This window comes from Hyperoodon ampullatus (assembly GCF_949752795.1).
Source record: "Hyperoodon ampullatus genome assembly, chromosome: 3".
NCBI lineage: Eukaryota > Metazoa > Chordata > Mammalia > Artiodactyla > Ziphiidae > Hyperoodon > Hyperoodon ampullatus.
Genome location: NC_136916.1, coordinates 42615510 through 42675429, shown reverse-complemented (window position 1 = coordinate 42675429; position 59920 = coordinate 42615510). Strand labels below are relative to the sequence as shown.

Genomic DNA, 59920 nt, shown 5'->3' with positions numbered 1-59920 from the left:
ATCTGAACTGGGCAAGTCTGACCCCAAAGTGCACACCTGTAACTCCCATTCATTACAGCCTCATAGACTGAGAGAATTCTTCAAAGAAAATAATCACTTTACCTCCTTGACCATGAAAAGGTGTGAGACAGCAAATACAGAAATTAGATACAGGCCTTCTATGCTTCTTCTTGGACCTCATCATCAGTCTAAGTGACAAAGAGTTAGGGCAGAGCTCAGCAGGGTGGAAGAAAGAGTAGGTTTTCTTGTTTTTCCAGGACAAGCCTTTACAATGTAACTTTATTTTTAGTGTTCCCTGTTTTGAATCCCAGCATAGCTTACAAAAAATTTAATTCCAAAGTTAATATAAAAAATTCAAGGTAAAACACTTAACCCATTTGGGGTTAAGTATATCTGTATTCTTGCTCCCATTTATTCTAACAAATGTTAACTGTTTAGCTGAATGTGTGTGTGTGTGTGTGTGTGTGTGTGTGTGTGTATTTTCGTTTTAATAAGGAGGTCTTGTTTCTCCCCTGGCTACTTTTGGTTGTCTACTTCTTATCTTCCTCATAATAAGGGCACTCTATGGTCCTTTCTAGCAAATGTACTTTTCTAATATGAGAACATGGTGCCAATCATTTATTTTAAAGAGACAATGTGTCTTAAAATTATCTAGATTAAATCAGTCTTTACTTTCATTTTAAAAGAAAAGTTTATTATTCCTAATGTTCTGTACATTTTCACTTGGAAATTTCATTCCAGACACAAATGAATACATTACATCTTTGAAAGCAGAAAGATCTTGATTAATTAAAACAGTATACCTTTACCTTAGCATTAGGTCAGGCTGGCAAATTCCAAAAGGTTAAACACTGCACCTATCTGTGCCAACTGGAATCCTTATTAATTATCATGGTAAAAGTATTTCACGTTTCATACATTTTGCTTTTTTACACATTTATTTCCCACATAATGTTCAATTTCACATTTAAAAGGCAAATTAATCTTTAATTCCCTAATGAATATAATCAATGTCTACCTGTGAAAAGTTTCAAAATGAAAACTGAAACTATGTGGATTTATCAATAACTGCTTAGCCAGATAAATGTTGCCAATATAAGTTTAAACAGCTTACAAAGTATTATTTCCTTTGTTCCCTTCAAAACAATACAGATACACATAAGGTCACACATTACAGGCATCTGAACTGGTAAGATATTACACATTGGTGGCATGCAAGTATTTTACATTTTTAAATGCAATGAAAAATGCTGCTTATTTGTTTTCTTTAAATAGATGAAACAGAATTAAGATAAAGTTTTAATTAAAATATAAATATTATTCCATGAATATAGTGGGGTTTTTTAAAACCAAAGTGGCAGAGATGAGAATTTTAGTTCAGAATAATTTCTTTCTTAACTAAAGATTGTCACTGGCAAAATTTGGTACTAAAATAAAATTTCCTTAAAAAGTACATTTTCTATCCATCTCATTTCACCATATGGCCAATTCTTATCTATCCACAGTTAGATTATCCACGGGAAAGTTTTAATCCTGGACCAGCTTCTCCCAATCACACAGTGTACTTCTGATTCTGATTGGCTTCTCTCTGTTATCCAGTCAATATGTGCTCAGTCAGACACACACACACACACACACACTCTCTCACTCTCTCTCTCTCCCTAAATAAAAACCTATGAAAAACATGCCATGTTTACTGTGCTCAGTTTCTTTGCATTTCCTCCTCTTTCTCCACCATGAGAAATAAAATATGAGGAGAAAATATCATACATTTTAAAATGTCAAAAAGGCTGCTCCTCCAGAACTATTCTGAAAACAGTAAAAGCCGCTGCAGAGGAACAAATAACTCTGTGGAATGTTCAGGCCTCTTCCTCTGAACAAAGCCTATGGAGGAGAGATGGAGCCACAAGGGAGGCATTGCACACCCGCACCCACGTTCAGAGGCAATGGAAACATTTAGAATCACAGGACTGTAACATTTAGGAGCTGGAAGGGACCTTAGAGAGCATCTAACTCACTTCATTTTACAAATGAAATGAAGACAAGATAGATGGAAAGACCTGCCCAAAGTCACACATAACTGACGTACAAATCAGTACTATTTTCCAAAAATATCACTTGGTGGAAAATTGAGCATAATTCTTGAGGGGTTGGATGATAATTCGATTCAAGCAACATTTATTAAGCACCTATTATACACAAGGCACCTTACTAGATGTTACTGAAGATGCAAAGATTGATGAGACAGTCCCTGCTTCCCAGTGCTTATAAAAGTTCCTTGAGGCTGTTTCAATATCTTTCTTAGCAGAAAATAATACTGATCAGGACTAAGGTTGCTGGTGATAACAAAGCAGCTGATGCCCAGGAGAGCTGATCTCACAAGTAACACTTTCTCCCCTTCACCATCAGGGCTTGAGCCTGTTACACAGCTGTTGGGGCCCTAAGGACAGTCTTCTTTCCTAGGCCTCCAATCACACCTCAGATCTTAGCCAACCCCACCCTCTGAGTAGTGACAAAGCTGACAGGAGGGCAGCAGTGCACCAGACCCTCCTCTCAACTCCTAATCACTGTTTGCTTTCCCCTTAGTGTCTCTGCAAGGATCCTGATCACGTCCCAGGGTACTGTCAAAGTGGCCCAGGAAAATGCCCACCCACATACTTCACTGGTATATCTAACACCCACTGTGCCCATCAACCACTTCTCCCACCTCTATGTGGAAAGTAAAATAATTCCAGTCTCCTACATCATACCCATGTTTTAATTCCTCATATTCAAAAAGATGTGAGAGATGTAATTGTTGGTTAGCATAAAATGGATTCAAGAGGCAGTGGAAAACATTAGTGAATAGATAATAAAAATGATCTCCCACTTTTGTATAGCCCTTTCCAGTATAGTGTTTTCATCCCATTATCTGATTATATTCTCACCACAAGTCTGTGAGGTAGTTAGTGAAGTTTATTCCCATTATAGTATAGCTGAAGAACCTAAGGCTTGAGAGACCAAGTGGCTTGCCCCAAAGTCTCCCAGCTAAGAAAGTATGGAGCCAAGTGTCCAAGTTTCTTGACTCCAAATCCAGTGCTCTTTCCCCTATATAGTCTATAATTGTCAGGCAATTGAATGAATTGCCCATGATCATATACCTGCTAAGTGTTGGTGATGGGATTAAGAGTCAGCCTCCAAACCTGTTAGTATGGTGCCCTTCCACCATACCAACTAGCAGAGCCAATGTGCTCAGAATGACTACCATGGAAGATGTCAGAGAAAAGTCTAGTCTCCTTCACCCTCTCCCAAGTCAATGATGCATCACAAAACAGGGATAACCTCTGGTACGTGTACAACCTTCCTAGAATAGTACCCAGAGGCAGGTTATAAATTCAAACCTTGCAACTCCTCCATCCATCTAATGAATGTTTAATTATAGCTGTTAGGGGAAGATGGGAAAGAGGTAAGCTGAGCAGAGCTTACTCCTACCCTTAAGCAAATCAAAACCTTTAATTTCCATCTTCCTTCCCCACAGCACTTAGCCCCTCCACTCTACTAAACTCCTGAACCACAAAACAAAATTCAATCTGACCTAGAGTTGGGAGCAAGAAAATGAATACATCCTTAAGTTTCTGGGTACTTTTCTCTCTCCAGCTTGTTACCAAGGGGCCTGATCATGCGATTTTCATCCAGAGGGCTCCCCTGATGCTCCCAAGCATTCTCACACTTTTCCTTTGCATGTGTCTCAATCCTTGAGCATTGAGGATGGCATGGTGAGTGGTGGGGATATTTTAAATGAGGAGCAAACTGCTACTGGAAGGCAGAGCTAAATTATTTCTTCTTAGTTCTCTATTCATTAAAATGAAAATAGCTCTCATTGCTTCATTAGTGGAACAGAGGAAGGAAGCTTCAGAATCATGACTTAAAACCCGACTCCAGAAACAGTTCCACCGAGTACAGGTAACATAGCACAGAACAAAGTATTCACAGCTTACTGCCCCCTGCCCATTTTTGCTTATGCAATCAATACTTGAGCTAAAGATGGTATCCACTTTTCAATAAGGCACTCTACCCCAAAACCCAGAAACACTGATCAAATTATATGAATCCAGAGTTCTTTCACTTCCTGTCTCCTTCACAGTGCCTAGAAGAGGGCTAAGTACATCATGCCCACAAAAAATGAAAATATCCCCAAACTCTTTTGTAAATTTTAAAGGGCTATCTTACATTTAAAACATGTTGATGCTTAAACTGGTTTCAAGTTTGACTGTCGGAAATATTCTCATGGTAGTTATTCAGAACACACTGGTTTCCCTAATGCTGGTGACCTGCCAGGGGCCACATTTCTGTCTGGAAGAGAAGCAGTTGTTCTTTTGGTTTGATGTGCCAGGCTTCCCTTAGGGAAATTGTTTTACGGAGTATAGGCATTGGGATGTTTTCTCAGTTTTTAAATGGAGATGGGCTTTTACTGTAAGATGAACTGCGTGCTCTAAGATGGGTGAGTTGCACGAGCCCCTCCAGGTTAGTGATTCTCTACCTAACCTAGGCCCGCAGCAACTCTAAGAAGGAAAGGGGAGAGGGACTGGGAGACAGCATCTCCCTTCAATCAGGAGTCCAGCTTTGGCCAAACACCTCCTTACAGTATTTGGCGATCTTTATGTACAAAATATTTATATACAATAAATCCTACAAAGATGGAAGGGGCTTAATCATGTGGATGAAGATGAAAGTGCTTTCACCCATACACTTTAGGCATATGGAGAGATTTGGGGCTGGAACAATGAAATGATTTCCAGGCTTCTGATATTCATTCCCTAAGCGTTATCTTCCATACATGCTGTGAAATTTGGTGGTTGGTGACATAAGCCACAAACTCTAGGGAGTGATTTCACATTTCACCTAGGCCTGAAGCAACTCTGAAAAGGACAAGGGAAATGGGTCTGGGAAGAAAGTATCTCCCTTCAATCAGTGGTCCAGATGCAGTCAAATACCCAGTTAGATATTTGGATATTTGAAAACATGCACACATGCACACACACACGCACACACGCGTGCGCGCGTATTTACATTACGCCCTACCAAGACGAAAGGAAGGGATTTAATCATGCTGATGAGGATAAAAGTTTCCTTTATACACTTCTGGCAGATGGGGAGATGTAGTGCTGCACTAATTATATGATCTCTCTAGACCTCCAAAATGTATCTCCTAAAAGTCATCTTCCACATATGCTGTGATGGGTGTTGGTGATAGGAGCCTGCGAGTCCAGGTGAGTGATTTTACACTTAGGGTGGGCCTGCACAGTCTAAAAGGGGAAAGAAGGTGGTCTGGGGAGAGATGATCTCCTTTCAATCAACTGTCCAGATGTTGCCAAATATCTCGATATAATATTTGGCAAAATGCATACATATAAAAATATTTTATATACATTATGCTCCACCATGATGGATGGTAAGGGATTAATCATGCTCAGGATCACGAAAGAGCTTCTACTTACACACACTTGGCAGACAGGGAAATGAAGTCCTAGGCTAATTAAATGATTTATAGGCTCCCCGAAATGTAAGTTTATCTTCTAATAGTTATATGAATACTCATAGAAATGTCACCTTTCGAGCTACTACAAAAACACAGGTAATGATAAGATAAACTGATTAATAATAAATATTTGACTTAACAGACTCTATATACATGTGACCCAACTATTTTATAAGCTAAAAACAGTGCTAAATTTTGACAATATCCCATTATCTTGCTTTAATACCATCGACAACTGCAGCACAGTCTCTATCAAGTCCTGATTTTTTTTCTTGCTTTCTGACAGGGTTTGCCAAGAATTGCTTTAGCCCCCGGTCCACAGCACCTTGGGGCTGCAGGGAACACTCCGTAGGATCCAAGATTTCTTAGGGGTGAAGGCAAGAAAGAGAGTAAATGAGAAAAGAAAGGAAAAAGTCTTACTTAGAGGGGCATGTCAGCAACTCTGCACTTAAACATATTTGCAACAAATCTAAAGCGATAGGAGAAAGACAACTAAGAGATGTGTCTTCCCTGGCAACATGGTAACCAAAACAAGTATACAAAAAGAAGAAGAAGAGGGAGAGGGAGGGGGAGAGAGAAAGGGAGAGGGAGAGGAGGGAGAGGAAGAAGGAGAAGAACTGTATACATTTTACCCAGTGGTGTGCTGCTGAATGTTTATTAACCAGCAAACTGGGGGTAGGGGAGATGGGGTGAAAGCCCTGATTTGTAATATTTGCTAATTTCCATGGTATAAATACTCCCACCATGGCCAATTTCAAACTACCAACAAGAAGTACTGAACTTCTGAGTTGGGAAGAACTACTGAGTTGGGCAGAGATGTATAAGAGAACACCATGATATAGTATTTCTGCCATACAGACACAATAAGTGCAAACAATCTCAAGAGTATGAAAAATAGTAAAGTGTATTTTTGAGTATTACTTTTGTTTTTTAATATAATTTATTTAATTGTAAGTGCATGTCATTTACTTTTTAATAATGGTTGTGTTTAACAACCAGTTTACAAAATTCCTGATAATAATGAGTAAGCCTGTGAGTTGACTCTAACATACCACACCTAAATGAGTAACAGGGAAAGGAAAAATCAGACTGAAAACTGTCCAGTAGCAGTTGCTACATAGATAGATAGATAGATAGGGAGATGCAGTAGAAAGCTAATTAAAGGATTTTTAGGGTTTCCAAAATTCAACATGCTCTGCTCATTATTCCCTCAAAAAGTATAAAATATTCTTATGTCTCAAAGGATTTTATTTTGTTTTCTTCTATTTTCTTTTCCAAAGGATTTTACAGATAGAGATGTGGGCACTTATAATACAGGTAAATGTTCAATTTTATAAGGGCTTTCCATCCTAAACAGTTTCCATGTGCTTTATAAACTAACTAGAATAATATATGAATTGTTTTTTCATTTATTTATTTTACTGCTATCAAGCAACTCAGGAACAGTCAATTACTTAGTAAATTCTGGATTGGGCCCACCTTCTGCCTGAGTCAGCAACTTCTTTAGATCCAGTTGTCACCAGGACAAAGGACATCACCTTTACAAGGCTCAGAATTATAAGGAAAAGAAGAAAAAAAGAGAATGAGTTGGAAGGAAAGGAGGTGGGGAAGGGAGGCAGAGGTGTCTAAGGCAGTGTCAGAGGGTCACCAAGTCCAGCCTCAAGCACTGACAGTTGTGAGCTGGTGTCAAAGGCTGCAGTCACATGTTTCCTTAGCTTAATATCGCACTGGTGCACTGCTAGATGAAAAGATTCATGCATCTACCATGCAGTCGTCTCAATTGTACTTTCACAGGCTTTGTCCTTGGGATGACAAACATCTGGATAAACAATAATTCACATTTTTTCCTGATGTTTGAAAATGTCTGGATGGATCATGCCATGTGGACAAAATCTGTATAATTAACTTGAATGTTCACATTTCATCCTGTGATCTTGTGGCCCTAAAGACAAAGCAATAAATGCTTCTAAAATTTGCCAAAATAATGCAATCATGTGTAACAGACAACCTTAAGGTGCGTTATTATTGTTTTATTTAGGAATGTACTATTTTAAAAGCTTCCCTCTTGCTAAAATTTAAAAATTTGCCATTGTGGCTGGAAAACTTTAAAACATCTTTGTAGAAAGATATCCATAGAGTGATGTTAAAGATCGAATTTATGTGGAATAATCAGTAAAAGTAGGTATGCTAATTCATTTTGCTACTTGTGAGTCTGGTTTGAAGCTATTTTTGTGGGTGAAAGAATATTTCATACCTATTTGCTAAAGCTATGATTATGTATCAAAATGCTGTCTTCTTTTTATGAAGATGACACCACTGATCTTCAACCAGTAGGGCATGTGCATTTAGTGATTTTTCTGGAACTAAGGGAGAATTTGTGTTAAGTTGGTCACATTTTTTCACCCAGTGAAAGATTGGCAATACTAACTTTGTATGTGGTCAGCAGAACGCTTCTGATGTATTTAGCCTAACTCAAAGCTATGCATGTAAACAGAGATAGGCCTCTATCTTAATCACAGTTACAAACACATTTATATACCAAGTTCCTTTCAATGGTTAAAAAAAAAAAAGTTCATGTAAGAAAGCAAGACCGCCCAATATGAAAGTCACTAAACCATTTTCAATTGTTGTCACCCACTAAGATCTGCATAAGTCCATTGGTGCAAGTTGCCAGAGGTGCCCATGAGCAAATAAAACAATCGTATATGTTTAAAAATCCAAGACAAATACGTAGTGCTAAAAAAGAATAACAATTAAATTATTAGTTGTGTGGTTAACGGAAATGAACAACCTTTGATAAAATGGTCCCAAAGGAGAAGGAGAAGAGCTTTTGTTTTGAAATTGCCACCATGGTGAAATTGCCACTTCCTCTTCTTCTGGAAGTTTATCTTCGGTCTCCTTCAACTCGCTTTTTACGAACTAGGTGAGAAAGAAAGGTTTAAAAAGACAAAATGAAGGAATATTTCTTAAACTTCAGACAAACAACAATAATCACACAGAATAGCAATCTCACACACTTGAGAATACAGTTATCAAAAATTTCAATATTTAGGGCTTCCCTGGTGGTGCAGTGGTTGAGAGTCCGCCTGCCGATGCAGGGAACGCGAGTTCGTGCCCCAGTCCGGGAAGATCCCACATGCCGCGGAGCGGCTGGGCCCGTGAGCCATGGCCGCTGGACCTGAGCGTCCGGAGCCTGTGCTCCGCAACGGGAGAGGCCACAACAGTGAGAGGCCCGCGTACCGCAAAAAAAAAAAAAAAAAAATTTTCAATATTTAATTACCCGTGGCAATAAATGGAAATGATAGATTAGTCCAGTGTCTTTTGTAATTTACATTCAAATAAAGCTAAGTCTGATAGTTGGGAACTTGAATGTTAGAGCTCTACCATTTCTATGGAGTAGAAGGTCCAGAACAAACCCACGAAACACTGAACTTCTAAATATTTTCACGTTTACTTATCCACAACACATCTTCTCAGCTTCTGTGTAACTCAGTCACGAACTGGCTATAACTAACTCCCCAGGATGACACATTCACAATTCTGATTTTGGATTGAAAACCAAGAGGAGCTGCAAACAGAAATTTAATGTTTCTAAATCTGTTTTAAATGGAAACTTCGAAGCATCAACCTCCAAGGAAGGTATGATTCAGATGGCTAGCAAACTCAAGAGATTAAGCTTCCTTTAATCTGGTACTTAGTATCAAAGAAGCTGCCCTGACTGCCTTCCCAGTTTCTGCAACCCTCTTCTTCCCCCTCTCACCTCCCCACCTGCAGGCTCCTCTGGTGGATAGGAAGAGGGCTGCTCCAATCTTCCTGGACTTGGAAAAAAAAAAAAAAGGTGCCCTGGCTGTGGCCCTGCCTCAACTTCCCACTTTAAATAGCCCAGACTGCTCCTGCTCGGCTACAGAAAATTCAACAAAAGCTGCTGCCCACAGCTGCCGCTCCTGGTCTCAGGACTGCCTCTCCATTTACTTCAGACCTCTTGTTTTGCCTTTTTTCTTTGCTCTCTGTGCTGTTCAGATGAGGACCCATGTGTTTTCCCAGGAATCTTCCAACTGCTGCTCTAATCATTCCCCAAAGCCCTGTTTGCTGGGCTGCCCCCTGAGCCTCACCCTTTGCACCTTGGAGGCAGGCATTGCCATATGCCTGGCCAGCCTCTGGGTGCCATTCACTGAAACTTTGCTGGGCCTCAGGGTCTTGGGCAGCAAACTGGACACTAACATGTACCTGCCCCCTTCCGGTTCTAACCCTTAACTTCCATCTTGTCCACCATCTGAACCCTCTCCATGGCCAGCACTATATTTGGTGGGTCACCTTGTCCGGTTTCCCCGTCCAAGGTCTGGCATTCTGTCCCTGAACCTCAGACTGGAGACTGAGCTCTGTTATTGGCAGACTGCTTGCCAAGTGGACTATCTGCACCTGGATGGTCTTGCTCCACACTGCTTCAGGTGGCTGGGATGTCCCCAGACCAAGCCTTCCCAATCAGTCCCATCCTTTTTTTGCTGTGGTTGATCAGGACATGCCCCACCTCATTCTAAGAGAAGTCCTCAGCAAAGAGTGGGTAGCAGGAAAGATTAAAGAGAGGCTAACTGAAAAAGCTACTTCTGAGCTTAACCTTTAAAAAACATAGCTCTGTTAGGTCATTTCACATGTAAATCACCAATAACCATACTTAAACCCAAGTACAAAAGCACAGTCAGGAGTCAAACATAAGTGAATTGGGAATTTCCATGTCACTGTGTCCATCTTGTGGTGTAGATAACAACAGAGGGTGATTACATGTAAGAAGTAAGTAAAGGAGAAGTAAATGCACAAAGGAAATCAAGCAAAAATCAAAGCCTGTCTGGAAAAAAATGAACAAACAGTTCCTCTTGAAAGCATGCTACAATAAACCTTAAACACTGTGAAGATGATGAGGATTCCTATGACCACGTAATAATGTGCTTCTGATGAAGGGCTGACACCAAAGGCCAGTGGAAAGGTATCTGTGAGATGTTATATCTGAAGTGGAGAAATGAATGGTCATCCTGCTCTTCTAATTGCTAACAGCACATATTATGGCTGCATTACCCAGGTCATTATTCTTTGTGATGGCAGCTGCCACTCTTGTTCGTGGTCCTTGCTTGGTAAACTGATATCCAAACTTGAGGATCCTTGAATTCTCCTCGAGCATCTGGGCAATTTCCATCTCTACGGCTGTTCCCAACTGCTGTCTCTGATTGCAGGTGTGGACACATACAGAGAATGGCCAAGAAGGAAGAGGAAACAGTTACTCAAATGGGAAAGATGCATGGCTATTTGTTGAACAAAAAGGCAAAAGTCTCAAATTGAAAGGGACAAAATCACTTGAGGTATTTTCTCTCATACAGTTATTTGAGACCTGTTCCTTGTGGAGAAGCAAAATCCAACAGACAGCTGAATCTGCTGGCATGTTAAACTGAAAAGACTAAGCAAATTATTTATGAAGGAAAAGACAATTCCAGATGTAAAATTAAAGCAAAACAAACACTTGGTGTTTCCAATTACCCCAGTATCTGCTGTTTAAACAAGAGGTGTTTTTTTAAATAGTTACACTGTCTTATAGCAATAATCCAATTATGGAATTTTCTATTCTGGGGTCCATATCCAAAAATAACTGAAGATGGGCCATTCTCTCCCAACAGTCTCACTAAGAGATCCTCAAGAGGCTCTATTAAAGTGGTTTGAACTATAGCTAGTTGAATTATCAAACACTGAAGGGGTTACTGGATTACAGGAAAATCCCCTAAGTTTTCTGAGTTGGTGGAAAGAGGTTTTTTGTCTGTTTGCTTTTTAAGTTGAGACATAGAATAATAATTTTAAAAGTAGAGTTAAAAAACAGGGCATGTACATTTAGGAATTTACAGTTAAATTTAAGGAACATAGTATATTTTTTCATACTATATAAATTAATATTTTTAGAAAGTACAAAGAAAAGACAAACAAAAAAGGTGTGTAAAATATAAAAGCTCCCTTTCCCCAGTGTTCCCATTCCCCATACAGAAAGCCAGTTTGGCATGTAGTCTTTGAAACATTTTCTGTGCATTCATATGTCTACGTAATCACATGTACATTTAGGCTTTTTTCACATAAATGGGTCACACTAGCATATTGTTCTGAAACATGTTTTTATTCTTCATTTAACATTAAGAACATCTTTTCATGTAGGTAAGTATGTTTCCCTCATCCTTGTAAACAATTGCGCAGCACTGTATTGTAGTAAGTGATCATAATTTATTTAGCTTTGCTCTACTGACTGCTACATTCCTTTCCATTCCTATTCCAAACTATACTATGGTGAACTTCCCTTGCACACAGAGTATGTCCTGAGGCATTTCTGCCAGTGTGCCTGTAGGGCAAATTATAGCTGGGCCCAAGAGTAAACATGTTTCAAATTTTGATAAATTACTGACTTACCATCAAAGGTTGTGACAATTTTTACTCCTGCCGATAGTGTTGGAGAGCTAGTGTTCCCTACTTTAGCCAACATGGGATATTATGAATCTTTTTCACCTTTTTCAATCTAAGGGGTAAAAATTTATTTCACTTGTATTTATTTAATTGCTTCAATTTGCATTTCTCAAATTATGACTAAGAACAATTAATTTTCTTATGCATTTTTATTTCTTTGTTTGGAAACTACCAACCTCTCTCATTTGTATATTTTTCTACCAGCTTGTGGTTCCTGTTTTTAAAATTTATATATTAGGAAATTAGCCCTTTGTCAAACATGCTAAAAAAAACTTTGCTCAGTTTGTCTTTTGACTTTCTGATTAAGACCTTTTTTCATTTTCATATAGTCAAATTTATTAGTCTCTTAGATTTTATGTCATGTTGAGGAAGCCTCTCTACTTCTCATTTCTTCCATTTGTTTTATGATTTCATATATTTTAATATTTAAATCTTCATTTTACCTGGAATGAATTTTAGTAGAAGAATTAAGATAGAGCCCCAATGTAATTTTGTTCCAAAATGCTAGTGAGTCACAACATTGTAAATCAACTATTCTCCAATAGAAATTTTTAAAAAAATGCTAGTGAATAGACCCACCATCTTTTACTTCATTCTTTCCCCGCTGAGTTGAAATACTACCTTGCTGCAAAATTCTCAGGTGTACTTGGGTGTGTTTCTGGACCCTGTAGCTTTGCCAATTCTATGTCTGTGCCTGAATCATGCAATTTTGATTAAATATATTAAATATATATATATACACACACCTTTTAAATACATTAAATATATTAAAATATGTAACATATTAAAAGATATATTTAAATATATATATATCTCTTAAATTTGGAAAATTTAAGTATTGGGCAGATGAAGAAGAAAAGTTAATGGAGGAATTTTTGTGTTCTAGGCAAGTTCTAAGGCTTAACTCTGTTCCTCTTCTTTCTTTTCATCCAGCAACCTGTCAAAGGAGTCTCTCCCCAAGAAATGAACAAAATGTGATATTTCCAGTCAGAAAATAACAATTCTGGGTATCCACAGTATAGAGATTACTGTTCTCAGCAGTGTAGGGCCATGGGAGCGAGAGGCAGCAAAAAGGTAAGAGATACTGACCTCAAAGTTTCATGAGCAACTTTAGTTCATGACACACTTTCAAACAACGGGGCTGTATTAGAGATTGAGACTTGAGTTAAGGTCGGGGCTGCCATAGTTATGGCTTATGCCCCTGGGGTGGGCCAAAGGTGCTATCCAAGGGCAGAAGGAGCTCAAGATGGATGTAGCTGACTGAGGGGGATGACATAACACCCCTCTATTTCCCCTCACAAACCTTAGGCATTTGGAGTCTTAGATTTGGGTAATATACAGCTTGAGCATGCTGTGGTGATAAAAGGATATAAGAGCCGAAGAAAATTATATTGGGAGGAGGGCATATAAAAGAAGGGGAGAAAGTAATATAGCATAGAGCATCTTTCTTAGCCTGAGTCTTTTTTTTTTTAATTTGAGATCTTTTGTGTTGTATAAACCCAGGGCAACAAATGGGCACCAAAATTTCTTATAATTTGGATGTTTCTCTTTTTTATTTTAAATCACTAAATACAAAGAAAAAGAAACAAAAGTTAAGCACACAGTCCTTCAGATCACCTTTTCTGTGACCTTTTTTCTCTACTCAAATTTATTTAGCAGTTACCCATCTGTTTCATTAATATGCATCACTGATTGTTCTTCTCACAGGGGCACCTGATTAAATCATCACTTGTTTACCTGGAGCTTAGTCATGGCAGCTCACGCCAGCGCTGGATTCTCAGCAGGCCTTCATTTTGGTGCAGCTGCCTGCTGCAATGATGCTAAATTGGTCTCAGCTGCTGGCCCTTCCTGAGGAACCTGTCTTAGAGATTATTTTATTTCAGACCCTTCACTGTACAGATGAGGAAACTGAGGTCTACTTCTAACAGTCTATGAGTCAATGAAGAAAATTTGGATGGAAGAGAAGTTTTGAGTCTGAATTTCCTTCATTGGAATAAAGCAAGTAATTTTTCCAGTTGCTTTAGAACTTAACACTCTTTCTTATCATAAGTAAAGAGAAGCCATTTCAGAGGCGTACTGCGAGATGAAAGTTGAAAAATTACACAAATCCACCCCTAGATGACTGAGGACAGGAGATGAGGTTTGATGCTTCAGAGGGATTTAAGAGAGCAGACTTTATATTTCAGGGTCTTCTTCACATGCATTCTAAAAAGCTATTCTAAATTTTCAGGATTTCAGCTCATTTAATAGGTATAAGGTTGCTAGATTTAGTAAATAAAAAAACAGGACACACAATTAAATTTGAATTTCAATAAATAACAAATAATGTCTTAGTAAAAGTATGTCCCAAATGTTTCATGGGACATACTTGTACTAAAAATAATTCACTGTTTATCTGAAATTCAAATTTAACTGTATTTTATCTGGCAACCCTAACTAGGTAGTATCTTACAAGGAACTGGTAACAAAGTACCTGGAACATTATTTCAGATATGGGGTTTCACAATGGCCTGAACCAACACAGAAAGTTAAACATACTTTGGAATGAGGTATCCAAATCTGTCTTAGCACTCTTGGAAATATTTATGAAGAGTCCTCATAACTTCCTCCTGATACTAGCCTATTTGATATATATCCCTGAGCTATCACTTCTTTTCACTCACTTAATATTTCCTTCTAGCTTGTTTTCCTACTCTCCCACTCCCTAATTTACTAGCAGCTGGACACATTAGGATACACAGCAGCAAGCTTCCTAAGTGCGTACAGCCATGTGTGCACATTCCCAGGGATTCACTCCACACCTCTGCAAGGGAAAGCTGTTCTGATAATGCATCCCTTCTAGGGAGGGTGAGAGTGAGGGAGTACCTGTCTCCTGGTGGGGTTCCCCTGCTCCCCTGGCAACAAGGCTCAGGAGGAGTCTAGGGACAGAGGACCTGCACTGAAACAGCCCACTTGTTCTGGTTAGCAAAAAAAAAAAAAAAAAAAAAAGGAGAGCAGAGGGCTTCCCTGGTGACGCAGTGGTTGAGAGTCCGCCTGCCGATGCAGGGGACATGGGTTCGTGCCCCGGTCCGGGAAGATCCCGCATGCCGCGGAGCGGCTGGGCCCGTGAGCCATGGCCGCTGAGCCTGCATGTTCGGAGCCTGTGCTCCGCAACGGGAGAGGCCACAACAGTGAGAGGCCCGCATACCGCAAAAAAAAAAAAAAAGGAGAGTAGAACTATTCACGGGATCTGCTGGGGGTCGCCAGGCTTAGGCAATAGTCTTGGGTGGGACCCTGGGGCTTCATCACATCTTGGAGGGTCTAGACCAGGGATTTTCCTAGACATGCAGGGGTCACTTCCCCTACTGCCCGTCCCGTCACCCCACAGGGGAATGCTCACAGCACAAGTCTCTTTGCTTTCTCCTCTTTCTGGTCCATTCCAAGGCCCTTTATTCCAACTACACAGTGTCTAGACCTCGCAGATTCACTGAATCCCACCGCAGACATGTCCCTGTAGCCAAAGGGGAAGGGCACAGCATCATGCTGAGAACTGAGAGTTGCTATCTGAGAGCAGGAACCAGCTGAAACCAGCAGAGCGACTACAGCAACACTGTAGGCTGATGCTGGGAAAAAGAGGTCTTCAGGGTACAGGAGGGGGTGGCTCCAGGGAAAAGTGGCTTGCTTTGGCTGTTGGTGGGACCTGGAGCAATGCTGCAGCAGAGCTGAGATTGTGATCACACTGTGGGTATGGCCTACTACTCTAAGCCAGGCCATCTACTGGAACCCCGAGTCCTTGAAACAAGGCTCTGTGTCTAGCACCAGACAGCAGGAGCCCAGGACTGCTCTTTTGGCTCTGGCAGCCTCCAGCCAAGGACAAGGAGTCTGTTTCTGGGTGTGGCCATTCTGCTTTTCTCATAGTCCCAGTGAGAGGCAACAGCAAGGCTGGGGCAGGACTGCGCTGAAGTTCCTGCTAAGAGGCAAGGATGATGAAGGCTGAACAAAGCAGCTGTCAACACCTCTGCCCCCATCTCCTCTTTTTCCTCCTCTGGTGCCTGACTAGCGCAGGGCTGGGGAGAGCTTTCTGTCTCAGGTTTCCCCACTGTGCACCGTTTAATTATTAATATGCTCTCCCACACACCCTCCACACTCCGGAAGCTGTCATAATTTACCAGAAAGCCAGAACATCAAGTTAAATCACAGAACTTTGTCTTTTAACTCCCTCCATTGTGGTATTCCTACCTTTCACATGTACCCTGTGCATTAACTCACCTGGTTGTCGATCTTGATCTCTGTCAAGGTGTCATTTTCTTTGAGTGCCTCTACAAGGGCCAGGATCCCAGTACCAGTGATAAAATTGGATTCTATGTTCAGACTTTTCAAGGTCTTGTTTACTTTTAGCATATCTGCAAAAGCCTTATTATGTGAAAAAGAAAATAACCATTAGGGTTTCTGGAGATTTATTTACTAAGCTTCCCACCCCCACATTAAATACATATTTTTTACAGTACTTAAAGAAAACCTTAGTTAAATCATACTTTCACCTCCAAGTAACAAAGATAATAATTTAAAAATGCAATAAAGATAGTTCAGTTCAGCCGTCCAGACTTATGAATTTCACATACATGCAAAACTAAAAAAAAAAAAAAAAGGATACTGACATAGAATTAACAACTTTGTTTTTGTTTTTTCGGTACGCGGGCCTCTCACTGTTGTGGCCTCTCCCGTTGCGGAGCACAGGCTCCGGACGCGCAGGCTCAGCGGCCATGGCTCACGGGCCCAGCTGCTCCGCGGCACGTGGGATCTTCCTGGACCGGGGCACGAACCTGTGTCCCCTGCATCGGCAGGCAGACTCTCAACCACTGCACCACCAGGGAAGCCCAACAACTTTGTTTTATTGAGTAAGGACATTAAAAAAAAAAAAACTCACTACCATCTGTTATCAATGTCAATTTTTTTTTTGAGAAAACGCATTTTAACATTAGGAAAAGTGTAGAAAGGACATAATCTCAGAATTATTTCATTTTTTCCCTTTTACTATGAATGGATAAAAATTTTTTATCATTGACTAGCATTTGGGCACTACTTCAGGTCATCACAAATCAGGATTTTTCAAAGATAACTTTTGGAACCGCTGAAGACTCCTCCCAGTTCAAGACAGAAGACTGCACACATGAACCTGTCTGCTCCCTTTATTCCCAAAGTTTCCCACTGTCATGAAGAAAAGATATAATTTTTAAGTGGCTGGAACTCTCACAGTGCAAGAAAACAAAAAAAAGAGGGCCATTATCTTGAAGAATTGCTAAAATACAGAAAACAGAACGATTGGTGGAGAAATTAGCATAAAATTGCCTGAGATGCCAGAGGTAAAAGCTGATTAGGGTGTCTCATTAAAGAGCTGCCTTAGCGGGCTTCCCTGGTGGCGCAGTGGTTGAGAGTCCGCCTGCCGATGCAGGGGACACGGGTTCGTGCCCCGGTCCGGGAAGATCCCACATGCTGCGGAGCGGCTGGGCCCGTGAGCCATGGCCGCTGAGCCTGCATGTTTGGAGCCTGTGCTCCGCAACGGGAGAGGCCACAACAGTGAGAGGCCCGCATACCGCAAAAAAAAAGGGGCTGCCTTAGGAACAGGTGGGTCAGCTAGAGCAGGTGGTGAGCACACCATCCCTCCCTGCGGCTTCCCTGAAAAAAGAGCAACTGCCTGCACAACCATCAGTGAGAAATCTCCCAGGAAGAGGCTCTAGTGAGGGTGCTAGGTCCCAAGAGAGAAGCAGTGCAGAAACTGAGGCACCACCAGATACTGTGTCAGAGAAGGGAGAGGAGAGGCGGCCATTGCCCAGGAAGGAAATATACTGAAATGTATCCCTTGCAGAGTGAAGCCCTACAACCTGGAGCACTTGCAGAGGACTCCCTGGTTGCCTGCCAGCTTCTCATGCACACACTGCAGAGAAGGCCACCAATCAATTTACCTGCCTGCTTACAAAAGCACTCACTCATTCATCCATTCATTCAACCAAAAAAGACTATTTATCAGGCTTCTACTGTGTGCTAGCAGTAGAGAAAACAAAAATCCCTGTTCTAGGGAGCTTATATTTGAGTAGGAGGGGCAGAGTCAATAATTAATAAATAAAATATATGGCCTGTCAGTTGGTAACAAATGGAGAAACATAAAAGGGCTTCCCTTATAAGGGAGAGATCTGTTGGTGAACCAGATCGACATAACGGGAGAGGAAATAGTCCCAGTTTACACAAATCAGTTTTGTTCTCTATCTGGAAATATGACCAGGCAACCAATGATTACTAGACATATTAGGAAAACCAACACCATGAAAGAGAAAAGCCAAGTTGACCAAACAGGAGAACATGCCATACAGGGAACAGAGGTTATTCAGAAAACATAAATATGTAAAACTTCTAATTGTTATAGTCTCTCTCCACCCTGCCCTACTTCAAAAAAAAAAAAAAAGAAGAAAAAGGAGAAAGAAAAAACATTGTAGCCATAAAATAAATAAATACTGGCTATTACATATATTTTAAAAAAGAGGACAACAAACAAGAAAAAGTTTTGAAAATCTGTACTACACTGAAATTTTAAAAAGCAATGGGCATTTAGAATTATAAAATGATCATGGCTGAAGAGCAAGTTGGTGATCTAGAATACGGAACTGAGGATGTTTTAAAAAATGTAGAGTAGGGCTTCCCTGGTGGCGCAGTGGTTGAGAGTCCGCCTGCCGATGCAGGGGACACGGGTTCATGCCCCGGTCTGGGAAGATCCCACATGCCGCGGAGCGGCTGGGCCCGTGAGCCATGGCCGTTGAGCCTGCGCGTCCGGAGCCTGTGCTCCGCAACGGGAGAGGCCACAACAGTGAGAGGCCCATGTAACGCAAAAAAAAAAAAAAAAAAAAAAAAAAAAAAATGTAGAGTAAAAGACAAAGAGAAAATACAAGAGAAATATTAGGAGGTACGGAGGGAAAGATCCAGAAGCTCAACATTCATCTTACTGGAGTTTCAGAAGGACCAAAAAAAAGACAACAGAAAGGAAGAAACTATAAAATAATAGGGAAAGATTTCCCAGAGTTGAAGAAAGCTTCAAGTTTTTATCTGAAAGAAACTGCTGGATGCTCAGCAGACTAAATAAAAGACTATGCGAGCACATACAGGTGAAATTTCAGAACTCCAGGAGAAAAGAGAGAGTCCTAAAAGTTTTTAGCAAGAAAAATTTACTCACAAAGGAACAAGAATCAGACTGCCATTAGTCACCAGATTTTAAGGCCCATGAGAACAGAGATTTATATATTTATACAGCCAGATAATTGAAAATGCTGGTGATGTTTTAATGTTTTTGGAGTCAATCTATATACATAACAGAATATAATGACATAAAATGTATAAAGCTCAAATGTGTGAAATAATAGAATAACTACAATTCAGAGGTAGAAAAGGAAGGAGGAATAGAAAGTAGAGTGAGTACAGAACTGTCCTCATCTTTTCTAATGGAGAATCAAAAATTGTCTAAGATAATTAATCAAAAATATAAGTGCATGTATATTAGTGCTTTTCTACCCTGGTTGCATATTAGAATGACCTGGAAGCTTTAAAAAATATAGCAGTACTTGGGCCGCATCCCAGATGAATTAAATCAGAATCTCAGGCTGTGGCCTGGACAGTTGCTTTTTTAATTTGTTTTGTTTTTTGTTATTGAAGTGTAGTTGATTGATTTACAACTGCATTTTTGAAAAGCTCTCCAGGTGACTAATGTTCAGCAAGGATTGAAAACCACTTTAATTAAAGTCATACAGACAATGAGAAGAATGAAAAACAAACTGCTAATAGTGATTGCTCTGGGGAGCAGAACAAGGAACTTCTGAACTATTTTAACTGCTTTTATGGCAGAGAAGACAAGAAGAAGGAAGAGGAGAAGGAATCCAACTTGGGACAAGAACAGGGTTTCCAACCTCGGGTCTATTGACATGAAGCTGGATAATTCTTTGTTGTGGGAGGTTGTCTGGTGTATTGTAGGAGGTTTAGCAGTCTCTGCGACCCACGAAATGCCAACAGTACCCCTCCCAGTCATGACAACCCAAAATATCTCCAGCCACTGCCAAATGTTCCTGGAGGGCACAATCACCCTGAGTTGACAATCACTGGACTAGAAGAATAATCCTGTGTATTAGTCAAGCAGTTGCTTGAACTACCAGGAAGCTCAAGGATTTGGACTGATGCTATTGTACACCATGTAAATTAAAGTGCATTTATTCAGTGCTAGGTCTTTAGTTAGAATTAAGTGTATGCATTTTAATCAGAGCCCCAGAAGGGAATGCATCAAGCCTTCCCTTATGGACGCTCCAAGCTTTGGGATTTACTTCTATTACTAGAATAACAAAATGTCAGAGCAATTAGGCCTTTGTAAAAAAGTTGCAGGACCTCCTGGCAAGTAGCCACGATCCTGACAATTTCTTTTAAACTTGAGAAAACACTTTTCACATACTGAACAAAACAGGGAAGAGAGATCCAGCCAAACATAACCCTGGGCTGTAGGCCCAGGTTCACCACAGTTCAGCAAATATTTGAGCATCTATTACATGTGCTGGGGATAATAACATTAGTAAAACGAAGACTAGATTTCTTGAAGGTTACATAAATAATTAGAGTAGAAATACATTTTTAAAGAGAAGGTTTTGCTTTCAGTACTTTATAGAATTGCCCGGAAAAGCAGTTTCCTGCACTGTCCAAACCTGTACTATTCCAGCGGTAGCCACAGGACACAGGTGGCTATGAAGCCCTGAAAAAGCACCTGTTCTGAATCAAGATGTGCTGTAAATGTAAAACATGCATTGGATTTCAAAGATGTAGTATGGAAAAAATACTGTAAAAGACCTCATTACATCTTCACATTACATTTTGAAATGATGATATTTTGGATATGGTGGTTTAAATAAAATACATTATTAAGTTTAATTTCACCATTTTTCTTAATGTGGTTACTGGAAAATTTAGTTATACATATGGCTTACATTTGTGGTTCTCATTTTATTCCTATTGGAGAGTGCTGTCCGAAACTTCTGATTTTTATGTGGCATACCTGTTAATAATACGTAATAGCATTCTTTTACATATTTGGGCCTTTTCTCTACATTGGCATTCATTACTGTGGCAAGTTTCATTAATACTCCCTGCTATAGGTGTGCTATATGGACGTGCTTGGAGCATGGCAAACTGAATTTGATTACAGGTCACTTAAGTTTGCTTCCTGGCTTGGCCACATGCTGGGTAATCTTAGTTAAATTACTCAAACTCTGAGCCTCAGTTGACACATTTGTAAAATGGGGATAATGTCATCTCACATACACATAGCTGGCCTATATTCACAATAATCCCACAAGTACTTTGTTGAATCTGTTTCTGAACCTTACATAGAAAAGTCTCTTGAAGCTCTTGCTTTAATGCTGATTCATAATTCTCAACAGCAAGTTGTTTAGCCATAATAACAGTCTGAATATCTCTGTTGCCTGTGGGGTAATCAACCAAATTACAACCTATAGAAAAGTTCTTTCCTGACTATCGCATAGCTGAAAGGGGAACCACCTGGGGTCAGCCAGGTGAGGGCTGGACCATGTGAAGCCATCCAGGCATAAGGCTGAAAGAGGCTTTTTTTTTCACACCCTCAAGGGTAACAGTTTTTCCTTGAAGTTGTATGGTTTGCTTGTCACATGGCATACATTCAATACATAGTTGTTGGATTAAAAACAGTTACAAAGAGATTATTATATTTGAAATTTATTTAGTCCATTTAGCAAGTTATCTATTTGACTTAGAGTAGACGTTAGACTGCTTACTAGTAGTGCTGACAATGAACCATACACTATTTGCATCCCTGCCATTTTACTGTAAATAATATATTAAACAGAAATGACAAATCATTTCTTTATTTATCCCTTTAGTTACTTACTTACAAAATGTATTGTGAATATTTTTGCTTTATTGAAAACAAACCTACTAAAGGGCAGAGATTATACACAAAATCATACACAGATAAGAACCCTTAAATTGCTAACTTCACCTTACCAATAATCTAGTTCTGCTCTTTTTCTATTTTAATGATAGGTTTCAAATTCAAAACTGCTTTCAACCTACAAATTTAGATATGTAAGAATTGCTGGTGAAAACATCAGTTCTGTAGCTTAGCCCCTCTTTTACATGAGTGCTTAATTCAAATTTGCTGTCGTCATCATGGAAATATTGTCTAATGCTGAGAGGTTGGAGGGCATGTTCATTCATTCATTTAACAAGTATTTTACAAATATCTACTCTGTGCCAACACTGTGATGGGTAGTCATTACTTTCATGTTGTCCGTTTTTAATGCTATTTTTTTTTAACTTATTTTTGGCTGCGTTGGGTCTTCATTGCTGCACACGGGCTTTTCTCTAGTTGCGGCAAGCGGGGGCTACTCTTTGTTGCGGTGCGCGGGCTTCTCATTGCAGTGGCTTCTCTTGCTGCAAAGCATGGGCTCTAGGCGTGCAGGCTTCAGTAGATGTGGCACGTGGGCTCAGTAGTTGCGGCTCGCGGGCTCTAGAGCACAGGCTCAGTAGTTGTGGCACACAGGGTTAGTTGCTCCGCAGCATGTGGGATCTTCCCGGACCAGGGATCGAACCTGTGTCCCCTGCGTTGGCAGGCGGATTCTTAACCACTGCGCCACCAGGAAAGTCCCTAATGCTCTTTTAGATCTTCCAAAAGACATGTTACTTTAAATCACATCATCAAGTCAAGAAAACTTTCATTTTTCTAGCTTAATTCAAGTGCTGAGAATAAGATGCTGTAGAACCACTGATGTAGCCTGATGCTCAGGCTTCTGACAACCGCCATAGTTTAGCAAACGTACGACAGTGAGGCACAGTATGTAAATATAGCATAGCTTGGTGGTTAGGCATCCTGGTTGTAGAACAAGAAAGACCTGGTGGTGAATCCTGGCTCTGCCACTTGCTGGTTGTGTTACTTTGGAAAAGTTACTTAACCTTTCTGAGCCTCAAATTGCTCATTTGTTAGAGTGGGAACTAATAATAGTACATACCTCACTGTATCATAGTGAGGATTAGGTGAGATGATGTGAGTAAAGCACAGAGATCAGCACTGGCATTTACTAATTGTTCAAGAAATGTGAGCTATTAATAGGAGGGTTAACGCTGATAATGGCAATGGCAGTAGTATTTACTTGGGTCCAGGGGCTTCCTTATTTACCTGAATTATCTAAAGTGCATAGAAGGAATAGGGCTTTTGGTTGTTTATTTTTTTCATATTCTGGTTAACAGTATCAAACAAAAAATGTTTCAAGATTTGGTTGTTTAAAATATTTTTGAGACACATTAATCCATTTCAAAGATTAAAATGAAATATATGTTATCATTTTTTATATGGGCCGAGTTCCTGCAGGCTTTGGCGGCGGGGGGGGGGTTGTCTCATAATATCCATTTACTGGGACAGAATGTTACTGTAGATACAAACGTTTCAGAAAATTTGTACTAAGCACAGAACAAAAATCTAAATATTTATTTAGCTAAATAACAAAAAGTGTAGTGCTAACAAAATTCTAGTGAATTCAAAGTGCCTGACAGTTGGGTTCTTGTTTTACTGTCTCATTATAACTAATTTTGTTTATTAACTATACAGAAGATAAGTTTACCTGATCTGAACATTGTTAATTGATAAAACAAATTAAAAATAGCTTCTAATGAATTAAATATTTTCATGTTATATTTCTAAGAATTTTACTCACAATCGCCACAGGGTCATTGCTGCGGGTTGCGGCCAGGCTGAACTTTTTCACGTGAGTATTGGTCTCCAGAGCCTTTGCAAATTCCTTCAGGGTTGGAATTGGAATGTTCTAAGATGAGGAAGACACAGATCCTTGATGAATCATTCTGCAGCACCTTCACCCCAAGCTAAGGACCAACAGCTTTTAAATACCTTGTATGTTTAGATGTTATCCTCTCTAAAAGACTTTCATCACCCATTCTCTAGCAACCAACCTATCCTAAGCCAAATAGCACCACTTAGTGTCCAATAAGGGAATCTAACACAATGTGACATCTGGCATCACTTCTGTTTGCCCTACTGTCCAAATTATGCATACAGCACACTTTCCTCTTTCCTTTTTTCATTGTCTATATTTTAGCCAGACTGACCTGCTTGCCATTCTTTTACTATCCCATGGTCTTTCTTTCGTCCATACCTTTAGATATGCTTTTCCTTTTGCCTAGAAATTCCTTTATCCTTTGCTCTAATTCCTACTCAGCCTTCAAGACCCAGCAGAAATATCACCTCCTTGGTTTATTGGCTCTCCTAGGCAGGATCAAAATTTTCCTTACCCACAGTTCCACATTTGGGGGCTGACCACATCATGTAATTATTCGCTTAGGGTTTTTCTCGTAATTTAAGTTCTTCAGAATGAATACCACGTGACTCTTAACTTCCTCTTCCATAGCACTTAGCCTAGTACTGGGCACTGGGGAGGCAGACAATACGGGGCACAGCTAGAGGCTAATGTGAGTTTACAGAGCACTACAGGCCAGCTCTGTGACTGTGGGCAACTGAACGTCTTTAAGTCCCACTAAGGATTCAATGAGATAATGAATTTCAAGTATTTAGCAAAGGATATGGCACATAGCGAGTACTTAATAAAAATCAGTTAATATTATTAAATGCTAGAAACTGGCCCAAAAAGAATGAACAAAAAAGATGTCAGGCAGTTCTCTCTCTCTCTCTCTCTCTCTCTCTCTCTCTCTCTCTCTCTCTCACACACACACACACACACACACACACACACACATATCTTACCCTCCCTTTGAGAGTGACATGACTTATGGTCAAAGAAGAAGTGACAATGTGTGACTTCAAAGAATATGTCATAAAAGGCACTGTGGCTTCCAGCTTAGTCTCTCTTTTTTTCTCTTGGATCACTTGCTCTGGGGGAAGCCAGCTGTCATGATGTGAGGACACTCAGGCAGCCCTACTGAGAGATCCACGTTCTGAGAAACTGACGCCTCCTGCCAACAGACACGTGACTGCGCCATCTTGGAAATGGATTTCTGTGCCCACGTCAAGCCTTCACACAAGTGCAGCTCTGGCTGACAGCTTTACTATAGCCTCATTTGAGACCCTGAGCCACAACCATCCAGCCCAGTCACTCCCAGATTCCTGACACTCAGAAATTATGTGAAATAATAACTGTTTGTTGTTTTGGAGTAATTTGTTACTCAGCAATAGATAACTAATACACTGTGTATAACACAAGTACTGTGATTCTTTTCAAAGAATTCTAGGAATCACTCTTTTTTTAAAACCCATTTCTTTCAAATAGGATATTGTGCCTCAAAATCCAGTAAGTACAAAGGATTTTAAACAGGTGTAAAACAGGCAATCAGTCATCTCCAGTAAGTTTTCTGACCTCAACGGACAACAATCATAATGAAATACCTTAATGTTGTTGAGGTTGACCTCTTTCAGGCTGGGGTCATTGGCTTTCATCTGCTGCAGACTTACTTCCACATTTGTGGGATTGGGTGGTTCCTCAAATACTGGCTTGACCTTTTCACCTTTGACCACATCTAAGACACAAGTTTTAATTTTAAAAATAAAATGTAAGGGCTCGCCCATAAAAATCAGAGACGACGTCCCCCAAAATGACCTTCCTTTCATATGCTCTGATTCCAATAATACTCCGATATCAATGACAGTAAGCTTACTCTCAACTAAGCAAGCCCAGGAATGGTATGATTCTGAGTTACAGCCTCAAAGGTGGGTGTTTTTCACCTGCAATGAGAAGTCTCAGTGGCTGATGCTCCATGGGGCCAAAAGTGCAGGAGGCCCTACAGCAAACTCCAACACCCAAAAGAATATCCATGGGTAGTTACTGCTGCTCCATATGGACCTCTTTCAGACTATAATAACCAAACCAAAGAATCTAAGATGCAAAAAAATGAGTCTCTTTATTTCCCAAACCTTAATCCTCCCCTGGCCCACCCTCCTCTGAGTTCCATTTTGGAGCTTTAATTTTGAGGATGGTATGGGAAGAGAAATGAATAGAAAAGAAGAATGGAAGAATTCTCAAAAGCAGTTAACAGAAGATGTTTGCAATATATGTAACATACAAAGAGGTCATATCCCAAGATACACAGAGCTCCTACAAGTCAATAAGACAACCCAATTGAAAATGAACAACTAATGATCGGAGGAATCTGTATCAGTCAACCAAAAATGATAATAACTAATTAAACTCTGAAATTTAAAAATGAGATACCATTTGATTAGCCAAAAAATGTAAAAAGAGAATATTCAGAGTTGGCAACAATGTGGAGGAAAAAGCATCCTCATACATTGTTGGTGGGAATGTAAACTGGTACAAATTTTCTGGAAGAGTAATTTGGCATTATCTTTTTTTTAAAATTTATTTTATTTATTTTTATTTTTGGCTGCGTTGGGTCTTCGTTGCGGTGCACGGGCTTCTCACTGCAGTGGATTCTCTTATTGAGAAGCACTGCGTGCGGGCTTCAGTAGTTGTGGTGCACGGGCTTAGTTGCTCCGCAGCATGTGGGATCTGCCGGGCCAGGGCTCAAACCCGTGTCCCTGCATTGGCAGGCAGATTCTTAACCACTGCGCCACCAGGGAAGCCCGGCATTATCTATTAAAATATAAAATGTGGATACTTTATGACCCAGCAATTCTATATCTAAAAGTCTAATCTACAGAAAAAGTAGCATGAATATATATATTTATGGATGTTCACTGACACGTTACTTGTGACAGCAAAACATGATAAACAAAATGTCCATCAGGGGCTTCCCTGGTGGCGCAGTGGTTGAGAATCTGCCTGCCAATGCAGGGGACACGGGTTCCAGCCCTGGTCTGGGAAGATCCCACGTGCCGCGGAGGAACTAGGCCCGTGAGCCACAACTACTGAGCCTGCGCGTCTGGAGCCTGTGCTCCGCAACAAAAGAGGCCGCAATAGTGAGAGGCCCGCACACCGCGATGAAGAGTGGCCCCCGCTTGCAGCAACTGGAGAAAGTCCTCGCACAGAAACGAAGACCCAACACAGCCAAAAATACATAAAAAAATAAAATAAAATAAAAATTTTAAAAATGTCAATCAATGCCAAACTGTTAAACAAGTTATAGCATAATCACATAATACGATGTTATCTATTCATTAGAAGAATGAGGCAAACCTACAGGTACTGATAAGAGAAGAGAATCACAACTTGAAAAAAATGTTAATGAAAAATGAAATACTTAGGTATAAATCTAACTATATATATATATACATATATATATATGTATATGTGTGTATATATATATATATATATAATCTGCATGAAGAAAACTACAAACCTGTACTGAAAGAAATCAAAGAAGAACTAAATGGAGAGATATTCCATGGATAGATTCAATATTGTCAAGATGTCAGTTCTTCCCAAATTGACCTATAGATTCAACGCAATCCCAATCAAAATCCCAGAAAGTTATTTTGTAGATATCAAAAAACTGATTCTAAAGTTTATATAGAGAGGCAAAAATACTCAGAATAGCCAACACAATACTGAAAGAGAAGAACAAAATTAGAGAACTGACACTATCCAACTTCAAGACTTAAAGCTATAGAAAGCAAGACAGTGTGGTATTGGTGAAAATATACAAATAGATCAATGGAACAGAATAGAGAATCCATAAATAGACCCACATAAATATAGTCAACTGATCTTTGACAAATGAGCAAAGGTAATACAGTGGAGAAAAAAATAGTCTTTCAACAAATGGTGCTGGAACAACTGGACATCCACATGGAAAAAAAAAAAGTGAATCTAGGCACAGACCCTACACCCTTCACAAAAATTAACTCAAAATGGATCACAGACCTAAATATAAAATGCAAAACTATGAGACAGATAGATAACATAGGATAAAATCTAGATGACCTTGGGTTTGGAGATGAATTTTTAGACACAGCCCCAAAGGCATAATCCATGAAAGGAAGAATTGATAACCTGGATTTCATTAAAATAAAAAATTTCCACCCTGCGAAAAATACTCTCAAGAGAATGAGGAGATGAACCACAGACTGGGAGAAAACGTTTGCAAAAGACATACCTGACAGACTCACAGATGTAGCGAACAGACTAGTGGTTACCAGTAGGGAGAGGGAAGAGGGGAGGGGCAATATAGGGGTAGAGGGAATAAAAGGGTTATTATGGGATTATTTGAAATCGTGTGTATGAAACTTTTGAAATTTGTAAAGCACTATAGAATTTTTTAAAATCTTTCATTCATTACAAAAATTCAGAAAAAAAGACACATCTGATAAAGGACTTATCCAATATATACAAAGAACTCTTGAAACTCAACAATAAAACAACCTGATTTTTAAAATGGGCCAAAGAACTTAACAGATATCTCACCAAAAAGGATATACAAATGACAAATATGCATATGAAAAGATGTTCCACATCATATTTGTCAGGGAAATGCAAATTAAAATAATGAGATACCACTACACATCTATTAGAATGCCCAAAGTCTGGAACACTGGCAAAACCAAATGCTAGTGAGGATGTGGAGCAACAGGAACTCTCATTCTTTGCTAGTGGGAATCCAAAATGGTACAGCCATTTCGGAAGACAGTTTTGTGGTTTCTTACAAAACCAAACATCTTGCCGTAAGATCCAGCAATCAGGCTCCTTGATATTTACCCAAAGGAGCTGAAAATTTATGTCTAAAACCTGAACACAGATATTTATAGCAGCTTTATTCATAACTTCCAAAATTTGGAAGCAACCAAGATGTCCTTCAGGGGGTGAACTGATAAATAAACTGTGGTATATCCAGATAACAGAATACTATTCAGCATTAAAAAGAAATGATCTATTTCTACCATATGACTCAGCAATTCCACTACTCGGTATATGTCTGAAAAAAACAAAAACACTAACTTGAAAAGATATATGCACCCCAATGTTCATAGCAGCATTATTTACAATTGCCAAGATATGGAAGCAACCTAAGTGTGCATCAACAGATGAATGGATAATATATATGGAATACTACTCAGTCATAATAAAGAATGAAATTTTACCATTTACAACAACATGGATGAACTTGGAGGGTATTATGTTAAGTGAAATAAGTCAGATAGAGAAAGACAAATCCTGTACGATGTCACTTATATGTGGAATCTAAAAAATAAAACAAATTAGTGAGTATAACAAAAAGGACAGACTCACAGATACATAGAACAAACTAGTGGTTACCAGTGGGGAGAGGGAAGGGGGGAGGGGCAAGACAGGGTAGGGGATTAAGAGGTACAAATAAATAAACCACAGGGATATATTATGCAACACAGAGAATATAGCCAATATTTTATAATAACTATAAATGGAGTATAACCTTTAAAAATTGTGAATCACTATGTTGTATACCTGTAACATGTAATATTGTACATCAATTATATCTCAATAAAAAAAATAAATGATCTATGAAGCCATGAAAAGACATACAGCAACCTTAAATGCATATTATTAAGTAAAAGAAGCCAGTCTGAATAGGCTACATACTGTATGATTCCAACTATATGACATTCTGGAAAAGGCAAAACGATGGAGACAGTTAAAAGATCAGGGGTTGCCAGAGGTTAGCGGGGAAGGAGAAGTAAATAGGCAGAGCACAGAGGAATTTTAGGGCAGTGAAACTACTCTGCCTGATACTGTAATGGTGGAAACATGTCATTGTACATTTGTCCAAACCCAGAGAATGTACAACTCCAAGAGTGAGCCCTAATGTAAACTATGGACTCAGTGATAACGATGTGTCAATGTAAGTTCATCACTGTAAAAACCGTACCACTCTGTGCAGCATGTTGATAATGGGGGAGGCTGTGCATGTGGAGGGTCGGGGGTATATGGGAAATCTCTGTGCCTTTCTCTCAATTTTGCCATGAACACAAAACTGCTCTAAAAAAATTAAGTCTTTTAAAAAGTTAATGATATGTGTGTGTATGTGTATGTATAAAAGCCCAGAAGGTTATGCACCAGACTTTTAATAACAAACATGTTGTCAGAATGTTACCCTTTGATACTGAAATTAAAAGGATGAACACGTTTCATCTGTATGCATAAGAAAACAGAGGGTAAATAAAAGGAATATTGCTCATTGTCTGGGTAAATTACCCTGTATAAACAGCAACTGATAAATATACTGCTGAGACTAGAAAGCATTGCCCAAATCACCATCAAAGAGAACAAAATATAATTAATCTAAGAAAAGCTGTGATCTTCTGTGAGTTTTCATAGTACCTGGATCACACTGTACTGAAATTACCTCATTACTGATCCATCCCTCCCACGGATAGATAAGTTCCTTTGGGCAGGGACCATCTTTTTTACCTTTGTACCTAAGCCTAGAACATTCCTGAAACAGCAGGTATTTAGTAAATGACTGACAAATGAGTCAGAGAGTCTAATGAACTGTACATTTCTCCAGAAAATGGTGACATAGAAGATAGCGGTCTGGTACATTCTGTGCCAGCAAGTCCATGCCAGTGTGTCTTTCATGCTCTCCGGGGGAAGCGGGTATTCAAATTCTAATGACAAACATCCGTTACTGAGACAAAAAGGCACTCGAATAGAGTAGGAAACTTATCTGATACTCTAGTTAAGAACATAAAACTCTGCATTCTGTGCTGACTAAGCAAACTTTTTTATCAGTAATTTTCTCTTTTGACTGAACAGACCTATCAAGACAGTGTGTTCTGGGCAAAACACTGATTGGTACTAGTTACGCTGCCAGACAGAGCTCCCAGTATTGGCTAGTCTATCCTGGTTTGACTGCTCAGAGCCTAGTGATCCTCGGTGAACTGGCAAAAACCACCTTCAAAGCCTAAAAGAATTCTGGACTCCCCAGGGGGCCCAGTCAACAGGCCTCTTTCCTACCAGCAACACCCGGAGGCTCCCAAGTCTCATAAAACCACAGATTTCACGTCAGCTTACTTCTCACATGCCCTTTGCCGCCTTTCGTGCTGGCCGTTTCTTCATCAAACTTGGGATTGTTGAGCAAATTGTGTACTCCAAGAACAGCTGAAAGCAAAGATAATCAGTGAATAAACCTTAAGTTTGAGAAAGTGTGTTAAGACATCCACATTGTTAATTTGCCCCTCGAAGAACAATTCTTCATAACATAAAGATAAGTCTCTTGACCCTCCTGCCTTGCAAAGTGCATGACACATGCATAGTATGAAATAAGCTTATTTAAAAAAAAAAAAAAAGAAACCCTCCTCCCAAGACCACTGGCAATCTTCACATGTCTTTCTACATCTATATGTGTAGAATCATGTAGGATCTGAGGGACAATGGTCTCGTCATAGCTCCACACTGAAAATCTGCATAGATGTCCTAGTTAAGTAGATTCATCCCTTATGTTTCCTCATCTGTAAAATGTGAACGTAAGACTGAGTCTAAGGATAGTTTAAGATCTAACATAATACATACTATGGCATGTAGTTTTTCCAGAGACAAAGAGCAGAAAGATCATGGGCCTTTTCCAATGTAAGCCTCCCCATCTCTCCCATCTCTCAGTACCAAAAAAAAGTGGTTCTTTTCCCATCTAGAACATCCCAGGGTGGGAAATAAGAGATGTCAACAAGAAAAAGTCAGATAAGCAGGCTGAGATTTTTGAGTCTCTTGTACTACATGGAACTTACACCAGGGGACAGTACAGTATGCAGGGGACAGCACTGGGGTGACAACACTGAGCACGCTCTAAATGCAACTGCCCAGCTTTCCCTTGGCTAAGGAAATTCCAGGTGAGAAATTACAGGTGGCCGCCTGGGGAAGGATCCCAGAATAGTCGGCCAACAGGTGGCAGAGGCGCACCTGAGCTCCTCACGCGCTGTAATCTATACCTTAGAAGGAGGAGGGCAGCCTGTACAGCTGAGAAAGGGCAAATGCTCAAAACCAGAACCAGTGAGTCTAGGGGTTGAGAGTGGCAGTCAGGAGCAGTCAGCCAGAGCTTAAATCCAAGCGCTGTCATGTACTATCTGTATGACTTGAGAAGTTGTTAAATGCCTCTGAGCCTCAGTTTCCCCATCTGTAAAATAGGGATAATAATTACACTTTACCTATTACAAAGGTTAAATGACTTCCTATGTGTTAGATGCAGGTGCCTCAACTCCTGCAGTGACTTCTGAGAGGGTTTCAAATATGTGAGCTTAATATTGACCACTGATATCATCACAGAAGGAATGAAAATGTAGCTGAGATGGCTGGCATGCTATTAGAATAAGGCATAGCTGGTTCTCCTGGGAGGAAGGAGATTATTATTACTTACGTATTCCAATGGAATAACAATGTGAGAATTCTTGCCAAAGCTGTGGACTGTTTCTCAAAGCACCTCTATCCTGGGAGGACCTAATGACCCTAATAATCCAAATTTCCATCCAATGAGTACACAAATAGGCTGGTACATGCATGGAATCTTTTTCGAAGGAAATGTAAGAAATGGGAGGGGACTTAGGAACGAGGGTGAGACTTTTCATTACATATTCTTTTGTACTATTTGGGGTTTTTTTTCTATCTGTACGTATAACCAATTCACATAATTATTATAATTACTGTATTGTTGCTATTGTTAAGAAAACTAAAAAAAATCAGCAGATTGGGCTGAATATGGATTTACTTTACTGGGGAAATGTAACAGTAAATTGGTCCTGCTCCATGGTTAGGCTAACAGAATCAAAACTGAACAGTGACTGTGGGGAAGAACAAGAAATTTTGTGATGGAAACGGAAATTCTGTGATGATAAAATGCCAAATGTGGGTCTTCCCTGGTGGCGCAGTGGTTGAGAGTCCGCCTGCCGACGCAGGGGACACGGGTTCGTGCCCCGGTCCGGGAAGATCCCACATGCCACAGAGCGGCTGGGCCCATGAGCCATGGTCGCTGAGCCTGCACGTCCAGAGACTGTGCTCCGCAACGGGAGAGGCCACAGCAGTGAGAAGCCCCGCGTACCGTGAAAAAAAAAAAAAAAAAAGCCAAATGTGAAGCTCTTTAGAAAGCAGAAGCGCTATAATTTTATTAAGTTCTGAATACTCCTTCATATTTATTCTCTTTGATTTCTCACAGTAACTCTTGGATTTTGTAGGACAAGTACTATTGGGAGTACTTTATAGCTGAAATATGATTTTACATTTTACAACTGAGATACAGCAAAATGTTTGCTCAGAGAGGATTAAGTCACCTGCATCCAGCCTTATAGCTGCCTAATGGCTGAAGTCAACCTGGTATCACAGTAACAATCAATAGTTACACAGGAGCTCAAAGGCTGCTGCGAGGGGGGTCAGTGCCTGTCTGGAGGTCACAGAGCCAGACAGGAAAGTTTCCCAGAGCTGAGGACTAACCTGCAAGATCGTAGAGTTCAGTGTCGGAGGCGCTGGCCAAAGCTTCTTCCAGTTCTGGGTCAAGGGTCACTTTTTCTTCTTTATGAGTTTCTATGGGCTTTTCTTTGGGGATAAAGACTCTCCCTTTAAATCAGAAGAAAAACAAAAACCATTGTGTGCTGCTGCCTTGTTGTAGGGTAAGTGAACTAACCAGAGAATGTGCAGCTCTGGCCATTAAGAGCTGAAGCATTAGACCATTGCACATCTAACTGGGATTCCTTAATTTCTGGGATGATGCCAATATCAATAATCCACTATTAGAGAAAGGAAGGTCAGAGGAGGAATCCTGCATTCGGCAACACAGAGATCTGAGGCGGCAGAGAGGGAAACAGGGGCTTCTACCTCCCTATCATGGGCAGCACTGTCCTTAGACCTGGGCAAGAGGGGCCCTGCCATGAGCCCTCTGCTCTAGAGGGGCCCAACTCTGGTCTCTTCTGGATGCACACCCGTCCTCACTGCCTGCATCCCACTGAGGGAGGAGTCATGGGGACAAAGGGACATTCCCATCCAGAATACAGGCCACCTGCTAGACTATACCCCAGGCACCCGGGGCCCTGCAATTCCCTGCCAAAGAGCCCTGAACCTGCTTCCAGGGCCTGCATGAGTCCCTTCCCCATGTCCATCCTCCTGAAGGCAGGTCACACTGCTGGGGTGTGTACCCACGGGCCAACAGGATGCTGTCTGTGAGTGAGTATGGATGAAGCTTGGATATGTAGGCTGGTGTGTCAGCCATGGTGCTTGAGGCCTTGGCAGTGCAGAATGGACCCATATCCCTATGTGGAACTCTTGGAAGTCCAAGAATATTGGCCTAGGTAGGAGGACAGCACATATTTTAACAGTTTGTTAGCTTTCAAATATTTATAAAAATGGCACATGGACTTCTATTTGTATTCTTGCCTTGGATCCTGCATATGGGGGGCAGATGCGTCCAAACAGCCCCAGGGGCTCCTGAGACAAACTGGTGATCCCCCTCCTAGAGTTTTCCTCCTACCAACTGAGATTGTAGGCAACCAGCATGCTATATCTAGGGTACCTGACTAGTGTAGTGACCTGGAAACACAGTCACCTTTCTAGAGCACATCAAAGTCAGCCTGACTTAAAAGGAAAAATCAGGGTTGTCATATTTAGAGATGTAGAGTTCTGAGCAACAACACACCATGCTACCCAAATATGCATTCTCTGCCACCACCTCCCACTTCATCCTGTCAGTCTGATTCCATTTATTTTGCCCCCTACTCACTTCTGAATATGCTGAAATCTATAGCACCACCACAGCTGCCCCCCACCCCGCCCCGCCCAAACCTCTGGACTGATGATCACAGTTCTGGGAGGATGGCACATGACCTTCTAACTTCCAGCCAGGCCAACAGAGCCACATCCCATGTGTGCAGTGGCTCCTCAAGGTAAACCCAGGCCACTACAGAGCCACCATAGGATACCCCAGCCCTACTCACACTCTTCTCTAATTCCTCCCAGCTTTGACTCTTGGTTTCCCTCTTTGTTGGAGCTGCTCTTACCTCTTGGCATGATCTTTGAAATTGGCCTCTTCCATTTTGATCACTGGAGGTCCCTAAAGACTCACCCTTCTATTGCTTTTCCTCTTTGTCACCTTAGAACAGACAGCTGGCTCCAGCTTCAGACAATCAGAACCCAAGCTCTTGCCAGGTCTCCTGGGCTAGCCTGGCCATCCCCACTCTCATGGGAAAGGAAAGGGTCATAACCCAAGTCAAATACTCCCTCATGAACACTCTCCAGGAGACTCCCCTGGTTACAGGGCTACATACTTCCTGCTGGTTTACCAGATCTTCAAATGGTTGGATACATAAACAGGGGCCACGCAGAACTGGGCACCCCAAAAAGGCACCACTGCTGTGGTCAGTCTGGGGTATCCTGACCACAGGGTCTCTATCACTGACCATCATATAAGCTGCCACATTTCCCAGAAAGAAGGGAAATAGACTGGGAAACAAAACAGGAAAATAGCTAGAGAATAGAAAAGGAAAAAAAATCAAATCAATCAATCAGTCAATAACATCTCAGACACTGAGGCTCCTCCCAGACTTTTGCGTAGTGTCTGCAGCCCGAAGCATTTTCTTTCTGGTGCCAAGATCTTGGATCCAGAGTCAAAACAGGGTTTCTGAGTGCCTAACTCCTGGTACCATTTAGGATTACTCTGAACACTAGGTGCGCAGGTGGCCCAGCTACCAGTATTCAGGATAAATGCTACTGCATATGCATTCTTGGGGTCCAACAGAACAAGAAGCTCTAAATGAATAATGTAGCCTAGCAACCTGAAGGCCCAGGGCACCTGGCATTCAGAACTGAGGCTGGGCAGTCCCTCTCCCGAAGCCCTCACCACAGCCCCTGCATCACCGCTGTTCTTCCAGGGGCCCTGCACACGCCTCGCTCTGATCTGCTCTTTCCGGAAAACACGCTCTCTGCTCATTGAGCTCAATCATGTTGCTTCTCAGCCTTCTCCTAAGCTCCCTGGTGCAGCTGTACACCCCTTCTGTACTCCCGTTTATTACTCTGACTGCTCCTGTACTCCTAACCCCCAAGAACCATCTGTAGATTAACCCGGATCAGGAGGTAATTTACCATAGCTGTTCCTCAGACCGCTGCTCTGAGAACAGAAGACAGCAGCTTCCCTCTTATTCTTCTTTCACTACCCTAACACTGGATGTTAACTGGGATTTTACTGAAGGTTTGACATTATAATTAATTTTTTCCTTCACAATTAAATTAGTCTAACAATAACCGTGCTGCCATAGAAACAGCTCCGTACTTCTACAGCAATCCTCGGTTATTTGCCCAGTTTGTCAGTGCCCAACTTTACCTTCTTAATAAAATGACATTATGAGTGGTGCACAAGCCATTGGATGTGCATGATTCAGAGCAGCTGGGAGGCTGCATAGAGAAGGCAGCAGCCAGGCAGCCGGTGCTTCTGCTCCCCATGGCCACGGCACAGAAGCTCAGAGATGGCATTTATTCCAATCCACGTTTATCTAGTGCCTCCCCTGTGTCAGTTTCTGTGCCATGATGCAAGAGAGACACAGCCCCACTGTTAATCTCAATCTCCTATGGAAAACACACAAATCCTAAAGTGAGTAAACAAAAGGATGAACACTGTCACAGTGCTAAGAAAGCAATAAATGGGGTTTGTTTTAGACAGAGAGGTCAGGGAAAGCTGGAGGCGCTGACATTTAAGCCGGAGCTTTTAGGAGGTGAAAAACAGGGATGCGGGTCAGAGGGAAGAAGACCCTGAGATGGGAGAAGAACTTGACAAGTTTGGGGAACGAAGTGAGGACAGTGGGGCCCAGGCTTAGTGAGGGTAGGGGAGATGCAGTCAGAGAGGTGGGCAAGGTGAGCTCTGCCAGGACTGTGAGGACCACGGCAATGATTTGGGACTTTAAGCAGGGAACTGACATGATCTGATTTGTGTTTTAAAAAGACCGTAGTTACTATGAAGTTATCAGTGATTCCAGTCGTATCTTTGGGCCCAAGTCACTGCTTATAGCTGAGGAACCTGGACACGTGATTGGTGTCCACTTTTCCTTCAAAGAGGAGCTCAGGGTCAGGAGCTAGGGAGGAGGATTTTCCTTGTCTTAGTTCAGAGCTCACCCCCTGGGTGGAGACACATCCCCTTACTCCTCAGGCCTTTCCAGATCTATCAGAGTGTTTCTTGCTGGACCACATGCTCCTTGAGGGTAGGGCAGGGTCTCATTCCCTGTGGTCCGAGCACATGGCACAGGGCTCTGCACCCAGGAGGTGGTTGGTACATGCTGGATGAACAGATGATTGACCGCACTGGTCTCTAATGGTAGCAACTGGAATAGAGGCAGCGCCTCGACCTGCAGTAGACTCCTGAAGCTAGGAAAGCCCCAGGCTAAGAGGGACGCGCCAATGCCATGAGACCCTCTTTTAAGCCTGACGCTACTTTACACTTCCAAAACTGATTCTTGGGGCTTAAGATTTTTTTTACAAAACTAATGTGAGTACCATTACACTCTAAGTATTCAGTTAATTAGCCTACATATTCCTTTTTTCTTTCCCCCTTACTCAAGCAGATTATTTTTATAAATTATGGTTACCTGCATGTATTTCAGAAGCAAGATTCATACCTTTCTAATGACAATTTTCTTTCTTTTGAACTGGTAGCTTTTTTGTTGTTGTTGTTATTCAGATCTTTAATTTCTCTGCACAACAGTCTGTGTTTTTTTTTAATTTTATTGAAGTATAGTTGATTTATGATATTATATTAGTTTCAGGTATACAACATAGTGATTCAATATTTTTATAGATTAATTTCATTTAAAGTTATTAAAAAGAATGTTTATATTTCCCTGTGCTGTACAGTAGATCTTGTTGCTTACTTATTTTATACATAGTAGTTTGTGTTTCTTAATCCCATACCTCTGTCTCACCCTTCCTCTCTTCCCTCTCCCCTCTGGTAACCACTAGTTTGTTCTCTATACCTGCAGCCTTCATATTCTGCCATGGTTCTTTTTTTTTTTTTTTAATTAATAAACTTTATTTTTTGGAGCAGCTTTAGGTTAGCAGAGGAAAGTACAGAGAGTTCCTGTGTCCCCCCCACCCTTCCCTATACTCACAGCCTCCTCTCTATTGACAGCCCGCAGCACAGTGTACATTTGTTACAACTGATGAACCCACACTGACATCATTATCACCCCAAATCTACAGTTTACATTAGGGCTCACTCTTGGTGGTGTACAGTCTGTGGGTCTGGACAAGTGTACACAGACATGTATCCACCAGCCACGCTTCTTTTTAATACTGAATCCAGTTCGTTGTCTTATTTCCCCCTTTCAGGCCAGTTCTGTTACTTGACCTTCCATGACAAAACCTTAGGAGTACCTACATTCCCAGATGCTGCCTGTGGTCTTACCTTTCTTTTCTCCAGTGAACGGCACAAAGTCTTCCCTGTCTTTCTGTTCTAAAGCCTCCTTCTCCAGGTACATGAGGAGGTGCTCGCGGTCAAATGGGCCGGTGGCTGCTTTCTGTGTCTGGTCTTTCTGTCGAAATCCAGCTGGCAGCAGTGCGCTCTGACAAGACAGAGGTGTGAGCAGGAAGCAGGGTGTGTGCCTGACTGATACCTGTTACCCCCCCTACCTCTGCTGTGTATGGAGAGATGTGGGTGTGAGCTGAGGGCTAGGGCTCTGGCATATCTTTGAGGCCCCACCTGCTCTAACATTCTGTGCTGAGACTGGGGCTCCTGGTGAGCTCAGGCAGAACACACATGGCTGGAGCAGCCTGTCTCCTGCAGCGGCCTTCTAGAACGTGGTAGCAAAGGCCAGCCTCCCTTCACGACCTTTTTCTTCGTAGATCCCTCTTAGGTTTGGCCAGGTCTGCACCCAAAGTGCTCCCAGGCAGGTGTGTGGATGAGCCAATGCGACCACACTCTGTTATTTCTAACCTCTCCTGGGAAACATCCAAGCTGGTAAGTGAGTATTATGGTAGATGTTGATACCTGCTTGATTAAATATAGAGGTATCTTTCTTAAGTTTAAAAAATTTAAAAAAGGATACTAGTATTTTTTTAAAGTAAAAACAATATCCAAATTATCTGGCATAATGGAATATCATATAAATATTTTAGTGACATTTTTATTTATAGTAAAATCACTATTTTAGATGCCTCCTATTCTACATTTGAGATAATATTAGCAGGGCTGAGGAAAGTGCTTGCTAAACAATCACTATAACAAGCTAATTACCTTTTCAAGAGCTCATAAAAATATGAGAAGCTCCATTTAAATTTACTTGATATTATGGTTACATTTATTTATTTTATTTTATTTTATTATTATTTTTTAATACTGAAAAAAAAATTGGTTTTGGCCATACCATGTGGTATGTGGGATCTTAGTTCCCCGACCAGGGATCGAACCCACACCCCCTGCACTGGGAGCACGGCGTCTTAACCACTGGACCGTCAGGGAACTCCCTGGTTACATTTACTCTAATCTATCCATTGTTGTGGGATCATCAAAGATTTCAAGTTGTTTATACATGTTAAAGAAACAAGATATAAAAAAGATCTGCTTTTGTGGTTAAAGATCTGGTTTAAATACCATCTCTGACATTTACCAGTATAGGATCTTACGTAAATTACTTCTCCTGGTGTGTCTCCTCATTTATGAAATGGGGATAATACAATTTATCTCAAGCGCTTCTGGGCCCAGCAGAGTATATGAATCATAGAAGAAACTCAGTCATATTTGTTTCCTCTCCCTCTTCTTTTCTTTTTCCCTAAGTCAGTCTAGTCCTTCTTCAGCCAATGGAAAATATGTTCCCCCATTTACATTAAACTGGTTTTTGAGAAATACAATTGCTGTATCATAGATGTGGCAACTGAGGTTCTCCATGGGTTTATAAAAGTAATGACCCACAGCCAATCAGGGAAGAACACATAATTTGCATTTAGAGATCAGGAATTCCTACACTATTGTTTAAGGACCACACCACACCATTTATCCCATCCTATCACTAACCACCTGCTTCAGTTCCAGGTCACTAACCTCGGGATCTAGGTCATCAAGAACATTTTCCAACTGTTTCAGTTCGTCTTCTGAGAGTTTGCCAAGAAGCTCATCTTCATCAATGTTCTTGTATTTCTCCAGGTCTTTCTGAAAGGGGAGTGCCATGGTTTCCTATACGCCTTTCTCATGGGCCATGAACATTTAACTGCACCAGCTTCCTGAGACTTCAGAATACTGCTGAGAAGAAAGAAACACTGTTATCTCCTTTGGGTAAACAGGACTTATTAGCAGGAGACAGGCCTATGCTATGTGCCAGTGGGGTCTCTCCCCTGACGATTAACTCAACAAAGTAAGTAATAGCACCTTCATTCGCAGAGCAGCCTGACTGCTTATAAAGTATTTTCATATATGTTATCTCACTTATTTAGATCTTTACAATGACCTGGAAGGGAAGCCTGGACAGATATCGATATCCCATTTTACAGATGAAGATTCTCAGGTTGAAGGGGCTGAGCGCCTTGCTGGAGGGGCTGGAGCTGGGATGTGCCAGGCCCTTGAGTCCCTGTGTAGTGAGTGCCTTCCCACCAGAGGACTCTGCCTCCTGCTTTCTACAGAGAACAATGAAGAACAATGCACTAATTGTAAGGCAGTGTAAGGAGAAGACTTGTGTCTTTTCAGAGGGAGAGTGATGTGAAGAATACAAAATGGGGTTCATTCAGGAAAGAGTTTGGACGTCCATGTGAGAAAGCATCGTCCAGAAACTCCCCTGCAATTAAGCTAAGTAAGAGTCTAAAATCCTGGTACTCTCTCCACTTTTCTCCCCTCTTTTCTTCTTTCTTCATCTCCCATTCTCTTTCTAGTCCCATTTCCTTTTTGTTTCTTAAGCCATCTTCCCTAATTCTTTATACACCTAGTCCATTCTTTTTTTCAACCTCCTCTTTTTATATGACCTCCCTCCTAAACTTCCACTCAAAACAAAATTTTTCCTCAATCCCTTCTTTCTGGCAGAGGATTTTACAGATCTTCCCTCAAAAGATAATACTGCATTCAGGAAATAGCAATGTGCTTAACTGATTGTGTTTCTCCTTTGGCCGTATTAATATCAAACAGATCTTTCAAGGCAATGAATACTTGCTGTCAACCTACTATTTGCCAGGTATGGTTCTAAAAAACAGGAATACACAGATAAAACAAGATATGACCCTTTCCCCAAGGAGAACACAACTCAGTGAGACATACATATATAGGGATAATACCACTGGATAAGTGTGTGGACTAAGAATGCCGCCTGCCATATCAGCAAAGGATGCAACCCTCAAACACTACAGCCACCCTCAGGGGACTCAGGATGGGAAAGAACAGAATACTGGCCCTAGATAGTTAACGTGTATATCACAGGAATGACTTCGGTGAGTCCAGACTTTTGCATCTTCCCCTTGTTGACTTAAAAAAAAATACATGCACAACGTGAGAGTTGTGAGTTAAATTTTATTTGGGGCAAGATGAGGACTGCAGCCCGGGAGAGAGCGTTTCAGATAACTCTGAGAAACTGCTCCAAGGAGGAGAGGGGAGGAGCTAGGATATGTAGGAGTTTTGCAACAAAGAGCAGGTAATTGGGAACGTCAAAAGATTATTGTTAAATGAAGAAAACCGGACATCTCAAGTTAAGGAATTTAGTGCTTTTCTGTGTATGGGAAGATGCAAGAGTCTGGGCCCACTGAAATCATTCCTTTGATATGTACCTTATCTATCTGGGGCCTGTGTTTTCACATCCTGAGTTTCCTCAGGGCTCACCGCAGGGAGTGGCTGCAGTCTGCTGGCTGCTAGATGGCAGGTATTCTTTTCAGCCCTGAGTTCCCTCAGGGCTCACCAGCTCACGTTGGAGGACTGCAATCATTGGTGACTGGGACATCCTCTGTTTATTGATATGGCAGGAAATATTCCATTTATAAATATTCCATCTATCACCCTACACAGAAAAGTGCTGAATTCATTAACTTGAGATGTTTGGTTTTAACTAATAGTAATTTTTTGACGTTCGGACTCCCTGGGTTTTGTAGCAAAACCCCCCATACATCCTGGCTCCTGTCTACACAGCTATCTGAGAAACTGCCTCCTGGGCTTGAGTCCTCAGAAAGTCCACTGAAGAAAACATAATTCTCAACTTTTAGGTTGTGCTTTTTTTTTTTTTTCAGTTGACAAGTGTTATAACAGAAGTCATGTGCACAGTAGGTTTAAAACACATGAGGAAATAATCCTTGGATGGGGATAGGGGTTTTGAGTTGACACTGAAAGAAGTTGTGTCTGAGCCTTGAAGGAAGAGGTCCTAAGGTGGATGTGGGCAGGGAAGGCTCCTTCCAGGAAAATGGAACAGCATAAACAAAGGCACAAAGATAGAAAGTACATGATGCTTGGTGAATGGCTGGTGTGGCTAGAGGGGAGGAGGGGGAAGAGGAGAGGAAACAACTAAAGATGAGGAAGGGACAGCTGTGAAGGGCCTTCCCTATACATCTTGCCAAAGAACCTGGGCTTTATTCTGTTGGAGATGGGGAGTCACCACCAATGTTTAAAGTAGAGGAATTGATCTGAGAAGACCTGTTTTCAGTAAGGTAATTCAAACGGTAAGAATGAAAAACAGGTTGTCATGGAAAGAGACTGCTTGTAGGCAGGGCCACTTAAGAGCTATTGGAATGTTGTTCCTCTGTCCTTACTTCAACTGCTCACCATGTTCCAGTTTGTGGTTTTTTATTTTGGTGTCTTTTCCATATACAATGTAACTCTCTTTCCCTTCCATCAACCCACCTTCTTTTAAGTTTTAATTGTAATATTCCAGTAAAAAAATAAAGCCAAACCAAAACAAACAAAAAAAATCCTCTCCCACTAAAGTCAAAGAAACCAACTGGGTCGTATACACTTTGTTCTGGTCCCAACTACCACTAATTTATTGTGTGAGTCTAAGAATGTTGCCTGCCATATCAGCAAAGGATGCCCTCAGCCACTTATAGCCATCCCCAACAGTGTACCCTGAGGGGACTCAGGATGAGAAAGAACAGGATACTGGCCCTAGATAGTTAAGGTATATATCTGCCAGGCTCTTAGCCTGAACTGACTGAATTACCCTATCCAACAGGTTCTAAGATGCACAGTTTTCCACACCTAACGCTCAGAAATTGTGTGTCCTGCAACTGATGGTCCTACAATTATTACCGACCCAGCAGCGGTCAAGATGTCATACTTGTCATTGCCTATGTATGCATAAATAACAAAAGCACCAGCTTCAAAACTAGCAAAAGGGTGTCAGGAGTTTGGAAAATATCTCAGGGACTTTTTAAAATAGTGGAATACTCTTTTAAAACCTAACATAATTTACAGAGTAGGTTTAAGAGCCAACATCAAAGGCTTTTAGTTCTTTTACAGATTTTTTTTTTTAATTACCACTCTTGATGGCACAGAGGAGATACTGTGTGGAAAAGACCAGACACTGATGAATATGAGTCATTCAAAAAGCTGGAGTCTGAACATGAAGAAGCTTTAAGAATATTAACCAGGGGCTTCCGTTGTGGTGCAGTGGTTAAGAATCCGTCTGCCAATGCAGGGAACACGGGTTCAAGCCTTGGTCTGGGAAGATCGCACATGCTGCAGAGCAACTAAACCCGTGCGCCACAACTACTGAAGCCCGCGCGCCTACAGCCCGTGCTCCGCAACAAGAGAAGCCACTGAAATGAGAAGCCCATGCACCACAACGAAGAGTAGCCCCTGCTGGCCACAAGTAGAGAAAGCCCGTGCACAGCAACGAAGACCCAACGTAGCCAAAAATTAATTAATTAGTTTTTTTAAACAAAGAATATTAACCCATTCATTTCCATTTTCCATTTTTATGTATGCACAGAGGTGATATATTATTTTTTAAAATGTATTCATAGCAGCTTTATCTGTAATAGCCCAAACCGTAAATAACCTGAATGATCATTAGTAGGTGAGTGGATAAACAAATTGTGGTATATCCACATAATGGAATCTACTCAGAAATAAAAAGTAATGAACTATTGATACACACAGTAACATGGATGAACCTCAAAACAATTATACTGAATGAAAGAAGCCAGATCAAAAAGAATGTATACGGCATGATTCCATTTGTCTAAAATTCTAGAAAATGCAAACTGCTCTATATGACAGCAAGCAAATCAGTAGTTGCTTAGGGATGGGAGAGAGGTAGGGAGGGCAAGAGGCTTACGAAGGGGCATGAGGAAATTTTTGGGGTTTGATTGTGGTGATGGCTTCACAGGTGCATGCATATGTCAAAATTCATCAAATTGCATCGGTTTAAATATGTGCAATTTGTTGAATGTCAGTTCAAAAAATCTATGTGTAAATCTAAAACAGGTCTTCAATAAAGTAAAAAAATTATATTTTTAAGAAGGGTCACTTTTTTTTTTTTTCTTTTTGGCCACACCGTGCGGCTTGCAGGATCTTAGTTCCCTGACCAGGGACTGAACCTGGGCCCTGGCAGTGGAAGTGCCAAGTCCTAACCACTGGACTGCCAGGGAATTCCCAAGAAGGGTCACATTTTAATTGGCAGCATTCTTCTTCTCAGTGGGATGTAAAATACTGGTGCATTTTACAACTGATGGTATCTTAGAGTTGATAAGATTCTATTTGCAGTTCTATTCCAGGATTCTACAACTATACCCCAACTTCTTATCTTCCCCTGAAACAGACTTGCTCTCCTGGTTTTCTGGATCATACTATTAATCTACCAGTCAGTCACTGCCAAAACTCAGACCACTTGAGTTTCTTTTCCTTCTTTCCCTGTCTCGTTGGTTAACACCTCCTGTGGATTCTTATTGCACAATACTTTTCACACCATCCCTTCCTGTCACTCTTGCTTTAGATCTTTGTTCTTTCAGACCTGGAGTACTCTCATTGCATCTTGAAAGGATTCTATTCTTCCCTCTAAGCCACCCGGAGCACCATGGTTAGATCATCTTTCTTCACACTGCTAACAAGCCACTTCCCTGATTAAGGACTTACAATGGCTCCCTCTTGTCTACACAATGAAATTCAGACAGTCTACCATCCCAAACTCCTATTATTTGGCTTTGATCTGCACTTTCTATTTTCTGTCTTCATTACTTTCCTAGGGAGCCCTCCAATCCAGCCAAAATTGTTTATTCACTCTTTGTGGTCAGCAGAATAATGGTCCCCTAAAGATGTCCATATGCTAATCCCCAGAACCTGGGAATATGTTACTTTACATGGCAAAAGGGACTGGGTGTGATTAAATCAAGGATCTTAAACTAGGAGACTATCCTGGATTATCTGGGTGGGTGCAATGTAATCACAGGGCTCTTAAAAGATGGAAGAGGGGGCTTCCCTGGTGGCGCAGTGGTTGAGAGTCCGCCTGCCAATGCAGGGGACACGGGTTCGTGCCCTGGTCCGGGAAGATCCCACATGCCGCGGAGCGGCTGGGCCCATGAGCCATGGCCGCTGAGCCTGCGCGTACGGAGCCTGTGCTCCGCAACAGGAGAGGCCACAACAGTGAGAGGCCCACGTACCACAAAAAAAAAGATAGAAGAGGAAGGCAGAAGAATCAGAGAATGAGATGTGATGACCAAAGCACAGGGACAGAGTGATGCAATTGCTGGCTTTGAAGATGAAGGAAGCGGCCGAGAGCCAAGAAATGTGTGCATCCTTTAGAAGCTGGAAAAGGCCTGGAAATGAATTCTCCCCAGAGCCTTCAGAAAAGAATGCAGCCCTGCTGACGCCCTGATTTTAGCCCAAAGAAACATGCTTTGGACTTCCAACCTCCAAAATTGTGCGATAATAAATTTGTGTTGTTTTAGGCCCCTGCATTTGTGACAGCAGCAACAGGAAACTAATATACTCTTATTCATAGACTTCCATTTTCCAAGATAATTGTTCTGGATATCTCGTTTGCCCTCCCAATTCACTTCCCACCCTACTCTGTACCCTAGGAAGATGTTGTATTTACACGGCATCAAGGCTCCCTTGCTCTCTGGCTTCTGTTTGGCCAACAGGAGGCACTAGCAGGAAAACGGAGGGCAGGCGGAGAGGGAGGTTGGTCCAGAAGGCCACACTGCCTACCAGGAAGCCCCCTCTACACAGCTGTCCCTACGCCCTTGCTGACTTCAGGCCTGGGGGTGGTGAAGGGTTCCTATGTGGCTAGTGCCAGATTTCTGCCTTGTTGGATTCCTCAAACCCTCCCTACAACTTTGTAAATAGCCTCTTTATTAAAATTCCCTCAAATTATTCAGTTTGAGTGTGTCCTCTGTTTCTTGTTGGGACCTTGGCTGATATAGTAGTATTACTTGGAATGCCCTTCTCTATTCTCATGGTCAGTCCATGTGCTCTGCCTTTGAGACCTGGCTCAGATCCCAGCTCTGCAGGACCACAGAACGTCAGGGCTGAGTGAGGCCTTAACGATCATCCAGTCCAGCAACACAGATGGTTTTTCTCCTGCTTCTCTGATCACTCCTTGGTCTCTTTTGGCAATTCTTCTTCCTCTACCTTAAATACTGGCATGTTACAAGATCCTGTCTTAGCATTTCTTTTCTTACACTGTACACTTTCCCTGGGGAAACTCATCCCCTCCAAAGTTTTATTTATAATCCATAACCTGAAGACCCCCAAATCCATATCTTTGATCTAGACTTTGTTCCTTGAGGGTTACGTCCATATATTTCCACTGCCGAACCAACATCTCTACTTCTCTGAATCAGCCATCTCAAATGTCAGAAGTATACACATCATCTTTCCTTCCAAATAGCTTCTCCTCTGGAATTTCCAATTTTAGGAATTTGGCCAAGAAACCAGGGAGCCATCCTTGACATCTTCTCTTCCTTGTCTTCTCCCCGCCCACCAATAACCAAATCTGGTCCATACCTAAACATGTTGAGAATCCGCCTACGTCACTTGCCTGCACTTCCACATCCAGCCTTAGTCCATCTGCATCCATTCTCCATACAAATGGCCAAAGTGATCTTTTTAACCAACTCTGCCCTAGTTACTTAAAATCCTCCAGTGGCTTCCCTTCGCTTGGAGGGTAAGCTTCAAATTCACAGTCTGACCTCTGTCATCTTCATCAGCCTCATCCTGCACTGCACTCCCCATCTCCTCCTGGCTCCAGCCCCCTGGACCACTTCCAACTCCTGGATCATGCCTTATGTTGTTTCCTCTGCTCAGAGCACTCTTACCCCCTCTTTCTCTGGCTGACTGGTAGCCAACTCACCTTCCAGTCTCAACGTAAGCTTCAATTCCTCAGAGAGGCCTTGTGCAGACCCCCAGGCAGGTCTGAGTCACTCCCCACCCCATGGCACACCCCTTATTCAGAGCTCTCCTTGACTTTATTACAATTGCTTGTTTTATCTCTGTCTTCCTTGCTAAGCTCTGTGAGGGTGGAGACTGTATCAGTTTTAGTCATTGTTATAATCCTGGCTCTCAGCACAGGTCTTGACCCAGAGAAGACATCCAACAAGTATTGTGCAACAAATGTCAAAAGAAGGAAATGAGCTCAGAGAGGTGAAGTGACCCGTTGGTCCAGAGATCATTCCACCATGTCCACAGCCTGCACTCTCTGTCACGGAACTTTCTGAGGCCACCTAAATGCACAGAAGTTGCTCTGTTTCCTAAATCTCGTTGCCTATGTCACCAGTTGAGTGTTCATCCCTCTCTCATTATTTTTTATGTATGCTACATAAATGGTTCTCTCTCCAACTACACCACCAACTCGTAGAGGACAGGGATGACGTCATAATTCTTTATATTCCTGGGCTTCTTGTATATACATTCAACAAATATCTACTGAAAGCCCACCTTTTCCAATGCTGGGACAAAAGCAGTGAACAGAACAGATGATATCTTGTGCCCTAACTGAGCTTACAGTTTGATAGTGAGAGAGACTTTAACTAAGTAGTTACAATAACATGTTAATACTATGTAACAGTACCTGTTAAAACAAATTGCATATGTTGTGCCAGTGCATCAGGGGGGTCTTAAAGCCAGAGGAGAAAAAAAAAAACAGTGTATCCTCCGGGAGCACAACTCTGATTTAAAGATTTGGGGGAAAGCTGGTTTTATTTTTAATAACAAATATAGATATATGTGAAAACATTATTCACATAGCTTTTAAAGTCAAATCACAGATTTCTAGCTCATGGCTAGCCTGCTTTAGCCCCTACCCAGGCCTCCCGGAGTTCATATTTGTCCTCTTCGGAAAGTTTCCAAAGAGTTGCCACAGTCTCACCTCCGGCAGAGTGTGTCCCATGGCAAGCTCTCAACGTGCAACAAGAAACTAATACGCACACTGCAGTGAAGCAAGCGCCAAACAGAGCTTCCAGGAGTCCAGGTAGGTATGTACGTACACCAACCGGTTAGAAAATGGACAAGAGGAGCAAGGACTTGAGCTGAAGGGAGGATGATTTGGGCCCTCTGATAACTCTTCCAGTTGCCAAAGATACAAGCCCGGAGAAAGAAAACAAGCAGTGTGGCTTCCTTCACTTCTCTTTCTGCTACCTTATTTGTATAACTGTGGTATGAAAGAGGAAAATCAGATACAGCACGAAGTGCCCAGCCTTTGGCCCTCCCTCCCTACACAATTAGAACCAAAGCCAAAACAAGCAGCCCTATTTATTAAATCTGATCCAAACCAAAGACCAATTTTTACAAAAGAGTAAGAAAAAATACTTGTAAAACCTAGTGAGAAGTTTTTTAAATGGGTAAAACAGTGCCATAAATTGTTTTGGATTACATATGCATCTGGGAAAGCTACAAAGGACTGCACGTGGAAAAGACAGACACCACGTAGCAAGGGGAGGGGGAGTTAATTGGGGAAGGAGGACTCGGGCTTCCCCCGCACTGATGATGATTTAGTCCCAAGAGGGGTAGTCGGTAAGTGAGCAGTTATTATTATTTATTATATATCTTCAATATTTTATAGTAATCTTTAAGCAATCAGTGAACCAGTTTGCACAAGAGCCAAATCTACATTTTCTAAAACTAGTAAATTAGAAAAAAATCAGCTTATCACTATATCCTCCAACAAAACAGGAATTGATCCTATATATTTAATTCCTTTCTAGCTGCAGGAAAATACAAAGATGTGTACAAAACACATAGCCTGTGTTTTGGAATCTAGCTATTTGAAGATGGCCCATTCAAGTCTGTTTTTTTTTGTTTTTTGTTTTTTTTGCAGTACGCGGGCCTCTCACCACTGTGGCCTCTCCCGCTGCAGAGCACAGGCTCTGGACGCGCAGGCCCAGCGGCCATGGTTCACGGGCCCAGCCGCTCCGCGGCATGTGGAATCCTCCCGGACCGGGGCACGAACCCATGTCCCCTGCATCGTCAGGCGGACCCTCAACCACTGCGCCACCAGGGAAGCCCTGTTTTTTTTTTTTTTAAATAACCAAATGGCTCCTGCGATATCCTGGGAAGTATCTGCAGGCGATGCAGGACAGAGAATGGGGTGTGATAAGGAGGAATTTCAGGCAAAAAATATGAGAAGGCAATTGGAAGGGGCAAGCTGAATGGGGAATGAGGAACAGATCTTACCAGAATGAAGAGTTTGTCTCTGAGATCATTTGTTCTTAACTTCCCAATCTTACAACGCAAAAGTTGCCATAGCTCAAACTGTGCTTGAAAACTGTCTCCTTTTAAAACAATGTGCCCACCAGTAACCACTCCCTCCAGGTTCAGAAGAGCCTGGAAGACAAAAAGCATGGGCCTTGGAGTCAGCCAGCCCTTGAACTGATGGTTACAGATCCATGTGCGAGTGACAACCTCTCCAAGTCTCTGTCCCTTCCTCTGTAAAACAGGCAAAGAGCAGTACTTATCTCAGAGGGTGGTTCCTTCCGTTAACCTTGTCAGGATCTGTTGAACGTGGAGAGGTAGCACCCTATAGGAGCCCTGGGTCAGCACTGCCAGGTGTAGCAAGCCGCCATGGGTAGGCTGGCCAAAGTATGAGATAGGTTTCCACCTGGGCAGGAAGTTGCCAAGAAGCTTCCTGGCGGGGGCAGAAGGGCTCTAGCATGGAAGTCTCACTGTCTGCCCAGACTGCCACCTGGTTTCTAATTATCTTGGCAGGTCCTATTCCCTGCTGCTGCCCTACCCCTTTGTCTGGCCCTATTCTCTGTTTTCTGAGGAGTTCTTGTTTCTTGACTTCTAACTCCTTGCCTTCCACATGCGTGTCTGGGTCTTTTTGGTTTTCAACTGCCTATTGGTTCTAGCCATGTCCCCTCATCTTGGTTTCAGGAAGTTATGGGCTTCTCACTTCCTGACTGGCACTATGGGTTCTCTACTTTTTGTCTTTTCTGCCTGCTTATGTGTCTTTGACCCACCTATCTTCTTTCCTTCTCTGGCATCCGTATCCCAGTTAGGTTTTGAGCAAAGCTTTGTTATGACTTACAGGTGCTATGTGCACCTTGACTCATGACTTATCAAGATGATATGCAAAATATTTAACTGGTATGAAATGGACACTGTCCTATCAGAATGGTTGTCAGCTATAAACGACAGGGATGGCTGACCCTGTATATACTGGCTGAACAGCAGCCCAGCTCCCTAGCCTCAAGACCCCTCCCACTGCTCTGACAAGAGGCCTCCTGGTTCTTTCATTGGGCTGGTGCCTCAGATTGGCTCCTTACTCATGTCCTGGCTCGGCATGGCTGGCCTTGCACCTGGTTTCATGAGCTCCTATTACCCACAGTCCTAGAGCTGATCTTCTCATTCCTACTCTACTCAGCCGTCACCAGGGAAATCCAGGAATACTGGCAACACACAGGAAAGAGATGGGGTAGCCTTGATGCCAAAACAGGGGGGCAAAACATAAAAGCATATATATATATATATATCTCAGGTATAGGAAAAACATCCTTGCAGCAAAAGGTTCTGTATAAAATTAAGTGCTGTATCTTAAGAATTGGTTCTGTTTTCTTGGTCTGGTAATAGGTAATACTTCTCTTCTGCATTCGCCTTTTATGAGCTCGTTTGAGCCACATGGGTGCAGATCTTGAACTCAGAGAGGAAAGGGATAGCACTTTCAGAATGGTTCTTGGGTAGGGCTAGAATTTCTAAGGTTTGGGAATTATTAATACTTTAAGGTTGGAGTTAGGGGATGAGATGTCTTAAGAATAAATGATTCATAGTAGCCAAGACAAACCAAAAAACAGAACTTCCCCTGACCCGACTCACACCTCCAATAGGATTTAAATCTTAGGAACTTGAAGCCACAGACTTACTGTGAGTCCCCCGCGGATCCACTGCTTTTTTCTGTCACTAACCACGCTGTCCTCTACAATCCTTTCCTTGTTTACTTATCTATTTTATTGATCACCTCAATTTTTATTGAAAAAGTTCAAATCTACAGAAAACATAAAATAGTACAATAAACACCTGTATACCACTCTCTTTAATTCACCAGCTGTCATCATTTTGCTGCATTCTCGAGCGTCCTCCCCAACTCTTCTAATCCCCCTCCACCCTGAACCCGCTGAAAGTTACAGACGTCATGACACTGTGCCTCAAATACCCACATCTCAAAAGAAAAAGACAGTGTCCTACATGACCACAGGACCACCACTGCACCTAAGAAAATGAAAAGTAATTCCATAATATTACCTAATATGCAGTCTGTATTCAAATCTCTCCAATTGTCCCCAACTCATCGTTTATAGCTATTTTTTATTTATTTTTTCTGATCTAGGATCCAAAGTTCACACATCCTGATTGGTTATCACTTGAATATCTTAATCTACAGTATCCCATTCCCACCATCTTTTTGGCAGGAACACCACACACGTGAAGTTATGACCTTCTTACTGCATCCCAACAAGAGATGCATGATAGGTGTTGGTAAGCTTGATCATTCAGCTAAGGTGATGACTTCCTCATCTCTCCATTTTAAGGACACATTTTCCCTAGGTAATCTGTGCCAAGATACTTCGAAAAAATGTGAAAATCCTGTTCCCCAACAACCTTTTGCTCAAAGGTTTTGTACCCCTGGATGAATCCTTGCCTGAATCAGTTACATTAGGGTTGCATACCACTGGTTTCTCTCATTCCTTCTACTGTGTATTTATTGTTCAAACAATGACCCATCAATACCCATCCTCTCTATCCTCAGTGTCTGTACTCTCTGCTTACTTTTTGCTGCGGTTTCCTCCCCTCCTCCTTGCTGACCACATCTGACCACTCTGCCCAGCATGGGGGGGCCATTTGCTTCTCCCTTTACCTGCTGATCCCATCACTTTACCTTCAGCAAATTAAAAACAAACACAGAACATCCACAGCCTGTTGCTGTCTACCAATTTATAGTAATTTACAAAAAATAAAAGTTGTAATGCATATTTATTGGGTTAGGCTGCAGAGAGTAGACAGAGGAAACTGGTTTTATTTTTTTAAAAATCAGGTTGCCTAAACCCTGAAAAACCTTTCCTCCTCACTAGGTAAAGCCACTTGGTCTGTCACAATCAGGTTTTTGTAATGGTGTTGAACACCAGCACCCTCATCTCCTCAGTTCCCTGATAATGAGAGTCTTGGAAGAACAGACGTTTAGAAATCATGTAACCCGAATGCCCCGTTTGGAGAAAGAGGATAAGAGAGGTGAAGGGACTTGTCCAGGGTCCCTCAGCTCCTTAATGGTAGAGCTGGAAATGGGTTTTATAAATACCTTCTCCGATGTTCTTTTCATTCCCTTCCCAAGGACCTGGTGATTCAGATGTTTAGTAGGCAAGAAGAAGCCCGTAGCATTTACAGCCTCCTTCATTGCTAATTTGCATTTTGCTCGCATCACCTTCCCACCTTTGAATACGTTAAGTAAAAATTCCCTTTAGGAGCCATTATTATTATTATTATTATTAAAAAGCAATTTTCATTTCTGCAGGTCAACAGGGTAAATTTTGGAAGACTCAAGGGAGCACATGCTACCATTACTTTAACCAGAAAAAAAATGAGTCCCGAGGACCTGCATCAGGCCGCTCTCGGAACGCTGCTTTCTCGGAGGCTGAAACGCCCTGCGGGTGACAGCTCCAGCCGGAGTCTACCCTTCCCCGTCGCCTGCTCTAACGCTGCAGTGACAGGCATTAGGCTCCAAGAGCTTGTCAAACGTTAACAGGAAAGGATAAAATGGGGAACAAAGCCCAGCGTGGAAAAACCCGGCCCCGCAGCTCAGGGAGGACAGAGACCGCGCCCTCACTGCGGCGGCCCAGGGGCTGCAGAGACTGCGGAGCCGCAGTGCAGGGCGTGGGACCCACACCCGCCGGGCGCCTCCGGCCCGCGCCGCCCTCTCCTCCGCGCCGCCCTGAGCCGCCCGTCGAGCCGAGGAGGCCAGAGGCGGCCTCGGCCTCGACCGCCCGCCCGGCCGAGCGCCGACGCCGCGGAGCATCCTCCCGAGGGCAGGGAGGGCGCGGCCGCCCCACGCTGCGGGCCGGGGGCTGCGGACGGCGCCTCGCCCGGGCGGGCCCGCACCCACCCACCCCCCGGCGCGCTCACCCGTCAGCACGCCCATCCCGGAGCCGGCGGTGCTGGCAGTCAGTCCGTCTGCCCCGAGGTAGAGGGGCCGGCGAGCAGGGCGGCGCCGTGGCCGGGGCGAGAGCGGCAATCAACAGGCGGCTACCGGCGGGGCGCGGCGCCGGGGCGCGCGGCTGCTGCGGAGCAGGCTGGGAAGCGTAGTTCGAGGCGGCGTGCGGCGGCCGCGCGGAAGCGGGACCCCCTGCCCACTGGCTGTCACCCCGGGCTTCCTCACCCCTCCCCTGAAGGTGTCCTCGCCCGGAATCTGCGTCCCGACCCCGTAACTGCTGTGCAGGCGAGGAGGACCTCAGCCTTGGGACCAAGCTGTGCAGGCTCTTTGGAGAAGCTCGGGGCTACGGATAGGGTGGGTGGCAAAGGCTCTCCAAGCCTGTGAGGAGCTGTTGGGTGAGTGAGCATCTTTAAGTGGAAGCCTTGTTAACACCAGCTCAGAGACAGAGCAGGCCTGCCCTAGGTTTTATTGGCTTTACGCCGGCCTAGGGCGGGGCGTGGGGAGGAGTAGTTGGGGTACATGCCTGTGGGTAGGGAGGTGGGGTGTAGCGAGGCCGATCTAAAGGTTGTGGATGAGAACGTTCGAGAGCCCACGCACACACGGTGGCGTCACTAGAGGAGAGGCTGGCTAATTTAGACTCTGTGCCTTAGCATCCTTATCTGTATGGTAGGCTTAAAGCTTGAAGACATGTTGTGAGGACTAAACGCATTTTAGTACAACCAACGCACGGGTGCATATGTGAAAGCACCTGTGTCTGGCACTTAGCACATACTCAATAAATGTTCCTTCCTCGGGAGTTGCAGGGGAGACCCGGGCACACTTCCGGCCTCGAAAGCCCTACGTATAATGCTAAGCTAAAGATAGTCGGCCTCGTTGGTCTAGATAAATAAATGTTACAACCCGCCGGGTTTGCTATTGTCACACGTTTAGCAGGCTCACTTCATCCGGAATGTAAACTGAGATGTGTCCTCTATGCCAGGTTCTACAAAGATAGAGAAAATAGTGTCTGGTCTCTGAAGCATGAAGTGGGGTGGGGTGACATTGGACAAAGATTGAAATTATGAAAATATATGGCATAATAGGATTACCTTCCAGAAACGTTTTCTAATCAGATGTGATATCTCTCCTTTTTGAACCCTTGCTGCATATTTTCAGTGCAATATTTCACATTATGGTGGGATTTGTATCTTCCAGATGTGGTGGAAGGAAAATGAACCAAAGAGATGGATGCACCATTGCTGGCATAATCTCTGAAATAGGCAAAGGGTGAATGGAGGTGAAACAGTATCATAATCTGGCATGACCTGTGCCATAATCATGTGACTAAAAAGAAAAAGTGCCACAGAGAATTCCATGTTTGAAAATAGTAACATCACTTTGCATTTGTGGAAGTACTTTCCTATCCATGTTCTCGCTTGGTTTTTGCAACAACCCTGTAAGAGGTAGACTGAGGATTTTCTTCAGTTAAGAGTTGTAAGAGACACAGAGAGGTGATATGAGTTATTCGGTCATCCAGCTGGTCATTAAGCCTATCTTCTCTCCTTCAGCCCTGACCTTCCCCAAAGAGGCACTCACAGCACTCTCTTTCCTTTGTACATTTCACAACAGGGCCATACCTTCCCCAGCAAGAGGGCTGAATCAGAAAATAAAGTTAATTCTCAAAGGCTCTCGGAACTATAAAGATGAACAATGGCATACAGTAGCTGCTGATTGAGATACCCGTCTCGTTTCCACTATCAACACTATAGTAATGAACTACAGTTTTGGCCTCCTCACCAGAATGACTAATCTGAGCAGGAAGGAGTGAACTTAAATGGAGGTGTGACCAAATCAATTTAAATCACATTCCCAAGTTTTCCTATATGTGTGTTATTCCAAATATCCTATGTAACAGACCAGATGTCTTTGACTTTTTTATGTTGTACATTTGTCACAAATTATAGCTTTCTGTTAAATAAGAATAGGACTGCTTACAGGTCAAGCTAGTAGCTTCCTCGGAGAAAGCTGATGGTAGGCATAAGCTGAAAATAATAAAGCAATTTTATTCAGATTTGAAGAAAGTGTAGCAAAGGTTTGATATAGCAAAGATACTTAGTGGTGTACTATCTTTCTCATTGGCTTCCTTGTGATTCCCTGAAAGGAAATTGTCTGCATGTGATGAAATGAATGGAGCACTGCTTCAGATGAAGATTGTGAAAGGAAGCAGGCATAGAAATGATTTCTTAGGTTAAAGTCATAGGTGGCAGCCAAAGCAGAGATACAAGAGCTATCCAACAGTCCCAGTCCCATTTATATGAAAATGTAAAATTGAAACACAACTCCTAGAGCTGGAAGGGACCTTACAGATCATCTTGTCTAGCCTCTTCATGTAATGAGGAGGCTGATACATCGACAGTAAATTCGCAATGGAATATGTAGCATACATCATTTGGAACACGTAGTAGATACTGTTGCTTGCCTACACAACATCCATTCCCCCCTTTTCCTTCTTCTTTGCAGAAGCCTGTAAAGGTGTTCACCCATTAGGGAACCTGACCCTATTACCATCCCATACCAACCTATCATGGGCAAGGGGAATACAATCCTCTTGACTGGCCACTGAGAGATTAGGGGTGGGCATGTGACCCAGTTCTGGCCAGTGAGGCCTGAGGAGGGGTCAGCTGAAGTCCTTCTAGGAAAGGTTTTCTTTCTCTTAAATAGAGGTGTACAGGGAAACATGCCACCATCTCCATGGGATGTTGTTGCATCTGGCCATGTTACCTCAAACTGGAATAGCCATCTTAGGGGATCCAGCCTTAAGACAAAGCCAACACACTGATGATGGCAGAGTAAAGAGATAGAATGAACTTGGGTCTGTGATGTTGTTGTTGAGTCAGTAAACCAATCAGCCCTGGTGCTGCCCTACTTCTGGATTTATTATTATATGAGATAATAAATATCCTTATTGTTGAGCCCATTTGAGATGGAGTTTTCTGTTACTTGAAACTGAAAGAATCCTAAGTGTTGCAGATGAAATGTGAAAGTAAGTTCTTTGGATGGAGTGAAGGACTACTTCCCAGAGTTAATAAAAACAAACAACAACCACAACCCAGGCAAAGGATAGGGATATTATCACATAATGGATAGAAGTATGCATTTTAACTATGGTTAAACTGTGGTTTCCAATCCAGACACACCTGGGTCGAACCCATATATTTACTGCTTGCTTGACTGTGGCCAAGTTTCTTTAACCTTTCTAAGCCTCATTTTCTTCATCTCTAGGCTGGGGATAATAATACTTACCGCATGGGGTTGTTATGAAGATGAAATGAGATAATTTGTGTCAAGTATGCTACAAAGGATATGGTGTCTAGTAAGCACTAAAGGAGTGGTGACTATCTTGATGAACTATGAATTATCTTATTTATAGTGTAATAAATAACACTATAACAGCCCTGGTGCTGCATCTAAAAGTGAATCACTATATAATAGTGATCATATTAAATGACACCACAGTGATGCAAGCAACACAGTCCAGAATATGGGAAACTCTACATGACAACCCAGTTCTTCAATAAATTGCAAGAAAAATAAAGGAAGGAGAGTTTATAGATACACAGAAATAGAAGAGGCAAATAACCAAATGTAGTGTGTTATCCTGATTTGAACAAAGCAGCTGTTTAAAAAAATCACATTTATGAGACAACTGGGGGGAATGTGAACACAGAATATTTGATTATCTTAGGGTATTATTTTAAAATTGTTTGGATGTGATAATGGTATCGTGTTATATTTTAAAAAGGAATCATCTTTTGGAAAGATACTACTGGATATTACTGAAAAAATACCGAATATTTACAGAAGAAATAATATCTGGGATTCGCTTTTCAAATAATCCAGCATGAGAGCAGTGGTAGGGTGGCAGGGTGGAGGTATCGATGAAACAAGATAGGCCATGAGTTGATAATGGTTGAAGCTGTGTAATGGAGCTTTATTAAACTGTTCTCTCCGCATTTTTTTGGTACCTTTTGACCCCCTTCCATTTGATGAGAACTTTTTAATATCTATTCTCTTAACAACTTTCAAATATGCAATACAGTATTATTAACTATAGTCACATGCTGTACATTACATCCCCATGACTGATTTACTTTATAACTGTAAGTTTGTATCTTTTGACCCTCTACACCCATTTCACCCACTCCCCACTCCTTGCCTCTGGCAACCACTGGTCTGTTCTCTGTATCTACAAACTTGGTTTTTGTTTTTGTTTTTGTTTTAGATTCCACATGTAAGTGAGATCACACAGTATTTGTCTTTCTCATCTGACTTATTTCACTAAGGATAATGCTCTCAAGGTCCATCCATGTTGTCGCAAATGGCAAGATTTCATTCTTTTTGCGGCTGAATAATCTCTGTATTTTTATTTTGTTTTTATTTATTATTATTTTTTTAATCTCTGTATTTTTAAAATACAGCTTCCCTGAGATATATTTCACATACCATAAATTTACCCTCTTAAAGTGTATAACTCTGGGCTTCCCTGGTAGCGCAGTGGTTGAGAATCCTCCTGCCAAGGCAGGGGACACGGGTTCGAGCCCTGGTCCGCGAAGATCCCACATGCCGCAGAGCAACTAAGCCCATGCGCCACAACTACTGAAGACCACGCACCTAGAGCCCGTGCTCCTCAACAAGAGAAGCCACCGCAAAGAGAAGCCCGCGCACCACAATGAAGAGTAGCCCCCGCTCGCCGCAACTAGAGAAAGCCCGCGCACAGCAACAAAGATCCAATGCAGCCAAAAATAAATACATAAATAAATTAATTTAAAAAAATCTTTTGCCTACTTTTTTAATTGGCTATTTGTCTTTTTATTATTGATCTATAAATGTTTTTATGTGTTCTGATTATAAATTCCTTATCAGACATATTATTTGCACATATTTTCTCCCATTCTGTGGGTTGTTCTTTTTTCTAATTTCTTGACGGTATCCTTTGGTAAACACCCTTTATCAGTCTGAAGAGGTTCCTGTCTATTCCTACTCTGTTCAATGCTTTTATCATGAAAGGGTGTTAGATTGCACCAAAGACTTTTTCCGTGTCTGTTAAGATGATCATGTGGGTTTTTTCATTTATTCTATTAATATGGTGTATTACATTTATTTTCCGATCTTAAATTAACTATTCATTCCTGAGATAAATCCTACTTGGTCATGGTGTATAATCCTCTTTATATATCATTGGAATTGGTTTGCTAGTATTTTGTTGAAAACCTTTTGTGTCCATATTCATAGGAAATATTGGTCAGTAGTTTTCTTATCTTTTGATGTTTTGACTAGTTTTGGTATCAGAGTAATACTAGCCTTATGGAATGAGTTAGGAAGTGTTGCTTCCTCTTCTAATTTTGGGAAGCATTTATGAAGGACTGGTATTAATTTTTTAAGTTCTTTAAATGTTTGGTAGAATTTACCAATGAAACCATCTGGGCCTTGGCTTTTTTTGTTGGAAATTTACAAATTTCTAATTCAGTCTTTTTGGTTGAATTCAGATTACGTACATGGATGAACATGGATGAAACTTGAGGACATTATGTTAAGTGAAACAAACCATACACAAAGGACAAATACTGTAAGTTTCTATTTGTAAGAAATGTCTAGAATAGGCAAATTCATAGAGATAGAAAGTAGATTAGAGGTTACCAGGGGCTGTGGGAAGTAGAAATCGGAAGTCACTGCTTAGTGTTTATAGTTTCTGTTTGGAGTGATGAAAACGTTTTGGAGATAGACAGTGTTGTGATGGTGGTACCACATTGTGAATTGTATTTTGTTCCACTAAGTTGTATACTTAAAAATGGTTAAAGTGGTTAATTTTATATTATATTATACATATATATTTTTTACCACAAATTAAAAAACTAATAATGTAATGTGAAACATTTTTTTTTTTTTTCGGTACGCGGGCCTCTCACCGTTGTGGCCTCTCCCGTTGCGGAGCACAGGCTCCGGATGCGCAGGCTCAGCGGCCATGGCTCACGGGTCCAGCCGCTCCGTGGCATGTGGGATCTTCCCGGACCAGGGCACGAACCCGTGTCCCCTGCATCGGCAGGCGGACTCTCAACCACTGCGCCACCAGGGAAGCCCGAAACATTTTATATGGGTTAATTGTATGGTATGTGAACTATTTCTCCATGAGCCTGTTAAAATATGCAATTATATAATTATAACACAATTTACTTATCTGTTCTGCTGCTGAATAATTGATTATTTCCAGTTTTTGTTGTTCTGAATGATGCTGCTATGGACGTTTTCACAACATGTCTCCTGGTGTATAGGTACGAGATTTTTAACAGGGGATATACAGTGTCTAGTGTTGGAATTTCTGGTTTGTAGGGAATGCGCATGTACAGTTTTGCAAGATAGTGGCAGAGTGTTTTTCAAAGTGGCTGTACCCAATTGTACTC

At 41.8% G+C, this 59920-nt stretch overlaps 1 protein-coding gene across 1 annotated transcript; it reads right to left on the bottom strand.

The window, feature by feature from the left end:
- Positions 1-8155: 8155 nt before the first annotated feature.
- On the bottom strand, positions 8156-40114 carry TMOD2 (tropomodulin 2; the record flags this gene model as incomplete). Its single annotated transcript, XM_079698775.1, is given in 11 exon segments — positions 8156-8227; positions 8233-8254; positions 8407-8437; positions 10589-10733; positions 16256-16399; positions 23752-23859; positions 25452-25582; positions 31009-31095; positions 33412-33534; positions 38357-38513; positions 39989-40114. Coding segments are annotated over 11 exon segments (1146 nt in total).
- Between the last annotated feature and the right edge of the window lie 19806 nt (positions 40115-59920).